The sequence below is a fragment of the Physella acuta genome, unplaced genomic scaffold, assembly GCF_028476545.2.
Source record: "Physella acuta isolate Inbredline_101_S28 unplaced genomic scaffold, ASM2847654v3 ptg000073l, whole genome shotgun sequence".
NCBI lineage: Eukaryota > Metazoa > Mollusca > Gastropoda > Physidae > Physella > Physella acuta.
The window spans coordinates 47,432-112,131 of record NW_026731593.1 but is presented as its reverse complement, the minus strand read 5'-3'; the positions used below and the strand labels follow the sequence as shown (position 1 = coordinate 112,131).

The following is a 64,700-nucleotide window of genomic DNA, read 5'->3' as shown; positions in this document are numbered from 1 at the left end:
TCGCTCTGAACGTTTTATCTGATAAGAACTTTAAAAACATTTTTAAAACAACAAAAACCGTAGAATCCAGAAACGTAAAGGATGCTTGTAAAAGTTTTATGTTAAACAAGTTAATTAAAAAATCTAGTGACAATTTTAGCGCAATTTCCTTATGTTATCTAAAAATAGCTCTGACGTATAATGCATTCAAGCTAGGAGAACGATCGGTTTGTAGGTGTTTATGTAATTTTAAAATTTGTGACCGAACCAAATGATATTTTTAAAACTTTCTTCGGCAATATTGTTCTAAATTATGGCAGGAATCGATTGGTAAATGTTTAAGTCGCTAAGTGGTCTTTTTGCCGAGATATGGGCCAAAAACTGCATTTTTTCGATTTTTTTTTGGTTTTTCCGTGAAATCCAGGAAGGAATTCCGGGAATTTTTTTGGCCCACTATCATCCTCGGAACTTGCTTAAGCAATTTGCTTTTGGAACTAGTCCTCGATATTGCTTTGTTGAGGAGGAGATACGACTTAAAGCCGCGAACACACATCCATCCATTCCCAGAAAAGACGAGTTAATAAACGCAATTCTCCAGAATGGAAATTGCGCTAAAAGCTTTGATGGTGTGAGTAGGATGGTTCCTATTATGGAACTTCCTTTTGAAGAGATTCTGAGTTTGATTGAGAGGCGAGATCTTAATGTGAATTCGGAAGATATAGTTCTAGAGATGGTGATAAAATGGGTTGAGTATGTGCCAGAAAACGATGTGGAATTTGCTATCGACAAAATGAGCTTAAGCGATTTCCAATTTGAGAAATGTAATGATCAAAGTACTGAAGAAAAATTGGTTGAGGATTCCGATAATATTTATCATGACGTTTCTGACTGTGTTGAATTACCTGTGTTGAAGTCGGTAATAGGATTCAATTGTTGGCAACTTTATTGAAGTCTGTAAGGATGTCACTTGTGAATACTCCAATATTGGATTATTGTCTAAAGCATAAGCTAATGCTTTACAATACTGAAGCAAGAGATATTCTAATCAACGCAGTATTGTCTAAAATGACACATTATAACCACGTTCAATGGCGAACAAGTGCCATACATCGTGCTTGTAATGAATTGGAAAACTGTGGACTAGTGTATGTCATAAACGGTAACTTTAATATTATAACTGCTTTTGACGAAAATCTTTACAAGTGTTTAAAGATTGATGAATTACGGCTTGATGTTACATTAGTAGTTTTTGACTCATATTTGTATGTCACAGGTGTTAAAGAGGCAGCGCAAAAAATAGCAGTTTGTGTGTTTTTAGTAGAAACGAATGGAACAAAATAGCTGAAATACCAGGCCGACAGTTAATTTTAGTGTCATATGAACAGTGTATCTTCATTTTTAGCAAAACTGCAACAGATATACTTCAAATATTTCCTATACAGCGGAATCCTAAAGTTGAATAATTTACTAAACTTCCAGAAACAACAAAACTACAACATGCTATAAATTATCATAGGATTATTCTGATTTTCAGTTCTGTTACCACCAATGGTGTAGAAAAGACTGTAGTTCATCAGCTGAACATTCTAACCAAGGAGTTAACAGAATTAGAACAATTGAATGGACCAGCGGAACAGATAATTAGTTTCAGTGATGACAACAATACCTATGTACTACAAACAACTGGAGATTTGTGTAGAATTGATTGTTTAGCTGGACATGTTACATTCAAATGGTTGGGAAGATTATGGGATAGAAAGCGAAAACTGCATGGTGCTTTGACATACAAACAAAAGCTAATTATTTTTGTCAAATTGTTGGGAAGATTATGGGATAGAAAGCGAAAACTGCATGGTGCTTTGACATACAAACAAAAGCTAATTATTTTTGGTCCAATGAATGAACCAGCGGAACAGAAACGTGTATCTCAGTTTGAAGGTTATTTTCACGACATACAGTACTGGGGCAATAATTCTCCCTGTTCGAATTTTATTCCAGTTGTTCTCCCAAAAATATTATGTTGCCAATTGAAAAGAAATAATAGGTAATGTGTTGCTTTTCTATAAATTTTTGTAATGTAAAACATTCATTAAATAGAATGTATAAACACAACACAGACCTAAAATCGATAAGCCTATTCCGCAATTTTTTCCACCAATCTTCCTTTTAAATTACATATATTATATTATTCATATTGAAAAACTTTTTTTCTTTTATGTTTTACGTTTATCGATGCGTAGGCCAATACAAGAAAGTGTTTAAAATCAGATACAATATTAGCAATTCACCAATGCGATTTATTATTTTGTATCTTTAAAAAAAATCTAAAAAAAAAACACACTCTGATAATGGGAGAATACAATAGGTCTCAAAGTGTAATAAGAACAATAGAAAATGTATACTGGAAAAGTTATTTTAACGTTAGAGATTTTTATAGACATATGGAAGGCGGCGGATCATCTACGGATAGAATTTATGGAACAAGATTGTGAACACTTTGTATTAAAAGTATTGTCAGAGGATAACTTGATTACAATATGGAAGTATGCGGACAAGCTAATGAAATAGGAAATTATGAAAAAAAATGGGTTTAATTTGTAAAGATTCTTATTCAGATAATTCATAAAGTTATGATAGTGATACAAGTAAAACTTCTAATATGGACTTATCTGATGACAACGCAGAATGTATTAAAATAGCAACATGTGATAATACAGGCGAAAATAACACACTTCATGCTGAAATTAAAGGAATCTACTCAAATTCCTTAATTGAAGCATTAAAAGAACTATCTAATACGTCTAAAACATACAAAATAAACTTTCAGTTTACATATCTATTAGAGTCTGTTAGAATGTCATTAGTGAGTACTTCACTTTTGGAATATTTCCCAAATCATCAATTTATAATAAACATTAAATTTGTTTTAATACTTATAATGGATGCTATCTTTCTTCTTCTTCGTTCTTAATTATTAGTGCCTTTAGTGAATTTGAACACTGTGGCGCTTTGTATAATGGTTATAAATTTTTCATATTAGCCACATTTGATGGAAAAATTTACACGTGTGTGAAAGACAATAAGTATCCCAGGAACAATACTTTGGTTGTTTTTGATTCTCATTCGTATGCTGCGGGTGTGAAAGTTCAATATGAAGCAACCGGGTCTACGACAAATTCCCGAAAGGCACTTGCCCGAATGCCGTTTTCCGAAGGCCGATTTCCCGAATGGACACTTGTCTGAATGCGACAAATGCCCGAATGGACATAGTTTATATTTTGCAAAATTTCAAATTTAAATTGATTGCGAATGATTATTTGGTAATATATAATATTAACATTTTTCGGGCAAACGGCCTTCGGGCAAGTGGCATTCGGTCACTTATCGCATTCGGGCAAGTGTACATTCGGGCATTTGTCGCATTCGAGTAAGTGTCCATTCGGGCATTTGTCGCATTCGGGCAAGTTTCCATTCGGGCATTTGTCTCAATCGGGCAAGTGTCCATTCGGGAAATCGGCCTTCGGGCAAACGGCAATCGGGTATGTGTCTTTCGGGAAAACGTCCGGCTCCCAAAGCAACCAGCATTGTATATGTTTTAGCAGTAACTCTTGAAACACAATAGTTAAATTACCATGGCGCCAGTTGATTTTAGTGCCATATGATCATTGTTTCTTTATTCTGACCATAAATAGCATAGAAATATATCAAATATTCCTCAAAAAGCGAAGCTTTAAAGTTGAAAAATATACAAAGCTACAAAATACTATAAAAGTACAACAGGCAATCTGTTTTGAACGGACTGAAAGTTGAAACAGTTCCACTTCCGTTTATCGGAAATTACTCAAAAGTTAATATGCATCTACAAATTTGATATAATACTTATGTATGAAATTTCATCAACATAGCTGTAACGATACTCAAGTTGTCTTGGAACTTTTTCTGCTTTGATTTTTTCAAAAGCCCATAACTTTAGTACTATTTCAGATAGATACATACAATTTCACATGTAAGTAAAAGATCTAATTCTCTGCCTTCTGTCAAATTTTGAGTAATTTCCCTTTACCAAAAGTAATAACTTTTGCAATTTCTGATTTCTCAAAAGACGCATATCCTAATATATAAAAGGCCATGTGCGCTCTTCTCTCTCTCTGTCCGCAAAATATTTTCGCCGGACCTCACGTCAGAATCGGCAGCGATATATCGAGAACATTTTACGGACTTTTGTTGAAAATAATATATTAGATGTTTTAAATGTATAACCACAATTTTATTTAAAGAAGAAAAATAAAAAATAAAGGCGTATTCGAATATGGAGAAACAGTATTATTTATGCAACCGGAAAAGTGTATAAACTTGGGACAATAACGCATTTAACAATGACGTCGCTTATTGTTTACACTAAAACACTAAAACAAGAGCACGAAACTGATGACGTCATCTTCCGAGTTTAGAATTTGAAAAAATGAACTATTTCATTCAAATATGATTTAGAGCTATGTACGCTATGAAATGTAGACTACACAATACGATATTATCGGCCTAAACTTAAAAAAAATATTTTATCTATTTGGATTCTAGATCTAGAGATTCTAGATCTAGACTAGATCTAAATCTACGCAAAAACTACACTTTTAGACGCTACGTCGCTAAGATCTATTCTAGATCTAGATTTAGACTCTATCTACTGTAGAATCTATTAAAAAAAAATTCTATAATAAACCTTTTCAGAACTTAAATATTTCATAGAAATCTGTTTGTTTAGCAATGAAACTGGCTAATTTTGGGTAAAAAAAATAATTTGAAAAAATAGGCATATTCGTGTAAGTTATTTTTTTAAACACTTCTTTTATTCTCCATATTTTAAAAGGTACCTAATTAGCTGAGATGGAAGTGTACTTGATACCAGACAGGTGGTGCTGGATCGAGACACACCAAGTCAAACCTATTTTTTTTCTTCCTATTTTACACTATAAAGACAGGAACAACTTTGGAAATCTTTGTTTATCTATGCAATTTGCTAATCTCTATAATATATGAAGCAAAGTTGTTGGGTGCCCGACATCGGGCACTTCCCGGCGCCGCAGGCGCTTCAAATTTGGCAGGATTTTGCCTTGGGGCGACAGAACACGGGGGCCGGTGCCGGTTGGCCTAAAGGTCTACGATGAGGGGGTCAAAACAGACCTCGACTGACCGGCGCCTTATATGAGCTGTAAATCGAAAAAAATTTGTCCACGTAGGAACCTCTTCATAACTCCTGAGGTCGTAGACCGACCCTCGGGCAAATTAATTAAGCATTCAAATCCTCAATGTTTTTGAAAGCCTAAGCGAAGCTGGGCAGCATGCCTAGTAAATTTATAAAAGTACAAATACTATTCGCCTCAATTGTTCACATTTTGTTTCGAGTTTACTTGGTGTTCAATTCTTTTTTTCTACGAGATTCTATTCTTTTTTACTTTCTCGTATATACGTAGTATAGAGAAAGTATTGTAATCGTGCAAAAAAAAAAAAATCGAGATTTTTACAAATCTCGACGTTTTACACCTCACTGATACGGAAAAACATAATTTTGCAATCTTGTCCGTATGTCTGTGTGTGTGTGTGTCTGTCTGTGTGTGTGTCTGTCCGTGTGTAAACACGATAACTTGAGTACCGTTACAGCTAGGTTGATGAAATTTCATATATAAGTATTTTATCAAAATCGTAGATCCGTATCAACTTTTGAGCGATTTCCGATAACCGGAAGTGGTACTTTTCCTACTTTGAATTTTTCAAAAGCCTATAACTTGAGTACTATTTCAGATAGATAAATGAAATTTCACATGTAAGTAAAAAATCTAATTCTCTACCTTCTGTGAAATTTTGAGTAATTTCCGTTGACTGGAAGTAGTAATTTAAGCTACTTCCGATTTCTCAAAAAACTAATGTAAATTTTTAAAGTACTAATAATATTTTTTTTATGAGATTCTATTCTATTTTTAAAAGTTTAAGTATTTAAAATGGATTAAAAATCATAACTATATCCCCAGTTACCATCCCCTGTTGTTTTATATAAGAATATTCGAGAAAGTTTAGGGAGATCACTACCGGTTTATTTATAAACTTTTATTTAACTCACTTCTTCTGTCGACAATCTGTCGTCAGTCTAGATCGAAACGCCGGAGCGTTTCACAGATACGGTTCGTAGTTGGTACATGGGTTAAGACATGAAGACAATGCACCCTGACATTCAATTTGACTTAATTGGATGCCTAATAAATTTTTTATGAATTAATTAAAATTTTGACCGAATTCGTAGGCAGTTCTATCCACACGCGTTATCACTGAAAAAACGCGTCATCGCGTTCAATAGATGCGCAATGGTTTTTAGTCATGTAATTCTATTGTAAATAGTTATTTTAGTTATAGTTATTTAAATAATTTATTTTCTACTTTTTAGTGCATTAGTACATAAAAGCTTGTTATTAAAACCTTTTTTATGAAAAATGTTTACCAGCTTTTATTTAAATCACCCCCTCTGTCTGTCGTCAGTCGTCAGTCGTCATTCTGTCTAGATCGAAACGTTTGAGCGAAAATTTGGACACTTCTAACTGACAGATTCGGTTGGCACGTGGGACAAGATATGAAGACAATGCAATCTGAAATTAAATTTGACTTAATTAGATGCCTAATTAATTTTTTATGAATTAATTAAAATTTTGACCAAATTAGTAGGCATTTCTACCAACCACACCACACGCGTCATCACGTTCAATAGCGCGTAATTACGTTGAATAGGCGCCCAATGGTTTTTAGTGATGAAACTCTAAATAAAAACATGTAAAGTACTAAAAAATGTTTTCATAATAATAATCATTAAAAAAGTTTTTAAAAACCCACGTTTTCTGATTGAACTAAAAAGTAGAAAATAAATGCTATACATCACAATAATGCAAGCGATCACTCTACTATAAGCGATGAAAAACGTGGGGCGCCGAAGTAAAAGTTATATTACTATTGATTCGATAATACTATTGACTTTTATTAGGGAGCTTGTAGAGAGTCAACAGTATTAGAAACTGTAAGAAAATCACGGCGCCCCACGTTTTTGATCGCTTATAGTAGAGTGATCGCTTGCATTATTGTGATGTATAGCATTTATTTTCTACTTTTTAGTTCAATCAGAAAACGTGGGTTTTTTAAAACTTTTTTAATGATTATTATTTTCTACTTTTTAGTCTTTGTCTGTTTGTTTGCATTAAAATCTTGCTATCGATTTTATCTTTTCACTTTTTTTTTGGGTAAACGAAGACAACTCGTAAAAAGACAACTCGTAAAAAACACGTTGTGTGAATACGTTACTGACTAGAACACATAGATTTGAACCCCTGTCGAGTGGGATAGCAATCGTGTGCCCAACCACTCGACCATATCGTCTCCCCCATACCGGCCACCAGTTGTTACGGTTGTCTGTACACAAACACCGAATGAACACTACTCAGTAAGCAAAAAGAGGGAGAATAACGAACCTTGTTTTCATCAAATTACAGTTACTGGGTTATGTCCCTTTTTCCCCACGTTTTTACTACAATTCTATAGCGGTCTAAAATGCTCAATAAAAATTAATATTTCCATGGATCAATTTAGTAATTATAACAATTGAATAATCTATTGTCATCCAAAACAAAGATTCCCTGAAAATTTCAGCGCGCTAGCTAACTGGGAAGTGCCAGAAATTTCGATCGCAAGATTTGATTGGAGAACCAAACAGACGCGAAAGCGAGTTAAAGAAAACGTGGGAAAAAACGTTTTAATAACAAGCTTTTATGTACTAATGCACTAAAAAGCTGAAAATAAATTATAGACTACTATTTAAATTACTATAAAGAAAAGCGTGGGTCTCTTCGTAATCATTAGTAAAGGTATCCAATAGATACTAAAATGGATTAAAATCATGTCTATATCCCGAGTTGCCATCCCCTTTTGGTTTATTTAAGAATATTCGAGAAAGTTTAGGGATAGATTACTCCTGGTTTATTATTCATGCATTTACAGAAATCAAATTTTAACGGCTTTTATTTCAGTATACATTAAAACTTTTGTCACGACAAGTTTTTGAAAGAGCTTTACGCGGTCTGAAAAATAGGTTCCTTTTTAGTATTCAAAAGTTTCAACATTTGCATATTATTTACCATAAACTTTTTTCCAATAAAAGCCATCACAATTACCTTGTGACAAAAGTTTTATTTCTGCAAGAAAAACAATTACTGAAAATATTTTTGGCATTGTTAAAAAAATTACTAATTTGTTAATTCAACACTACCCTCTACCAACACTAGCCGTCCGTGACAACAGTTTACACACGACGATGAAAAGATCAAACAGAACTTCTTACCTCCCTTAGTTTCGAATCGTTAAAGATCTAAATGATCTGGCCCTATTTGCCGTCACTAATTCTACCCGGCTCTACGATTGTAAACATACTGGGTGAACCACAGCTCACAAGACAGGTGGGGTTTTGGGTGATAGCGAAATGGTCTGTTTCGCATGCCTGGAGTGCGAGGGAGGGGGCGGGAGGATGGTTAGATAGTCGGCTTGCGTCGTCTTGTCAATGTATATAACTATATATATATAGATATATCAAATTATAACAAGAACGACGTGATCCAGCAGGAAAGCGTATGATTGATTACACCAGAAGCCCCAAGATGGTGACTGTTACTCGTCAAGAAAAGCTTGAGCCAATGGGCTCTATGGCACATTATAATAATATAATAAAGAACAACGAAGAGATATCGAATCAAATAAAATGATATATATATATATATATATATATATATATATATATATATATATATATATATATATACATATAAAAAGCAATGTATGTGTGTGTGTCTGTGTGTGTGTCTTTTATGCAATACCACACCACTTATCACATCGCCGTCGAACTTTGGGAAGTTGTTGAGAATATTCCTGGGGAGGTTTCTGCGAAAAAAAAAATTTCAAATTTGCAGGGGTGGCGCCCCGGCAGGGCGCGATTTGTTTTTTCCCTATATACGGTATATAAAAATAAAAGTCGATTTTGGTTTGACACCATTCATCCGATCGCCATCAAACTTTGGTGAGTTCATTAGGACACTTTGGGGAAGGGTTCTGTAAAAAAAAATCATTTTTAATTTCACAAGGGCGGCGCCACGGGAGGGTGCTATTTTTCTCTATATACGGTATATAAAAAAATAAAAGTGAATTGCAGTGACACCGTTTATCCGATAGGCATTAAACTTTGGGGAGTTCATTATAAAACTCTAGGGAAGGGTTCTGTAAAACATATTTTTAATTTCGCAAGGGCGGCGCCACGGGCGGTTGCGATTTTTCTCTATATATGGTTTATAAAATTTCGGTTTCACACCGTTCATCCGTGTACCATGAAACTTTGGGGAGATGATTAGATCACTCAATGGTAGGGTTCTGCAAAAAATATTGTTTAATATTGCAAGGGCGGCGCCCCCCAAGGGGGGGCGATTTTTTTCTCTATACACGGTATATAAAAAATAAAACTCGGATGCGGTTCATCCGAGTGCCTTGAAACTTTAGGGAGTAGATGAAAATCCTCCCGAGAATATTTCTGCGAAAAAGAAAACTAAAGTTTCTTACGGGCGGCGCCATATAGGGTACAACTTTCGTCAATACACGGTTTGGCGACTAAGTTGGCACTTGGCATCCGTTAATCGAGCGTCCTGCATAGCGAGTAAATGGGTACTACTATATTCAGCGGTAAAACTACAACATGCTTCTAAAAATAACTTTGTAACGCGAGGAAATCCTTCTGTACAGTTTCGTCGCCTTGCGAAAGATGAAAAAAATAACTTTTTGAATATGAGGAGCCTACTGTAGAGTTTCGTCACTTTGCGAATGATGCAATAAGCATTTATTATTAGACAATCCAGTCAGAAATTGAGATCGAGCATCGAATAATAGACCATTAGTAACGCTAGCATATTGCATCAGTCACACTGATATTTAAAACACGTCAAATAAATTTTTACGTGTTAAAGAAAAAAATCCTGTTCATTTGTGTCACTTTAGCGAATGACGAAATCTGCATCATTATTAACAGGATGCTATTTGGCCGATGGCGCCTGTTAGTTTTAAGGAGCCAGGGGTCGTACGTCGCGCCTATGCGGTAGTGTAATCGGGGGGTGGGGGCCCTGAGAGCGCCCCTCTACGACTCTGACACATCGGCGGTCACCGAAGTGTGTTCTACCTGATCATTTCGGTAAATGATTAATGTACACTCAAGGTTTTCATGCGGTAGTGTAGGTAAACCCGTGTCCTGATATTTATGATCCAAGAACAGGCATTGTTTACATTTAAATAACTCATTTTTAGAAAAGAAGGTAACGCGTCTAAGAACATATAATTATAATTGATAACGCGTTGGTGAAATCCTAATATATTTCGTCAAACTTTCTTCTATCCCCGCGGCAACGCGCGGGGGTCGGGTACGCTAGTATATATATATATATATATATATATATATATATATATATATATATATATATATATATATATATATATATATATATATCGATGGTCTCGGTCGCAAACCGTCTAACTCCGAAAATGTAAATTTTACAGGAGAGACAAAAAACTGATTATTTCCTTCTCGATCGCTCTAATACAAATTTTTTTAAAAGATATCTCCGAAGAAACTCTCTACCGACTATACTGTAGCGTTTTAAAATGGGTTTCGTTGATATTTCCAAAATTATAGCATGTTTAAAAAGATAGACGGTTTGCTCGGTCTAAAATTCTCGGTGCAAACCGTCTATCTGTGCGCGCGCAGACTTAGCCGTTTTGAACCGAGAATTTCGGTCTCAGCCACGTTCGTTCGTTTTGTCCAATGAACGTGATTTAATTATGTTTATGTTTTAAAGTTATAATTAACACTTCATAATATTTAGATTATAGTTTTGGGCTCATATTTTAATTATTTGAGTTTATTCTACATCATGGGGTCAGTTTAATTTTTAATAGAAATGTTTTAGTATGGCTTTATCGCTTTCGAGTGTATTCATTATGTCTGTATTTAGCACTAGACTTGTTAACTGTTGAAGGTTATGCTTTATTTATTATCTTTCTATTCTCACAGATTATTTTACTAAATCTGGTGGGTGCTGGGTTTTTAGAATGATAATAGTAAAAACAGAAACCGTATTTTCAGATATATTATGAATGAGACATAACACACTAATCACATTAATACTGACCTAATGTTTACTTATTTTACAAAAATGTAACACCAAAAAATGTGTTTATTTTTTAAATTTATTCTTTGAATAAACGTCACATAAAGAAACATTAAAATGGCAACATATTTTTAAAATCAGGGAAATCATCATAAAAAGGTGTGTTTATGACTTGCTTTTAGGTGCTCATATATGACAGCTTTTATCTTTTTTTTCTGCTCTTGTACAACTTGACAGGGGCTACAGATGAGATCATAATCTTACGACCCTAGCTTAGCAATTGCCAGCTATCTGCTGATTCACTTTGAAGTAGACAGTAGCATCAGGCTTGTACTGCAGTGCACGAATATCTGTCGCTTTGAATTCTTGATAGGTCTGACTGGTCTTTTGAGATCGGCTGGTCTCTTGTATGGTAAGGCTGGTCTTTTTGAGAGAGGTTGGTGTCTAATGTCTGTTATGTGAGGCTGGTCTATTGTATGTTACGACTGATCTGTTGAGAAAGGCTGGTGTATTGTATGGTAGGACTGGTGTGTTGAGAGAGGCTTGTCTATTGTAGGATAAGACTAATCTTTTGAGAGAGGCTGGTCTCTTGTATGGTAAGAATGGTCTGTTGAGAGAGGCTGGTATCTTGGAGGGTAAGATTGGTCAGTTGAGAGAGATTGGTCTTTTGAATATTACGACTGGTCTGCTGAGAGAGACTGGTCTCTTGTGAGTTACTGGTGCCTTAATGTTAAGACTGGTCTGTTTTAAAAGGCTGGTCTGTTGAGAGATGCTGGTGCCATTAGGATTTGTCAGTTGACAGATGCTGGTGTTGTATGGTAAGACAGGGTCTGTTGGGAGAGACTGATATGTTGAGAGGCTGATCTGTTGAAAGAGGCTGATATGTCAAGAGAGGCTGTCTGTTGAGAGAGGCTGTCTGTTGAGAGAGGCTGATCTGTTGAGAGAGGCTGGTCTGTTGATAGAGGCTGGTATGTTGAGAGAGGCTGGTCTTTTGAGAGAGGCTGGTCTGTTGAGAGAGTCTGGTCTGTTATGTGGTAAGAATGGTGTGTTCAGAGAGGCTGGTATGTTGAGAGAGGCTGGTCTTTTGAGAGAGGCTGGTCTGTTGAGAGAGGCTGGTCTGTTATGTGGTAAGAATGGTGTGTTGAGAGAGGCTGGTATGTTGAGAGAGGCTGGTATGATGAGAGAGGCTGGTCTGTTAAGAGAGGCTGGTCTTTTGAGAGAGGCTGGTCTGTTGAGAGAGGCTGGTCTGTTGAGAGAGGCTGGTCTGTTGAGAAAGGCTGATATGTTGAGAATCTGGTCTGTTATGTGGTAAGTCTGGTTTGTTGAGAGAGGCTGGTCTGTTGAGAGAGGCTGGTCTGTTGAGAGAGGCTGATATGTTGAGAGGCTGGTCTGTTGAGAGAGGCTGGTCTGTTATGTGGTAAGTCTGGTTTGTTGAGAGAGGCTGGTCTGTTGAGAGAGGCTGGTCTGTTGAGAGAGGCTGATATGTTGAGAGGCTGGTCTGTTGAGAGAGGCTGGTCTGTTATGTGGTAAGTCTGGTTTGTTGAGAGAGGCTGGTCTGTTGAGAGAGGCTGGTCTGTTGAGAGAGGCTGGTCTGTTGAGAGAGGCTGATATGTTGAGAGAGGCTGGTCTGTTGAGAGAGGCTGGTCTGTTATGTGGTAAGTCTGGTTTGTTGAGAGAGGCTGTTCTGTTGAGAGAGGCTGGTCTGTTGAGAGAGGCTGGTCTGTTGAGAGAGGCTGGTCTGTTGAGAGAGGCTGGTATGTTGAGAGAAGCTGGTATGTTGAGACAGGCTGGTGTGTTGAGATAGGCTTGTCTGTTGAAAAATTAATCATAAAAGCATCTACTAAAGACAACTAACCATGTCGTTGAAAATGTACGCCAAACATTTTGTAACCTACCATATAAACATTTCTTAACACGTATCTAAACCCTCAATCTAAAGCTAGTAGTGAATCAACAATTATTAAATTTATTGCACATTCTTGTGGAAATATAATTCGAATTATATTGTTTTGATTGATATTTAGATTCTAGAATAAAGATCTAGTTTCAAAGCATTGTGTTAGCCTAAAAAAATGTAAACAAATCAGTTTGGTTATTGAAAATCTGGAAGTAGGCTATATTAAACAAATACTATTTGTTTATTATTCTTTAAAATGATAAAATGTAATAGAATAGTTGAACATAATTAATCAAATATCCTTACCTATAAGTAGTGTGACTGCTGTGCTGTAAAATTGTGTGATTACGGCGTGCGACTGCGTTCCCGATCAAAAGTATACTGACAAATATAGCGATATTCGTTTTGCGCCGAGATTTTTAGCGCTAGAAATAATAGGCGGTTTGTTCAAATGATTATATCTCAATAATCATTCTACAGATTTCTCTAATATTTTCAGGCATTATGGGGAATCATATTGGCTTTTGATTTATGTAAAAAAAAGAAAATCGAATTTTTTTGAGTTAGACGGTTTGCGACCGAGACCATCGATATATATATATATATATATATATATATATATATATATATATATATATATATATATATGTTAGTCAATAATACTAATACCAACATATAATAAGATTTAATGCGAACAGTAATACTTAAAGTAAAATCTTTTATTTTATGTTAAAAAGAAAGAAAAAACAAGCTACTTTAAAATAAGTCACACATATAAACCTACATTTATACTTTCTCGTATGCAGAATAAAGAGGAAATATTGTAATCGTGCTTGATAAATGAACACGTTTTTTTGACAGTTTTCGCTGTTTTACACCTTTTACTGTGTCGTTTTGGAAAGGAAACGGATGCATTGAAATCGAGCAAAGAAACAAAAGAGCGATTTTGACACATTGTTACGTCTTACCTTCTTCTGGAACGAACTAGATTTTGCAATTTTGTTCATGTCTTTTGTGTGTACGTAAACACGATAACATTATAACCGTTTCAGGTGATTTTTTCAGGTGACGAAATTTCAAATATACGTTTTATATCAAATTTGTGGTTTTCTATAAGTATTTTTCCCGGAAACCGGAATAGGTACGTATAAACTTCTTCTAGAATGAACTTAAATGGTATTGCATTATTCACGCGGGTTTCTTATAACTAATGAAAAGCAGACGTATAAAAGTTTTAAGACAAGTCCCAGTTTTTAAATAAACTTCGTTTAAAAATTTAAATGTGGATGCATAAAAGAAAATTTGAATTTATGTTTCGCGTTCTATTCAAAATGCAAGTGATCAAAAAGGTAAGGCAACTTACAAACCACTCGCGATGTTATGCTTTAAATAAGCAGTTTCAACTTTGCTAAAACATCTGTTAATTAAGATTCTCCAGTTGAAAAAAATTAGAGTGCATGTCAGGGTGAAGGAGGGGGGGGGGTTACCCGTCTCTGTACGATAATAATGATGCCCCCCCCCCCCCCATAATAATTAAAAAAGAATAGAAATATTAATAATTATTATAACTATTGTCTGAAATTTATATTCAGTCGCATCGTTAGAAAAAATTGAGTTTTGCACACCTAAGCTAAAACTTTGAAAAAATGTGTTTCGCTTCCAGTTGACAGCACCTGTGTTGAAAGAGGAAATTCAATTTCATGTTTTTATTTCTTACAATTTTAAAACGCTGTATGCCTCATTGAATATCTTTTTATAGAAATATTCCTATACAAGCAATATACCGGGCCTATAGCTTACTGATTATTAGATCTATATATTTATAGTTCAGATCTTATATCTCTTTGCTTAGTTAACTAGAAAAGGTTAATTATTATCTTTAATATTTATCAGTGCATGGTAAGTTACAGTTTAAACGTTGTATTTTTTTTTCATTTTTAACGAAAGAAAAACAATTATACACATAATTAATTTAATTGAATACATGTATTACTAGTAAATATAGTAGTTTACTGAAAAGACATCACTAATAATATATTTGATATTGTTTAGTCTACTTTCATTAAAGCAGCTTAAATATAATTTAATATTTATTTTACTTGTATCACTTACATAAATATTATATATATTTACCCCCTCCTCCCTTATAGCCCCTCGCTGAAATCTAAAATTGTTCCTATATTGAAGTAGCAATAATAAAAATAAAAGCTATTGAGATTCCGATTTCAATTTCTACACGTAAACTTTTTTAAATAAGCAAATTCATTCTACTTCAGTCGTTGACCACTTCCTCACTATTTATTTCCCTGTAGGCCTAGTTTAAAAAACTCTTAAATTTGTTTAAAAACCACACGTGGAGCTGCGTTATGTGTCACGATTGTATAAATAAATTATAAAAAATAATAATTATTGTAAAAAAAATGAATAAAAGCATTTCATTCTAAAATATGTAACATTAAATAATTTTAAGATTTAAAAAAAAATTCATAATGTTATTTTTTAAATTGTAACTTTAAAAAAAAACTTTTTACTAATTCGTTAATAATGGAGTCTACTCCAAATAAGACTTAAAATATGGTATAACTCTATAGTTAGACTGCGATCTCTAACAGACAATGTATTTGACCCTGTATGGTCTATAGTCGACTCGCATTCAAAAAACCAATCAGCAGTGATAACTTTTTTTTCAGTGTTCCTCTGGCGATCAGCACTTTTATTGTTGGATTTTATTAATGTCTAATTAGATTGAAAATGAGATATTATTATTTTGTCATTTGAAAGTAATTTATCTGATAATTTTAATGTACTTTGAAGCTTTAGAAAATTGTTACATCGAGATTCACGGTTTGCGAAAAATCCAGAAAAAAAGAAACACACGTACAAGAATTGTAGACAAAATAAAAGCTTATAAAAATCTAACCTATTTACATTTTAGCTTTTTAACTTCAAAATATCCACGAAAAAGCAAAATTTACGTGCGCTCAGATAAGGAAAGTACATTCATGTTTACCTGAATTATTTTAAAAACAAAATGTATTCATTTTAGTACTTACAACCAACACTTTTAAACATTTTAAAACGTTATTTTCAGATGCTTTGCAGATTCTAATTTTAAATTCGATGATGGATTTTGAATATGACAGTTCTCAAACTGTTCTAAAAAACACAGAAAAACTTCTGTTGGATAATATTTTTTTGGATTTTACTGTCAAGGTTGATGACGTTTCCTTGCCATGTCACCGTATTTTTCTGGCAGCGTCGTCACATTTCTTCAGAGCACTTTTAATGACAGACATGAAGGAGGCTAAAGAGAGTTGTGTAACGATCAATGGGATTTCTCTTAAAACATTTCAGCACATTTTAAAGTCAATGTATACTGGAAAAGTTCCTCTGACGAAAGATAATTTTATAGACATATGGCAGGCAGCGGATCAACTACAGATAGACTTCATTGTTGCACACTGTGAGGATTTCGCTGCAAAAGCCATTTCCGTTGAAAACTTTGAAAGCGTTGTGAATACAGCTAAAGCTTTTAAATCCGAAAAAGTGTTGAATGCTTCAAAATCTTTTATGTTAAATAACTTCGGCATACTTATGAACGACAAGTCTATAATGGAGCTCGAAGTTAAAGATTTTAATGAATTGATTGATTCACGGGACCTAAAAGTAGAAAACGTAGACTGGGTTATACAAACAGTGCTAAAGTGGGTTGAGTATGTGCCAGAAGAAAAATGCAGTGCTGAATATGAAGACGTTTACACTGACATAAAAGATAATACAACAAATTGTTCTAATAATGAATCTGACAAAAGTCTTGCCGCAGTCCATAAACAAACGTTGAATAAAATAAATCACAGAACTCAAGCCTTGACAACATTATTGAAGTCTGTGAGGACGTGTCTTGTGAGTACACCACTTCTGAAACATCTGCTAAAACATCGATTGATAATCAACAACACTGAAGCTAGAGATATTTTGATTGATGCTGTGTTGTATAAGACAACACATTATAACCACGGACAATGGCGAACAAGTGCCATACATCGAGCTTCGAGTGAATGGGAACACTACGGTGTTTTATATGTAATAAACAAAAATTTTAATTGCATAAATGCATGCGAAGAAAAGATTTACACATGTGTAAGCTCTAGCGATATACCTCTGGACGTAACTTTAGTTGTGTTCGACTCTTATCTATACGCTAGTGGTGTTAAAGACGTCTCTCAAACAAACAGCTGTCTGTATGTTTTTTGTAGAAATGTTTGGAACAAAATCACTGAGATACCAGGACGGCAGTTAATTTTAGTGCCATATGAACAGTGTATCTTTATTCTTAGTAAATGTTCTAGTGAAATATATCAATTATACCCTAAAAACAGTAAGCTAAAAGTTGAAGAATTCACAAAGCTTCCAGACACAATCAAAGTACAACAAGCTGTACATTATCAGAGAATGATTCTGATTTTCAGTTCTGTTACCGTCAACGGTGAAGAGAAAACTGCAGTTCATCAGCTGGACACTCTAACAAAGAAATTAACAGAATTAGAACAATTAAATGGACCAGCTGAACAGATAATAAGTTTCAGTGATGACAACAATACTTTTTTGCTACAAACTGTAGGAGATTTGTGGAGCATAAACTTTTCAGCTGAAAAAGTCACATTCTTATTTTTGGGAAGATTATGGACTGTTAAAAGAAATTTGTACGGTGCAATGACATACAGGAAAAAATTGACTATCTTAGGTTCTGACCCAACAAAAGAGCCTGCTGAACAAAAACGGCTGTATACGCTTAAAGATTACTGTAACATCATAAATCACTGGGGGATTGATGAACCATGTTCAAATTTTATACTAGTTACACTACCGAAAGATGAAATGGTGTCTCTCAAAAATTAATTACAAAGTCGTGCTATTGCAATTTGTAAAGGTGTTGGCAGAACGTTTGGGGCTTTTTTGGTGGTGGTTATACAGCCTTTTTGTTTCATTACTTTCCAAAGATTTACTTAGTAATTTGTGCACTGGATGCAAATGGAGTAAATTAATAGCTCTCTGAATAAGTGGAATTAAAATAACCAATAATGCTTTATTTAGATGCAGGGCCACTTAACTAACTTTTATATTTATATATAATACAAACACTTTTAAAGAATCACACGTTGTGATTATTCTTTTATTTAGTATCTTAAATAAAAGTATAAGGCTAATTAAAAAAAAAGAACAACCTGACCGATCAATATAATCTAAATAATCTAAGTAGGTTTTGGTGTGTTTCGTTGTTTTTTAAATTTCTTTTTTTTGGTTGTTAGTTTAAAATACATATATACGGGCCTACTGCAATGCTGGTAGTATTTCAAAATTGTTTTAACTCTTATTGTTAATAATTGAAAACATCCTTTAAATGTTAGCACTAGTAATTACTTTTATTATTAGAATGTATAGAGTAGGTCCGGTAGGTGAATGACACGAATCAGAGAGTGAATAAATTGTAGTGCAGATTGGTGATACCGAATAAAAATGTAAAATTGCTGAAGTGGGTGGGTCACACCCCAAAATAGCGCATCGGGTGGCATCTGACATAGTGTCAACTGTTACAAAATAACGATTTTATTTTTGATATTTTAAATCAATTATACTTTGATACTTTTAATTTACCGTTCAATAAAGTTTACACTATGTATTTGTTTAAATACCACAAGCCTTGTGTTATACTGTTTAATATTTATATTTCACTTTCAAACATAAGTTATTTTTAAATGCTGTAAATATTTGTGTGAAAAAAGCAATGGATATTTCTCTTTGGAATAAAATAAGAGATACGGCTTCTTAGTTTTTGGTAACTATTACAATGAACAAATAGGGATACATGTCATGAACACTAAAGAATTAAAAGTTATAGCGCAATTAAAAACAAATTCAGCAGGTATAAGAATTGTTTTATTTTTCGTCATTTAGCGTGTGAATCAAAACAAAATTGGTCCACCTTCCAAGATAGTGATAATGATTTTATTTTTAATTATAGTACCTACATAAAGTTAATTGTAACGAGCCGACCCGCAGCGTATCATATACGCCGCTATTTAGTTGTTGATTTTTCTACTTTTCAGTAATTCATAATTTGTGAATTCGACAGTACCAATGCTGCCACTGAAAATATTTGCTTTAAAACACTAAACCCCCCCTTCCCCCCCCCCCCCGTGAAAACAGCCTCCTCATAGTTACCTCCTCTAAGTTTAAAATCGTTTCAAACTAAATTATCTGCCCCTAATATTTATAGCCGTCACTAAACCCGGCTATGCGATTGTAAAATGTAAACATAAACATTTTGCGTGAACCACAGCTCACCAGACCATGTGAGGGGGGTGGGGGGGGGGTGGTAGCGACAGAGAAGAAGAGAGGGGACTGCAAAGGCGCGCTTGCAGCTTATTTTCTAACGGCTACCAGAAGAGAATTATATATATAGATGTTGTTGACATACGTTGTTTCGGTACACGGTCTTCGACCACAGGCATTTTCACTTTAGGTGGTTGACCATATGCGCTTTGTTCACAGCGTAATTTTGACCATAGATGGTTGATCATGTTCGCTTTGTTCACAGCGTAATTTTGAACATAGGTGGTTGATAATGTGTAATTTGTCCACAGCGTGGCTTTGACCATAAGTGGTTGACCATATGTAATTTGTCCACAGCGTGGCTTTGACCATAAGTGGTTGACCATATGTAATTTGTCCACAGCGTGGCTTTGACCATATACATATATATATATATATATATATATATATATATATATATATATATATATATATATATATATATATATATATACATATATACATATATGTATAGGGGTCCATGGGACGGGTTTTAACCCCCCTAACCCCCCTAACCCCCCTTGCTTACGCTACTGATGATTTGACCGCAGGTGATATCATCACAGGTGATGTTTTTACCACGGAGGTTTTGTCTAGAGTGGAGACTTGTTCACAAGCGTTTTGCCCTAATTTTAAAAATGATTAACTTAAACTAGGTTAACAAGTTGCGTAATTATATTCTAAGGTTGATTATCTATATCTATTAAAACAAAGTAGGGGATAACTGTCACGCTTTTTATTACACCTGAAATAAATCTGGTATTTTCGGGAAAAGAATTTTGTTTTGGTTAGGAGCAGGGTTAGGCATTTGGAGAAGATAATGATGAAAAAAGGATATGAATTGGTATAATATGTTTTTTTTTTTTGTAGTTTGGTAATTGAGAAGAGGTAATTGATCAGGGTGCTAATGACCGGGTAGGGGCATGGGTAGGTAACGTCATACTCTCAGGTAAAACCTGTCACGATTCAGATAAAATAAAGGTTGGATTTTTAGTTATATGCTGATTTTAGGCTAGGTGTTAATATTTTTGACAATTATGTGCATAATGGTGCGCAATATTATTAGTACTTCATAAATTTAGATGCTTTTTTGAGAAATCGGAAATAGCGTAAATTAGTACTTCCCGTCAACGGAAATTACTCAAAATTTGACAGAACGAAAAGAATTAGATCTTTTACTTACATGTGAAATTTCATTTATCTATCTGAAATAGTACTTAAGTTATTGGCTTTTGAAATATTCAAAGTAGAAAAAGTACCACTTCCGGTTATCGGAAATTGCTAAAAAGTTGATACGGATCTACGATTTTGATAAAATACTTATATATGAGATTTCATCAATCTAGCTGTAACGGTACTCAAGTTATCGTGTTTACACACAGACACACACACACACACACAGACACACAGACATACGGACAAGATTGCAAAATTATGTTTTTCCTTATCAGTGAGATGTAAAACGTCGAGATTTGTAAAAATCTCGATTTTTTTTGCACGATTACAAGACTTTCTCTATACTTCGTATAAACGAGGAAGTAAAAAAAGAGAAGTAATAATACTAATAATTATAACTATTGTCTAAAATTTATATTCAGTGGCATCTTAACAAAAAACCGACTTTTGCACACCTAAGCTAAACTCTAGAAAAAAAATTGTGTTGCTTCCATTTGACAGCACCCGTGTTGAATGAGGAAATTAAATTTCATGTTTTTATTTCTTAAAATTTTTAAACGGAATATGCCTCATTAAATATCTTTTTATACAAATATTCTTATACAAGCAATATGCAGTGCATATAGCTTACTGACTGCTATATATTTATAGCTCAGATCTTATATCTTATCTTATCTATTTGCTTAATTAACAAAGGTTAATTATTATATTTAATATTTATCAGTGCATGGTAAGTTACAGTTCAAACTTTTTTTTTTCATTTTTACGATAGAAAAACAATTATACACATAAATAAATTAGTTTAATAAATGTATAACAAGTTAATATAGTAAAAAACACTTATATATATATAGGAAAAACACTTATACATATATATAGGAAAAACACATTAAAAGTAATTTATTTAAAATTATTTAGTCTACTATTATGGAATATGCTAAAAATATAAACTAATAATTATTTTACTTTTATAGATATACCAAACGTTTCACTTAAATACATATTACATACATCTCCCCCCTCTTCTCTTATAGCGACTCCCTGAATTCTAAAACTGTTCCTGTATTGAAGTAGCAATAATAAAAAAAGCTTTTGAGATTCCCTTTTCAGTTTCTACACGTAAACTGTTTAAAATTAGTAAATTCTACTCAAGTCGTTGATCACTTCCTCGCAATCCCTTACATTTAGGCCTAGTTAGATGCATTTTATGTCAAGGCCTTTATAAATAAAATTAATAAAAACATAAATATTGTAAAACAAAAACCAGAGTATATATGTTTCTGTTTTAAATAGGCAATAGAAAATACGAAAAAAACCCCACATACGAATTAAAATATGATAAAACCCTACAGTAAGATTGCGATCTCTAACATACATTTTTCTGACCTTTCATAGTCTGTAGTCGACTCGCAGAAAAAAAAACAATTAGCAGTGATCATTTTTTCTCCTTGTTCCTCTAGCTAAGCGAGCGATTAGCTCTTGTAATTTGTCCTGATGTCTTCCCTTTTATTGTTGGAATTTAGTATTGTCTAATTAGATTAAAAATGATATATTCTTACTTTGTAATTTAACAGTATGGTATCTGAAAATTTTAATCGACATCGCTGCTTTAGAAAATGGTTATAATCGAAATTCACGGACTGCAATAAATCCACAAAAATACAAATAAACACACGTACAAGCATTGAAAAAAAATGAAATCGTATTCACCTATTTTCATTTTCCAGACGTTCGTTTAAAAAAAAATAATTTTAACTTAAAAATAGCCATTGGCAATTTTATAAACACTTTTCCAACACTAATGAAAAAGCAATATATATTTGCGCTTAGATAATGAAAGTACATTCATGTTTACCTGTATTAATTTAAGACAAGTTATTTACTTTAGTACTTACAGGTAGTACATTTAAAAATTGTAAATCAATACTTGCAGATGCTTTTCAGTTTCTAAGTTTTAATTCAATGATGGATTTTGAATATGACAGTTCTCAAACTATTCTGAAAAACACAGAAAAACTTCTGTTGGATAATATTTTTTTGGATTTTACTGTCAAGGTTGATGACGTTTCCTTGCCATGTCACCGTATTTTTCTGGCAGCGTCGTCACATTTCTTCAGAGCACTTTTAATGACAGACATGAAGGAGGCTAAAGAGGGTTGTGTAACGATCAATGGGATTTCTCTTAAAACATTTCAACACATTTTGAAGTCAATGTATACTGGAAAGGTACCTTTGACGAAAGACAATTTTATAGACATATGGCAGGCAGCGGATCAACTACAGATAGATTTTATTGTTACACACTGTGAGGATTTCGCTGCAAAGGCCATTTCTGTTGAAAACATTGAAAACGTTGTGAGTACAGCTAAAGCTTTTAAATCCGAAAAAGTGTTGAATGCTTCAAAATCTTTTATGTTAAATAACTTTGGCTTACTTATGAACGAAAAGCCTATAATTGAGCTCGAAGTTAAAGATTTCAATGAATTGATTGATTCTCGGGATCTAAAAGTAGAAAACGAAGACTGGGTCATACAAACAGTGCTAAAGTGGGTTGAGTATGTGCCAGCAGAAAAATGCAGTGGTGAAAAAGAAGTCGCTAATACTTTCATAGAACATAACACTTCAAAAGAAAGTAGTTCTAATAATGAATCTGGTAAAAGTCTTATTGCAGTCCATAAACAAACGTTGAATAAAATAAGTCACAGAACTCAAGCCTTGACAACATTATTGAAGTCTGTGCGGACGTGTCTTGTGAGTACACCACTTCTGAAACATCTGCTAAATCAGCAATTGATAATCAACAACAAAGAAGCTGAGCGTATTTTAATGGATGCGGTATTGTATAAGACAACACATTATAACCACGGACAATGGCGAACAAGTGCCATACATCGATCCTCTAGTAAATGGGAGCATTACGGTGTTGTGCGTATAATAAATGGTGATTTTAAATGTGTCTCTGCATGTGAACATAAGGTTTACAAATGTGTACGCTGTAGCGATATACCTCTGGACGTAACTTTAGTTGTATTTGACTCTTATCTGTACGCCAGTGGTGTTAAAGACGTGTCTCAAACAAACAGCTGTCTGTTTGTTTTCTGTAGAACCGCTTGGAATAAGATCGCTGAAATACCAGGACGGCAGTTAATTTTAGTGCCATATGAACAGTGTATCTTTATTCTTAGTAAATGTTCTAGTGAAATTTATCAATTATACCCTAAAAACAGTAAACCAACAGTTGAAGAATTTACAAAGCTACCAGAGACATTAAAAATACAACAGGCTATAAATTATCAAAGAATTATTCTGATTTTCAGTTCTGTTACCGTCAATGGTGAAGAGAAAACTGCAGTTCATCAGCTGGATATTCTAACAAAAAAATTAACAGAATTAGAACAATTGAATGGACCAGCTGAACACATAATAAGTTTCAGTGATGACAACACTACTTATGTATTACAAACTGTTGGAGGTTTGTGGAGCATAAACTATTCAGCTGAAAAAGTCACATTCATATTTTTGGGAAGATTGTGGACTTTTAGGAGAAATGTATACGGTGCAATGACCTACAAGAAAAAATTGTTTGTCGTAGTTTCGAACGAACCTGCTGATCAAAATATGCTGAATAAGTTTGAAGAGTACTTTAACAAAATAATATACTGTACGGTTGGAATCCCATGTTCAAATTTTATACCAGTTACTCTACCAAAAGATGAAATTTTTCCTTTCTGACAAAAATTAGAAAGTAGTTCTATAATATTGTTATTGCGTTTTGGAAAGGGATTGAGATTAGGGTGAGGGTGGGGGTTGTGTTTTGTGTCGATTGGTAAAGTTATGTAGCGTTTTTGTTTCTTTTGTTTCCCAACATTTACTCAGTAATATGTGTTGGCGCTACTGGATACATATGTACGAAATTAATAGCTCTCCGATCGGGTGGAATTCAAATAACGAATAATGCTAAATTTTTGGTGTAGAGGACCCTAAACTTACTTATATATATATATATATATATATATATATATATATATATATATATATATATATATATATATATATACGTAATTATATATAATTTCTATATATAATTTATTTATTTATAATACATTATTTAAAAAAGGTATATTTAAAAAAAACAAAAAAACCTTACTAATATATGGAATAATACAAAGCAAATAAAGTGCACGAAAATTGATGCAATATTCGTACGGCAGAATTTTTGTAGGTCGCATGCTCAGAATGTTATGTTACCGATACACGTTTTACGTTTTGGGATTATTAGATGGTTGTTATACAGCTACTGAACAGGGAGAGGTGGTCAGAAAATATGTAGTTGCTCGACTTAAGTGTAGAACTCTGCAACTGGATGCTGTAGCAATACTTATTAGGTACTTAATTCAAACGCCAAAAAATCTAAGTATATGTATGTGTTTTTTTCTTTGTTTTTAAAATTTCTATTTTAAGGTGATTAGTTTAAAAAGTATTTGTACTGCAATGCTGGTAATATTTTAAAGTTGATTTAACTATTATTGCTAGGAAATTGATAATAGCGTTTACATGTTAGTACTATTGATACGATTGTTAAATAAGTAATTCTTTTGAATACACAGAGTGTCGTTGGGGTATTTAATTTTATTATTAAAATGTAAAGTGTAGTATAGTTAGGTGAATGGCACACAGTAGGGAGTGAATAAATGGCGTGAAGATTGGTTGTACCAAATCAAAAATGTATAATTGCTGAAGTGGATAGGTGACATCGCCAGTGCTTACATCGGGTGACATCAAACTTCGTGACCACTCTTAGAAAATAATTATTTTATTTTGATATTTTCCATTACTTATACTATGTTTTATACTTTTAATTTACCGTTCAATAAAGTTTACACCACACGCTTTGTGTTAAACTTATTAATATTTATATTTAACTTCCAGACATTCGTTATTTTAAAATGATGTAAATATATCTCTGAAAAGAACAATGTATATTTATCTTTGGAATAACATAACATATACGGCTTCTCAGTTTTCACAATTAACACATACACATCATTGTCTTTAATACCGTAGTTTTAAAAGTCATCGCAAAATAAAATAAAAAAAAATATCAGTTGTTTTATTTTTCGTCTTTGATTATGTGATTTAATACAAACTTGATTCACCTTGCAAAATAGTGATAATGGTTTTAGATCAAATAAATATCCTTAGTTACTATATCGGATAAACCCGATCTTGTGATTGCATTTTGATAGTTTTAATCAATTATACTTTGTTTTATACTTTGTTTTATACTTTGTTTTATACTTTGTTTTATACTTTTAATTTACCGTTCAATACATTTTACGCCATGTATTTGATCAAATACCACAAGTTTTGTTTTACATTGATTCTAATTTATGTTATCTTCTAGACATCTATATACTACTAAAAGTCAAGTTTGTTTACATGTTCGTGTATTTTTTATTTATTTTTTGTTGTTTTTTTGATTGTCTGTTTGGGTTTTGAGAACTTTGAAAGTTTAATACGCTCCGCTTCCGGTTACCGGAAATTGCTGAAAAGTTACTACATAACAACACATTTTTTGCACGATTACAATATATCCTATATACTTCGTATACAATTAAGTAAAAAAAAACGGAGTTTTGCACACCTAAATAAAACTTTAGAAACAAAGTGTATCTCTTTCATTTAACAGCATCCGTGTTGAAGGAGGAATATAAATTTCATGTTTTTATTTCTTACATTTTTAAAACGCTGTAGGCCTCATTGAATATCTTGTTATACAAAAAGTCTTATACAAGCAATATACAGTGCTTATAGCTTACTAATTACTATATATTTATATTTCATATCTTATATCTCTTTGCTAAGTTACCAATAAAAGGTTGTTTTCTTTTATATTTATCAGTGCAGGGTAAGTTACGGTTTAAATGTTTTTTTTGTTCATTGTACTATAATAATTCCAACGACGAGTTGAACAAACGATAGTAAGATTCGACTACATTCACGACCTAATCCTAAGACAACAAGAACAATTCGACCTAAACTTTTTCCCCGGCAACAACGATCCTACAGTTAAACTTCACATTCTTGCTTACCGCGTCACATCTTCTTTTATTCAACATTCGTCCATAACAATATTTGTTCGCACCTTCATGCCTAATCAAACACACATTATAACATTAGTCGCTATGAGAGGGCTTCACATTTCATACTATTATTGTGGGCGTTCCACTACCAATAGTCACTGGTCACAAACAACTCGAATATAATAGACGGGAGACTTATTTCTTTATGGGATTTCGGGTTTACTCAACATTGCTAACAATTTCAAGTTAGGATCCAAGTAGACTGCTCATACAAACTCCCTTCCTCAACAACAGCATGTGTTATGTTCGCTTTTATATTTGCATTATTTTCTGAGTAATTGCGTTTGTGTGTGTGTTGGAGTTTGTGTATTCGTTTGTGTTCGCGTTTGTGTTTGTGTTTCCATTTGGTTTGATTGTGATTGATTGTAGAGAGAGTTAGTTTATAGTTAAGGTTATTTGTGATATTCTCAGCCGTCAGTATGTGATTATTGATACTCAATTGGAAAAGCAATACATTTCCTTAACCCTGGCAATGCCGGATATATCCAACTTTATTAGCACACAAGTCACTGCCCTTTACAAATAACTAGTTTATATTTTTTTATATGCCAATGAAGATTAAATTTCATTACATATGTATGCGGTCTAATAAAAAGTTATTCTTCTAATTTAGCTTAATTCTTTTGTTAAAAAAATTAATGTTTTAAAATCGATGTTGTCTTTCAGATTCTGCTGGTCTTTTCATTTAATGAGCAGATTTACCACATTTATATATTTTAAAAATTGCACATCTTGTTTCAAGTGTTACATGAATTGATCTTATTTTAAAAAGAGTCATTCCAATTTTAACAATGGGCATAGTATATAAAAGGTCCAATTGCATTACTAAAAATCTAGAAAGATTACTACTAGAAGATGAATTGTTGGATTTTACTGTAGAAGTTGAAGATGTTAAGGTTCGGTGTCACCGAGTTGTTCTGGCTACGTCTTCAGATTTCTTTAGAGCACTCTTACGATGTGAAATGAGGGAAGCAAATGATGGATGTGTTACACTAAATGGAATATCAGAACAAACATTTCAACATATTTTAATGTCAATTTATTCCGGAACAGTTGTTTTAACGTTGGAAAATGTTATAGACTTGTGGAAAGCGGTGGATCAGCTACAGATAGAATTTATGATAGCAGATTGTGAAAAAATTGCATTAAAAGTAATGTCAGAAGACAACCTTGTGAACATATGGAAGTTGGCGGACAAGTTACAGTTTGAAGGTTATTTTCACGACATACAGTACTGGGGCAATAATTCTCCCTGTTCTAATTTTATTCCAGTTGTTCTCCCAAAAAATATTATGTTGCCAATTGAAAAGAAATAATAGGTAATGTGTTGCTTTTCTATAAATTTTTGTAATGTAAAACATTCGTTTTAAATAGAATGTATAAACACAACACAGACCTAAAATCGATAAGCTAATTCCACAAAATTTTCCACCAATCTTCCTTATAAATTACATATATTAGATAGGCACCACGGATAAAAATTTTTTTTTATTTAACACATTTCTGGTTGTTTAATAAGTTTATATAATTATAGTTGTTAAACTAAAGACAAAAATAATATATAGCCGTCAATAGCAGTACTGGTTGCCATGGAAACCGCGAAAAGGTGTGAAAACTAACACCTTTTCAAATCGCTAAGGCTTTGTTCCCATAAGAGATTTTAAAAAGCTGATGAAAGATTTAGATTTCTCAAACCAAACTATACATTTCTACGTTTACTCATTGCGATAGCTTGTACTCAATTTTTAATACAAATTTTTACGTAAATTTATGTGCAAAAATTAGGGGGTGGTGTTACATAAATATCAATATTTCCTAAAGTATTGTAGTAAACGTAATATACAAACGTAGTTTTGTAGATGGTATCATGCTGAATGCACGACGTGGAATGTTTTATTCTTGTATGACAAAGGGTTCCAAAGCCTTAGCGATTTGAATGTTGAATTTTGAGTAAAAATGCAAAGTTGAGAAAACGTGAAAAGAAGAGCGGGAAAAGGCACGGTGCGTTTTCTCTTATAGAAAACAGAAAAAAACGTCTTGTTATATGTGGAAGAACCATTTGTCTAATAAAATACGCTTTGATTTATGCTGTAGGTTTTAGACAGATGTTTTCTATGTAAGCAGAAAATATGTATACAACAGGTAATGAATGTATGACTATTAAGTATTACACATCCTATCAATCGAGCGGTATTCTCAGAACAGCTATCTTCAAACCAGACCAAGTTTTGTTTGTTAGCCGGTCCTCTCACTTCAAAACAATGTCTTTCTCTACTCAAATTGTAGCTTACACAAGTTTATTGCCTTATGATAATAGCCTACAACACAACACTGGGTACAACGCTTGAGGCTAGACACGCCCCCTCCACCCCACCCCACCGCTGGATAGTGCGTGAAGAACCGATGAGCCATAGATTCCCAATGTTCATTCAACCGCGAATAACACATCTGTGTAGATAGGGTCAAGTACAGGGCCTAAGTGAATGCTTCTCAGCTATCCTATCTACTACAATCTAAGTGAATGCTTCTCAGCTATCCTATCTACTACAATCTACACTAGTACTTACATTCGTTGCTACCACACCCTATACGGAGAGATGGGCATACACATTAACACATGTGTCGTATACAGTCCTGTGTAAAGCCTGATGAACGCGTTCAAGCCTATCACAGCATGCCGTAACTAGATTATAAACCGGCCGTTGGTTGAATGGCGAGAAGGGAATGAAGGGGGTAAAGGGGATGGACAGTACATTCTTCAAACTGATAGTCATGTCCATGACGCTTTGTTTCAGCTTATATAAAGCGTACGAAACAGTGTTTAATATTGTTCCAGTGATAATCAACAGTGCATTTCTAGGCCACGTTTCAATTACTAAATCAATGTTGTTGTATAACTTTAAAACAACAAATAGAAGCGTATACGCAAATGAGGTAAACAAACGAGACAGGCGATTGTTTTGTTTATCTAGAAACAAGATGGCTGCCTAGCACACGTGGTTAGTTGCAGCCTATCGTGAATTATTTTGATTTACTGTACTATAATATGATTTGTCAAGCGTATAAATGAATCTCTTTCCCTTCATAATTTTTACGCGCATGCCCTTATATGGAGTTTGATGTAGAATTTTACTTTGTAGAAAACAACTTCTATCCCACTTATTTTTAGAACAAAAGAAAAGGTCACTACACCAGCGGGTACACGAGTGCTTGGCCCTTAGATTGCTGTAAAGTTTATGGTGCCTCGCGGGCCATAAATACATGTAATACCCGCTCGAAGATAGCCGCTGTCCGCGTAGTAGTGTGAAAACTTGTCGGGGGGTACCATGTTTCACATCGCAATAAACGGATAACCGTAAGATGTAAAAGTCCGAAATCTTCGGGTTAGAGAGATAAAAGGTATTAGTATCGAATTAAGAAATAAAAATTTTGGGGAGCAAAATTAAAATTTTATCGAAAACATGGGTATCTTGTTCCCTTAATTTAATGCATATTGAAAAAGATATTTTCTTTTATGTTTTACGTTTATCGATGCGTATACAACAAAGTGTTAAAAATCAGATACAGTATTAGCAATTCACGAATGCGATTTATTATTTTGTATCTTTTTTTTTAATCTAAAAAAACACACTCTGATAATGGGAGAATACAATTGGTCTCAAAGTGTAATAAGAACAATAGAAAATGTATACTGGAAAAGTTATTTTAACGTTAGAGATTTTTATGGACATAGGGAAGGCGGCGGATCAACTACGGATATAATGTATGGTACAAGATTGTGAACACTTTGTATTAAAAGTATTAAAAGTATTGTCAGAGGATAACTTGATTACAATATGGAAGTATGTGGACAAGCTAACGAAATAGGAAATTATGAAAAGAATGTGTTTAATTTGTAAAGATTCTTATTGAGATAATTCAGAAAGTTATGATAGTGATACAAGTAACACTTCTAATATGGACTTAATTGATGACAACGCAGACTGTATTAACGTAGCGACATGTGATAATACAGGCGAGAATAACACACTTCAAGCAGAAATTAAAGGAATCCTAAAATTCCGCAATTGAAGCATTGAAAGAACTATCTAATACGTCTGATCAAACAAAAGAATCATTCAGCTAACAAATAGGTTAGAGTCTGTTAGAACGTCATTAGTGAGTACTTCACTTTTGGAAAATTTCCGAAATCATCAATTGGTAATTATTATTAAATTTGTTCGAATACTTATAATGGATGCTATATTGTATGAGACAACACACTATAAACAAAGGCAGTTGCGAACATCTGCCATACATCATGCCTGTAGTGAATTTGAACACTGTGGCGCTTTTGTATAATGGTTATACATTTTTTCAAATTAGCCACATTTGATGGAAAACTTTACACGTGTATGAAAGACAATAAATATCCCAGAAACAATACTTTGGTTGTTGTTAATTCTCATTCGTGTGAAAGTTCAATATGAAGCAACCGGGTCTACGACAGATTCCCAAAAGACCCTTTGCCCGAATGCCGTTTTCCGAATGCCGATTTCCCGAATGGACACTTGTCCGAATGCGACAAATGCACGAATGGACATAGTTTATATTGTGCAAAATTTTAAATTGATTGCGAATGATTATTTGGTAATATATAATATTAACATTTTTCGGGCAAACGGCCTTCGGGCAAGTTGCATTCGGCCTTCGGGCATTTGACGTATTCGGGCAAGTGTCCATTCGGGCAAGTGTCCATTCCGGCCTTTTTCGCATTCGGGCAAGTGTCCATTCGGGCAAGTGTCCATTCGGGCATTTGTCTCAACCGGGCAAGTGTCCATTCGGGAAATCGGCCTTCGGGCAATCGGCATTCGGGTATGTGTCTTTTGGGAAAACGTCCGGCTCCCGAAGCAACCAGCATTGTATATGTTTGAGCAGTAAATTGTGAAACACAATAGTTAAATTACCATGGCGCCAGTTGATTTTAGTGCCATATGATCATTGCATCTTTATTCTGACCATAAATAGCATAGAAATATATCAAATATTCCTCAAATAGCGAAGCTTTAAAGTTGAAAAAATATACAAAGCTACCAAATACAATAAAAGTACAACAGGCAATCTGTTTTGAACGGACTGAAAGTTGAAACAGTTCCACTTCCGTTTATCGGAAATTACACAAAAGTTAATATGCATCTACAAATTTGATATAATACTTATGTATGAAATTTCATCAACATAGCTTTAACGATACTCAAGTTATCTTGGAACTTTTTCTGCTTTGATGTTTTTCAAAAGCCCATAACTTTAGTACTATTTCAGATAGATACATACAATTCCACATGTAAGTTAAAGATCTAATTCTCTGCCTCCTGTCAAATTTTGAGTAATTTCCCTTTACCAAAAGTAAAAACTTTTGCAATTTCTGATTTCTCAAAAGACGCATATAAATTTATAAAAGTACAAATACTATTTGCATCTATTGTTCACATTTTGTTTTGAGTTTACTTGGTGTTCAATTCTTTTTTCTACGAGATTCTATTCTTTTTTTACAAACTTTTATTTAACTCACTTCCTCTGTCGATAGTCTGTCGACAATCTGTCGTCAGTCTAGATCAAAACGCCGGAGCGATTGACAGGTACGGTTCGTAGTAGGTACATGGGTTAAGACATGAAGAATATGCATCCTAACATTCAATTTGACTTTATTGGATGCCTAATTAATTTTTTTATAAATTAATTAAAATTTTGACCGAATTAGTAGGCAGTTCTATCCACACGCGTTATCACGGCAAAATCGCGTTATCGCGTTCAATAGATGCGAAATGGTTTTTAGTCATGTAACTCGATTGTGATTGTTATTATAGTTATAGTTATTTAAATAATTTATTTTCTACTTTTTAGTGCATTAGTACATAAAAGCTTGTTACTAAAACATTTTTTTATGAAAAATGTTTACCAGCTTTTATTTAACTCACCCTCTCTGTCTGTCGTCAGTCGTTAGTCATCAGTCTGTTTAGATCGAAACGCTGGAGCGAAAATTCGGACACTTCTAACTGACAGATTCGGTTCACAATTGGCACGTGGGACAAGACATGAAGACAATGCAATCTGAAATTAAATTTGACTTAATTAGATGCCTAATTAATTTTTTTATGAATTAAAATTTTGACCAAATTAGTAGGCATTTCTACCAACCACACCACACGCATCATCACGTTCAATAGCGCGTAATCACGTTCAATAGGCGCCCAATGGTTTTTAGTGATGAAACTAAATAAAAACATGTGGAGTGCTAACACATTTTATCATAAAAAACGTTTTAATAACAAGCTTTTATGTACTAATGCACTAAAAAGTAGACAAAAGACTACTATTTAAATTACTATAAAGAAAAGCGTGGGTCTCTTCCTAAACATTAGTAAAGGTATCCAATAGATACTAAAATGGATTAAAATCATGTCTATATCCCGAGTTGCCATCCCCTTTTGGTTTATATAAGAATATTCGTTTATTATTTATGCATTTACAGAAATCAAACTTTAACGGCTTATATTTCAGTATACATTAAAACTTTTGTCACGACAAGTTTTTGAAAGAACTTTACGCGGTCTGAAAAATAGCTTCCTTTTTAGTAGTCAAAAGTTTCAACATTTGCATATTATTTACCATAAACTTTTTTCCAATAAAAGCCATCACAATTACCTCGTGACAAAAGTTTTATTTCTGCAAGAAAAACAATTACTGAAAATATGGTTGGCATTGTTAAAAAAATTACTAATTTGTTAATTCAACACTACCCTCTACCAACACTAGCCGTACGTGACAACAGTTTACACACGACGATGAAAAGATCAAACAGAACTTCTTACCTCCCTTAGTTTCAAATCGTTAAAGATCTGAATGATCTGGCTCTATTTGCCGTCACTAATTCTACCCGGTTCTACGATTGTAAACATACTGGGTGAACCACAGCTCACCAGACAGGTGGGGTTTTGGGTGATAGCGAAATGGTCTGTTTCGCATGCCTGGAGTGCAAGGGATGGGGCGGGAGGATGGTTAGATAGTCAGCTTGCAGCGTCTTGTCAACGAAAATAATTATATATATAGATATATCAAATTATAACAAGAACGACGTGATCCAGCAGGAAAGCGTTTGATTGATTACACCAGAAGCCCCAAGATGGTGACTGTAACTCGTCAAGAAAAGCTTGAGCCAAGGGGCTCTATGGCACATTATAATAAAGAACAAAGAAAAAGAAGAGATATCGAATCAAATAAACTGATATGTATATATATATATATATATATATATATATATATATATATATATATATATATATATATATATATATATATGTATGTATATATATATATATATATATATGTATGTATATATATATATATATATATATATATATATACATACATATATATTAATACAATTAATATTAATATTAATTAATACAATTAATATAATTAATAGTATGGTTATACATATTGTTCATTCTCAACGGTAATAGTGAAATCAACTTTACAATGATAATAACTGTATGGTAGTCAATAATTGTAATACCGACACATAATAAGATTTAATGCGAACAGTAATACTTAACATAAAATCTTTTATTTTATGTTAAAAAGAAAGAAACAAGTTAATTAAAAAGTCTAGTGACATTTAAGCGCAATTTCCTTATATTATCTAAAAATAGCTCTGTCGTAGCGTAAATCAAGAGCAGGGTTAGTAAAACCATTGGTTAGTTATTAAAACGTTTTTTATTAAATTGTTTTTTTCAGTATATTACATGTTTTATTTACAATAGAGTTACATGGCTAAAAACCATTGCGCGCCTAGCTACCGAACGTGATGGCGCAGCCATTGAACGTGATGGCGCAGCTATTGAACGTGATTACGCGTGTGGTGTGGTTGGATAAAAATGCCTACTAATTCGGTCCAAATTTTAATTAATTAAAAAAAAAAATTGTGACCGAACGAAAGGATATTTTTGAAAACTTTCTTCGACAATATTGTTCTAAATTATGGCAGGAATCGATTGGTACCTTTTTCAAGTCGCTAAGTTGTCTGGTTGCCAAGTTATGGGCCAAAAACTGCATTTTTTCGAGTTTTTTTTGGCTTTTCAGGGAAATCCATGAAAGAAACTCGGAATTTTTTGGCCTATGTTCATCCTCGAAACTTGCTTAACATAATTGCTTTGGAACCAGTCCTCGATATTGCTTCGTTGAGGAGGAGATACGACTTAAAGCTGCGGACACACATTCATTCATACATTCATACATCCAGAAATGACGGGTTAATAAACGCAATTCTCCAGAATGGAAATTGCGCTAAAAACAAGCGACTTTAAAATAAGTCACTCATATAAACCTACATTTAGACTTTCTCGTAAGCAGAGTAAAGAGGAAATATTGTAATCGTGCTTGATAAATAAACACTTTTTTTGACAGTTTTCGCCGTTTTACACCTTTTACTGTATCGTTTTGGAAAGTAAAAGGATGCATTGAAATCGAGCAAAGAAACAAAAGAGAGATTTTAACAAATGTTTACGTCTTACCTCCTTCTGGGACGAACTAGATTTTGCAAATTTGTTCATGTCTTTTGTGTGTAACATGAGAACCGTTTCAGGTGATTTTTTCAGGTGACGAAATTTCAAAAATACGTTTTATATCAAATTTGTTCCATTTTAAAAAATCCCATAACTAGAATAAAGATTAAGTTTCATTAACTGGTATTGCATTATTAACGCGGTTTCTTATAACTAATGGAAAACAGACGTATACAAATTTTAAGTAAAGTCCCATTTTTTAAAATAAATTCAGCAAAATATGTTTAAAAAATTAAATGTGGATGCATCAAGTAAAATTTGAATTTGTTACGCATTCTATTTAAAATGCAAGTGATCAAACAAGTTAATTAAAAAAGTCTAGTGACATTCATGCGCAATTTCCTTATGTTATCTAAAAATAGCTCTGACGTATAATGCTGGGTTGCGTTCAAGCTAGAAGAACGATCGGTTTGTAGGTGTTTATGTAATTTTAAAATTTGTGCCCGAACGAGAGGATATTTTTGAAAACTTTCTTCGGCAATATTGTTCTTAATTATGGCAGGAATCGATTGGTACATGTTTCAAGTCGCTAAGTGGTCTGGTTGCCGAGATATGGGCCAAAAACTGCATTTTTTCGAGTTTTTTTTGGCTTTTCCGAGAAATACATGAAAGAAACCCGGAATTTTTATGGCCTATGCTCATCCTCGTAACTTGCTTAACATAATTGCTTTTGTAACTAGTCATCGATATTGCTTCGTTGAGGAGGAGATACGACTTAAAGCCCGGACACACATCCATACATTCATCCATCCATTCCCAGAAAAGACGAGTTAATAAACGCAATTCTCCAGAATGGAAATTGCGCTAAAAAGTATGGCAATTTAAAAAAAAACACTCGGGTTGTTATGCTTTAAATAAAACAGTTTCATCTATGCTAAAACATTTTCTATTAATTAAGATTCACCACTTGAAATTTTTTTAGAGTGCATGTTAGTCTTGAAAAGTTATTCTTGGCGTTAAATGAGAGGGTGAAGGAAGGGGGACGGGTTTTATCCGTCTTTGTATGATAATAATAATGTCACCTATAATAATTAATGTTGACAAAGATTATTAATTTATCAATAAATAATATTTTATTTAAAAAAAAGAGTAGCAATGGTAACAATAATTATAACTATTGTCTTAAATTTATATTCAGTCGCATGTTTAAAAAAATCGAGTTTTGCACACCTAAGCTAAAACTTTAGAAAAAAAAGTGTTTCGCTTCCGTTTGACAGCACCTGTGTTGAAAGAGGAAATTCGATTTCATGTTTTTATTTCTTACAATTTTAAAACGCTGTACGCCTAATTGAATATCTTTTTATACAAATATTCTTATACAAGCAATATACAGGGCCTATAGCTTACTGTTTTCTATATATTTATAGTTCAGATCTTATATCTCTTTTGCTTAGTTAACAATAAAAGTTTAATTATTATCTTTAATATTTATCAGTGAATGGTAAGTTACAGTTAAAACGTTATGTTTTTTTTTTTCATTTTTAAAGAAAGAAAATAAGTTTAAAAATGATAACTATTAAATACAGTAGTTTACGAAAAACACATTAAAAGTAAAATATTTAAAATTATTTAGTCTACTTTTATGGAAGCAGCTAAAATATAAACTAATAATTATTTTACTTGTATAGTTATATCAAATGTTTCACTTAAATGAAGATTAAATACATCCCCTCTCGTTTATAGCCTCTCCCTGAATTCTAAAACTTTTCCTTTTTTGAAGTTAACAAAAAAAAAAGCTATCGAGATTCCCATTTTAATTTCTACACGTAGACTGTTTTAAATAAGTAATTTCTACTTCAGTCGTTGATCACTTCCTCGCCATCTATTTCCCTGTAGGCCTAATTAAAAAAATCTTAAGTAGGTTTAAAAACCACATGTGGAGATGCGTTATAAGACACGGCTCTTATAAATAAAATTTAAAAAATACATAACTATTGTTACAAAAACCAAGTGTATATATGATTCTGTTTTAAAAAGGCAATCAAAAATAAAAGGAAAGTGAAAAAATAAACAATATAAATAAAACTGTATAAGCTTTAATTGGTACTAAAGTTTAAAAAAATAACAATAAAATGAATATGCTGTCATCAATAAAAGCTTTTCTTTATAAAATATGTTACATATTTAATAAGCAAGAAATAATATTTAATATAAAAAACTAAAGTTTCCTAATTTTTTCTGAAATTGTAAGTTCTTATAATTTTTTTAAATAATTCGTTAATAATAGAGTCGACACCACATACGTCTTAAAATATGATATAAACCTATAGTTAGATAGCGATCTCTAACAATTTTCTGACCCTTCATAGTCTGTAGTCGACTCGCAGTCAAAAATCCAATTAGCAGTGATACTTTTTTCTCCTTGTTCCTCTAGCTAAGTGAGCGATTAGCTCTTGTAATTTATTCTGATGTCTTCCCTTTTATTGTTTGAATTTAGTATTGTCTAATTAGATTAAAAATGATACATTCTTACTTTGTCATTTAACAGTATGGTATCTGAAAATTTTAATTGACATCGTTGCTTTAGAAAATGGTTATAATCGAGATTCACGGACTGCAAAAAAACCCATAAAAAATAAAAATAAACACACACATAAACAATGAAGCCTTATAACAATTTGACCTATTTACATATTCCAGACGTTCATTTAAAACAAAAGAATTTTAACTTTAAAATAGCCATTGGGCCTGCACTTTATAAACTCTTTTCCAATACTAATGAAAAAGTAATATATATATTTGCGCCTAGATAAGGAAAGTACATTTATGTTTACCCGTATTATTTAAAAAGAACCAAAATGTATTTACTTTAGTACTTACACGTAATACATTTGAAAATTGTAAATCTATAATTTCAGATGATTTGCAGTTTCTAAGTTTATATTCAATGATGGATTTTGAATATGACAGTTCGCAAACTGTTCTGAAAAACACAGAAAAACTTCTGTTGGATAATATTTTTTTGGATTTTACTGTCAAGGTTGATGACGTTTCTCTGCAATGTCACCGTATTTTTCTGGCAGCGTCGTCACATTTCTTCAGAGCACTTTTAATGAGTGACATGAAGGAGGCTAAAGAGGGTTGTGTAACAATCAATGGGATTTCTCTTAAAACATTTCAACACATTTTGAAGTCAATGTATACTGGAAAAGTTCCTCTCACGAAAGATAATTTTATAGATATCTGGTATGCAGCGGATCAACTACAGATAGACTTTATTGTTACACACTGTGAGGATTTCGCTACAAAGGCCATTTCTGTTGAAAACATTGAAAACGTTGTGAGTACAGCTAAAGCTTTTAAATCCGAAAAAGTGTTGAATGCTTCAAAATCTTTTATGTTAAATAACTTCGGCATACTTATGAACGACAAGCCTATAATGGAGCTCGAAGTTAAAGATTTCAATGAATTGATTGATTCTCGGGACCTAAAAGTAGAAAACGAAGACTGGGTCATACAAACAGTGTTAAAGTGGGTTGAGTACAGGTCTGAAGAGAAATGCAGTGTTGAATATGAAGAAGTTTTCACTGACAATAAAGATAACACTACAAATAGTTCAAATGATGAATCTGGTAAAAGTCTTCATGCAGCCAATAAACAAATGTTGAATAAAATAAGTCACAGAACTCAAGCCTTGACAACATTATTGAAGTCTGTGAGGACGTGTCTTGTGAGTACACAACTTCTAAAAGATCTGCTAAAACATCGATTGATAATCAACAACACTGAAGCTAGAGATATTTTGATTGATGCTGTATTGTATAAGACAACACATTATAACCACGGACAATGGCGAACAAGTGCCATACATCGAGGCTCTAGTGAGTGGGAGCATTACGGTGTTGAGTATCATATAGAAAGAGGAGAATTTTATTACATACATGTTTTTGATGATAAGCTTTACAAAAGTATAGGCTGTACCGATATATCACTAGACGTCAATTTAGTTGTTTTTGACTCTTATCTGTACGCCAGTGGTGTTAAAGACGAATCTCAAACAAACAGCTGTCTGTATGTTTTTTGTGTAAATGCTTGGAACAAAATTACTGAGATACCAGGACGGCAGTTAATTTTAGTGCCATGTGAACAGTGTATCTTTATTCTTAGTAAATGTTCTACTGAAATATATAAAATATTCCCTAAATCTCGGAAACCAAAAGTTGAAGAATTAACAAAGCTACCAGTTACAATAAAAGTACAACAGGCTATACATTTTCATAGAACGATTCTGATTTTCAGTTCTGTTACCGTCAATGGCGAAGATAAAACTGCAGTTCATCAGCTGGACATTTTAACAAAGAAATTAACAGAATTAGAACAGTTGAATGGACCGGCTGAACAGATAATAAGTTTCAGTGATGACAACAATACTTACGTATTACAAACTGTTGGAGATTTGTGGATTATAAACTGTTTAGTTGAAAAAGTCACATTCAAATTGTTGGGAAGGTTATGGACAATTAAGAGAAAGTTGTACGGTGCATTGACATACAAGAAAAAGTTGACCACATTTGGTTGTAACCCCACCCACGAGCCGGCTGAACAAAAACGGTTGAGTTCGTTTAAAGAGTACTTTAACTGTATAGAATACTGGGGGACTGATGAAACATGTTCAAATTTTATACCAATTACACTACAGAAAGATGAATTGGTGCCTGACTAAAAATAAGTACAAAGTAATGTTATTGAATGGTTATTTCGTTTTGTAAAAGCGTTGGGAATTGTATTAAGGGCTGTATTTTGTGGCGGTGGGTAACGTTATGCAGCTTTTTTTGTTCTATTTGTTTCCCTAGATTTACCTTTTCAGTTTTATTTTATTTGTACTGAATACATATCGACTAAACTTATTGCACACTATATAGCTTTTAAGGTGCAGGTGACTTTAACCTTACTTTATATATATATATATATATATATATATATATATATATATATATATATATATATATATATATATATAATGGAACGTTTTTTAGGGTCACATGACTGTGTATATTTGTTAGTACTTCCAACAAAAGTATAATTTGAAAAAATAATCAACAAGATATTCCAGGTTCCAAACTAGAATCATGTAAAGGAAATAAAACGCTCGATTATTTATGCAACTCAAAAAGCGTACAGGTCGGATGCTCAGAATTGTATGTTCCAGTAAAACCGAAATTTGTTGGTAATATTAGTTGGTTATCGTACAGCTACTGAAACGATATTTTCACAATAGGAAGAGGTGGTCACAAAAAAAGTTGAAGTAGTTTCAGGTGATTATGTAACATTGCTTGGAGGTGCCGTCTGTCCAGTGTGGGATTGAAGACTGATGTAAAAATACTTATTAAGTTCTAAATTCAAACACTAACGAATCTGCGTATGTTTAGGTTTGTTTTATACTTTTTTAAAATGTCTATTTTAGTAGGTTGTTTTTTTTAGTGTTTTTATGTGTTTCGTGTTTTGCTTGTTTGCAAATTTTATATTTTTAGTTGTTTAATTGTGTGTATGTGTTTAAACTAATTGCAGTACTGGTGATGCAATTGTTGAATAATTAAATATTGTATGTGGATTAATTAGTTTTATTATGAGAATGCATAGAGTAAGATCAGTAGGCGGGTCGGGAGTTGAGGTCAGCACCGGATGACATCTTTGCGATGTAGGGTTGAGGAAATTGCAAAGCTTTGATAAAGAATGGTACATATAGAATTGTTAAAGGGGGTAAGGTGACAACCTCAGTTATTACATCGGGTTATACTCGACATTTTGTCGCCTCTGTGAAAATAATTTTATTTTGAAAATATCAATCAGTTATACTTTGTTTTTTAACCTTTAATTTACCGTTCAATAAAGTTTACACCATTTAATTGATTATTCAACCACAGCTTTCTGTTACACTCTCTTATTTATGTTTATCTTGAAGACGTTTCTTATTGAAAAATGTGAAGATTATTAATGTGATAAATAATTGTATAAAAATCAAAATCATTAATTCTTCTTGTTAAAAACAACATAAATGAAATCTCATTTTCCAACAGCTATCATTATTAGGAAACAAAGATACTTGTTTTAAAAACTCGAACCTTTTTTCAAGCAATTAAAAAGAGAATTCAATTTGTATAAACATTGCATAAAAACATTTTAATAACAAGCTGTTATAGATTTTCTTTAAATCAATATAATAATAAACAACTATTTAAATAACCAATAGAAAGGAGTTTTGAATACATTTACTAGATGATAAGTGACAAAGCATGTATTTTTAGTTATTTAACCACTTAATGCCTGAATTATGTTCCAACCGTGTAAAAAAATATTTGTGCCGATTTTCTCTCATCATACTGACACTGAATTTAAAGTATATAGTTGTTTTGAAATTTGGAAATACTTTTGATGCTAATTACAGCATGTCAGTAGTATAGTAGGTCCCCTTTGGGTATTATTGAGGAGGAGGAGGGGGAGGCGGAGGAGGGACACTTGTTTGATTATTTTGACCGTTATTGATTGATTTTTTGCCCACCTGTTGCATATTTTGACCGTTATTGATGGATTTTTTGACCACCTGTTGATTATTTAACCCGTTATTGATTGATTCTCGACCACCTGTTGATTTATGTCCCTGTTTTTTGACCATTTATTGATTTTTAGCCCGTTGTTGATTGTTCATTAAACAACTGTTGATTATTTTGACTAGTAGGTTATTGTTTTGATCGGTATGTTGACCACTTGACCACTTGTTGACCAAAACGATTATCATAGAGGAGGAGGAGGTTATTGTTTTGATCAATTGATCGATATATTGACCAGTTGACCAACTGACCACTTGAGCTATTGTTTTATTAATGGTTAAATAATAATGTTATACATTTTGTTGACCAGTGGACCAACTGACCAGTAGTTGACCAGATGATCAGTTTATCGGTTGTTGACCAGTTGCCCATTTGTTGGTTGTTTTTATTGACCTGGACGACAGTCCGGCTTTAACAGTATATCGTAAAATAGTATTTCACCACCCTCCAGTGAGGGTGTGGGTGGGGGTGACGCGGGTGAAACCCGGGGTCGGGTGGGGGAGGTGGTAGCAGGTGGTACCCCGTCCCTTTGTGTGTTGCAATCTCATTCTCCCTTTGTCTGACGTCTGTGTGACCATGTCCTTTTGTGTGCCGCTACTCGCGTCATACTCAAAGGCAGGTGCCCTACCCCATTGTCTAATCCAACTCACGCGCCTTTACTATCGATTTTTTTTTTTTAAAAGTCATGTTTAAACATGTTGACCGTATAAAATCTTTGTTGAATAGGACTGGTGGATGTCGAATTCTACTCGTCTTAATATAAAGAGATACATCACGTACCAACAGCCGGGCGGTTATTGCCCCCTTCCTGGTTTCTACTTGGTTGTTGTGTTTATGGCTGGCGTTTATTTACACACACACACACAACTTACACACAACTTATATCACAACAAAAGACTTCTTATATTTTATGAATTTATTTCAACTTTCTCCAAGTCATCAAACGCTTTTAAAATATCATATCTCAGGGCGAGTAAACGTTCAAAGGATATACGAGAGAGATTTATTCCAGAATTATTAGGAAATTTAAGATCTGTACCATCCACAAGATCTCTAAGATTTAAAGTGTTTTTGTTCATGAATTGACTAACGATAGCTACTTTATAACCACTGTCATTCGTCGTTCGTATTTCCGTCACTTTATTACTACTTCTGGCCACAAGTATCCAATCTTCACGAGACATCTTGAAAGCGCGGAAATAAACGTTTATAATTAGGCCCAATAAGTGCAAGTGTTAAACGTGATATAAGTCGATCGTTAATATATTGTCGAGCCGGTGACGGTGAAAAAGGGTGGAGAATAAGTTTTAGGCTAGCTCCACCAAAACAAAATAAACCGCGAACGGATGGTAGTGTAGTTCAACGACCTCCTGAAATCGCGGGTGATGCAGCACGCGCCCACCTTCTTTTGTATTCTGTGAGGTCAATAACCTTTGTATAAACATCCGCGTTGTCTGCTTATAGAATAGTCGATAAAAATTACGGCACTAAACTCGGGACCAATCGTAAGTGTTAAAACACGCGCCCGTCAATCCTGGTATGCAGTACACAATGGCCCGCTCCACCCTTCCCCTTGTTTACACCCGCGGTGTCTGCGTATAGAATTTTGAATAAATTTAGCATGTAGTAATGTTTACAAATTCCACGCACAACCGAAACACGGCACGCGTCGACCGCCCATTGTATTCTGTGAGGACAATACCCATTGTATGGGTAGCTGAGGGGCGGATAATAGGCTTTGAAAACCCGACCGCGTCTTGGTCCAAAGGGACGACTCGTTTCACTGCGCAAGCGTGAAACAGGCGATATAAAGAAATTAGATTTTTTGATTTTATGTATCAAGCAGGTGATGAGGTATGTTTTGTTTTTAAACCAAGGATCGGAGGGAGAGTTCAATGACCTCCACATCTGCGTGACACACGCCTGCATAATTAGACCACGCGTTCATAGTGAGGCTTTATGTTTTTGTTTTTTTAAACCAAGGATTGCAGTAGAGTTCAACGACCTCCACATCTGCGTTACCCACGCCTGCATAATTGACCCACGCGTTCATAAAGTATAAATTCAGACGAAATTTTACTTCAAACACTACTTCTCAAGACTTCAACTCATCTTCACGTCCAGCCAACCAACCATCCTGCTACGGACTACATACCTTGTGATACCGCGTCCACTGAACTAACTATACTGCTACGGACCGCATACTTTGGCATTCCGAGTTCACTTCATCTTAGACATTCACATCATCCAGCACTAAGGTAAGGTTAATATTTTTATTTTTTATTATATATATATGTATATATATTCTTTTAAGGGAGTTAACTCAGCGAATATAAAGATACGTTTATTCCCTTTAATAAAATTTTATTTATTTATTTTCTTGTAGTCAAATGCATTCGCTTTAATTTGTAATATACACCCAACCCAGCCATTATATTACTAATGAAGATACGTTTATTCCCTTTAATAAAATTTTTTATTTATTTACTTTCTTGTAGTCCAATGTATTCGCTTTAATTTGTAATATACACCCAACCCAACCATTATATTACTAATGAAGATACGTTTATTCCCTTTAATTAAATCTTATTTACTTTCTTGTAGTCCAATGTATTCGCTTTAATTTGTAATATACACCCAACCCAGCCATTATATTACTAATGAAGATAGGTTTATACCCTTTAATTAAATCTTATTTATTTTCTTGGAGTTAAATGTACTAGCTTTAATTTGTAATGTACACCTCCCCCACCCCTAGATTACTAATGAAGCTACGCTTATACCCTTTTAATTAAATCTTATTTATCTTTTTAAATTAATAGTCGAATGTATTTGCTTTACTGTTAATCTGTAAGTTACGAGTTCGAATCCGGACTCAAGACAGTAAATCGCCCCTGAGTACTTTTGTTGTCTTGCCTTACGTTAGGGAAAGTAAATAGTGCTGACCACACTAGCTCTTCATAAATTGAAGCTACAGAAACAAGTGAACTCTACTGCACTTGTCCTATATACCAGCAGCTTTGAAAAGGGAACTTTATTTTTTTACCCTTTAATTATATCTTTAATTTTTAAAATAAGTAGTCGTTGGTATTCGTTTTATTTTTTTTTTTTTTTTTTTTTTTTTTTTTTTTTTTTTTTTTTTTATTTATTTTTTTTTTTTTTATTATACAGTCAACCCTAACCACTGAACAAGCCATTGAATTAACCACCCACCCAACCCCACCCACATACAGCAACCCTCCGACTGACAGCTCTCAAGCCGGCTTAGACATTAACATTAAAAAGTAAGTTCAATACTGTTTATTTTATTTATTTTATTTTATTTATATATTTTAATGGAATTAACCCGTTAATATAAAAATACGATTATACCCTTTAATTAAAGTTTATTTATTTTTTAAATAAGTTGCCAAATATATTTACTTTAATTTTATTTACGATTATTTTTTATTTTTTCTTTCTTACTTGTACAGACAGACTGAGATGCAAACCACCCATCCAGCCACTCACTCAACCATGAACAGATATGAATGCGCCACCTGTCCACGTGTGTTCAACAGGAGTGACAATTTGAAACGCCATCAAGCTACTGCGCACGCCAGAGGAAAACATCAGTGCACAGAATGTGGCAAAATATTCACACGACCTGACAATTTGAAACGACACACCACCACAGCACACACCACTCTACTTACACCAACCGACACCCCATCAGCATCTGACAGACAAAGTGAACAACCGACATTAACATTTGACAGACAAACTGAACAACCTGCATCATCAAACGACAGACAAACAGACAACCTACCTATACAATTAAAGAGACAAAGGACCTATGACGAAACAACAAACAACAAACGAGTAAAGACACCTCACAACGACAGTAACGTTAATGTTGACACCAACGCTATACTTGTAGATGACCTAAGGGGAGATGTGGTAGACCTAGATTTAGAGGAAATGAACGACTTAGACTTACCGTTCGACGAAATTGACACCATTTACAACTTAAACAGCGAATTACAAAACATATACATTGACAATTGGCACTCCATACAGACACACGCAACTACAGGCAAACATATATCCACATTCAATTTTTTTCACAGCCCACTAGACACTACTCCAATAGACTGGGATACAAAACTTGTAGATACCATATTTAACACACAAACTAAGCGGTTCAAAATAAATTATAGTCACCATACCATTTTAAAACATAAAGAAACAGGGGAATATAGGTTTTTTCACTCAAGTAACAACAATGCATGCGTCTTAGAACTTCCCAAATTAATTAACAATAGAGTAGATTTTAAAGATTTTTTAGAACAATTAAACACAGCAGACATTCTAAACTACGCACAACACAATAGACCTAATACGAAATACGCCGTTGAGATCATTCCAGCCACCACATTCTATCTATATCACCTTAACGAATTCCCCATAGGTTGCCTTCTCACAGACGTTCCCGATTTCATCAAACATAATCACGCCTTTAACACTTTACAACACGATTCAAACTCAAAACCCTACACAGACAATTTCTGTTTTTTTAGATGTTTAGCCACACATTTAGGAGCACCGATAAAAAATCTTAGAAAACCAACACAAAACCTCGCGAGACAGTGGCAAGAATATCAAGGTCTCGGGACCTTGGATAATTTTAGTGGGGTTAGTTTAGTCGAAATTCCCCTCTTAGAGTCCTGTTTTAATATAAATATTGATATTTTTGAATTTAACGAAAATCAGATCCTTTGTCCCAAACTTAGAAGTAGTGATAGGTTTAGGGAAACATTATATCTTTTATTTTTTAATAATCATTTTATATACATTAATAATATAGATGGGGCGGGGCACTCTTTCGCGTGTTCTATGTGTAATAAATTATGGCCCACCGTTAAGCAATTAAACAGACACGCGAAAGGATGTAATGGGGGTAAACCAGTAGATAGGTATAAGGGAGGGGTTTATCAGACACAGAAGACAATTTGGGAGTTTTTAGAAGGGTATGGGGTAGATGTAGATAGTAATTTTGTTTACCCCTTTAGAGCAACTTATGATTTTGAGTGTTTTTTCGACCACTCAAACTTACCCACGTTAGGTAGTTCAACAACTAGTGTAGCCAAGCACGTACCCTTGTCGTGTGCGATTGCATCAAACGTAGATGGGTTCGTCGAACCCATATGTTTTATTTCGACTGGTGACCCCCAAGACTTAGTGACTAGAGTTATTGACAGACTACATACAATCGCTGAGGCAGCTTATGATATTTTGAGAAAACAGTTCGAGCCTATTTTTAACCAAATAAGGGAGCTATATCCACCTAAATCTAGGGGTAGTAATGATAAAGCTAATGAGAAAGGGTTTGATAGGATACTTAGCGATAGGTTAGAAGACTATTTGCGACAAATGCCGGTTATAGGGTTTAATTCAGGGAAATACGATATTAATCTCGTTAAACCATATTTTATAAAGTACTTTTTAGCTAATTCAAATACAGAAGGGTTAGAAGCGGGACCTAGTTTTAATGATGAAGAAGAAGAAGTAGAAGATAAACAAACACCGTTTAAATATGTCGTGAAAAGAAATAATAATTTTATGTGTATATCAACTAATAAATTAAAGTTCTTAGATATAATTAACTATCTAGCACCGGGGTTTAGCTATAGTAAATATCTCGCCGCATATAAGGTTAAAGAGACCAAGGGGTTTTTCCCGTACGAGTACGTAAAAAGTTTAGCCGTGTTAGATGAAAAGTCTTTACCTCCGCATTCGGCCTTTTTTTCCACCTTAAAAAATTGTAATATTTCGGACGAGGAGTACGCGACGTGTAGGCAAATTTGGGTAGAGAAGGGGATGCAAACTTTTAAAGATTTTCTTATTTATTATAATAATATTGATGTTAAGCCCTTTATCGAGGCGCTCGAGCGCCAAACTAACTTTTACCAAAATTTAGGGGTTGATATTTTCAAAGACGCGATTTCTGTCCCCGGGGTTACATTAAAATATCTTTTTAAAACACTTTCAGAAGACGTTTCTTTTTCTTTGTGTTCTGAACGCGAATCAGAATTACATTCATCAATCCGAAAAAATATCGTAGGGGGCCCCTCCATAATTTTTCATAGACATCACGAAAAGGGGGTAACTTTCATTAGGGGGGCTAGAAATAAAGTGGTACAAGCGATTAAGGGGTACGACGCGAACGCGCTTTATTTATGGTCTTTAATGCAGAAAATGCCGACAGGATTTCCGATTATTAGAAATAGTGAGGATGGGTTTAAGCCGCGTAGAGCTAATCGTTATGGGGAACAGGCCTGGGAGTGGTTATCGTGGGTTTCAACAACAAAGGGAGTAACTTTAAAAACAGCGTTTAACGGGGGCGAAGTTAGTTTAGGACCCCGACATATAAGAGTAGACGGGTGGGATTCGAAGGCTCGAACCGTTTATCAGTTCCATGGCTGTCTCTTTCACGGACACCCTGACTGTCCCTTAACTAAAGACAAGACAGTAAACCCTATTAATAATAGACCATTGACTGACTTATTTAAAAAGACAACCGAAATTACGAAGTACCTGACCGATACTGTTGACGTTAAAGTCGTAGAAATGTGGGAATGTGAGTGGGCTACCACTAAACAGATTGACCCAAATATTAAAAAATTTTTACAAGATAGTGACAAACCTCAAAAGACACCGACACCGACCTATGGTAAAAGCTGGCCCCTGACTGAGAAACAGATCATCGATTCTGTTTTAGACGATTCGTGTTTTGGTTTGGTAGAATGCGACATTACAGTGCCGGATAGATTAAGAGAATACTTTAGTGAGATGACACCGATTTTTAAAAAATACTAACGTTACGCGAGACGACATCGGACCGTTTATGAGACAATACGCGGTCGACAATAAATTATTGACAAGCGGTAGACGTACTTTAATCGGTAGCTTTAAAGGGGAGAAAATTTTATTAGCGACCCCTCTTTTAAAGTGGTATTTAAATCATGAGTTGGTAGTGACAAAAATTTATCAAGTGGTAGAATATAATCCGGTTTCATGTTTTAAGACCTTTGGGGATACTGTTTCAGACGCGCGAAGACAGGGGGATATAGACGTCAATAACGCAATTACTAGTGAGACAATGAAATTGTTAGGAAACGCGGCTTACGGTAAAACGATAACGAATAAAGCACGACATACAGATATAGCTTACTGTAGTGATAGGGATGTCGGACGTTGTATTAATAATCCGCGCTTTAAAAAAAATGACCCAACTTTCCGACGGAGTTTACGAAATAGAAATGTTAAAAAAGAAAATAGATTGGGATCTTCCCCTACAGATAGGTTTTTTCGTTTATCAATACGCTAAACTTAGGATGTTAGAATTTTATTATGACTTTATAGACAAATATATAGATAGAACCGACTTTCAACTCTGCGAGATGGACACTGACAGTTTATACTTAGCCTTAAGTACCGATGACTTATTAAAAGCCGTAAGACCGGGACTAGAACACGAATTTTTTGACATTTACGACAAATGGTTCCCCTCAGAAGTATGCGACTCACATAGACCACAATTTATAAGCGACAAGGGTACGGTAGATAGTCATTGTCAGGGGTGTAGTGATAGGAAACGTTATGAGAAAAGAACACCGGGGTTGTTTAAGTTAGAATATGAAGGGGATGGGATGGTATCTTTATGTAGCAAGTCTTACCACTGTTTTGGAGACAACGATCCTAAAACATCCACCAAAGGGCTATCCAAAAATCACAACACACTAGACAAAGACACATTTATGCAGGTCCTCACGACAAAAATACCGGGTGGTGGGATAAATACAGGTTTCAGGGCACTCAACAACGGGGTTTATACATACACCCAACACAAAAATGCACTTTCTTACTTTTATATTAAAAGACAGGTACAGCCAGACAATGTGACAACATCTCCCCTAGACATATAAGACTTTGGACAGTTATAAATTTTAACGACATATTATACTAATGTAGATATGTAAATAAGACATAATTTATGACTGTATGCTGATGGGTTGATTTTTTAAATAAATAAATATATTATTATATACATTGAAACGGTCTTTTTGTGATTTTATTGTGTTTATTAATTGTGCATGTAAGTTATGTAACTCTGTGTCGTATATAAGATGGATTACTAAAAGTAAATTCAAACATTGAAACTATGGATCCGAGATGGAAACACCCCTTTACGGCTCTGGTAGCTGGTCCTACCGGGTGTGGTAAAACGGTATTTGTTAAAACGTTTTTATCTCAGGTGTCAGAGATGATGGATCCTACACCTGATGAAATTTATTACTGTTACGGAGAGTGGCAACCTTTGTTTGAGTCTATCAAGAACGTTCAGTTTGTGGAAGGTCTTCCTGACATAGAAAACGGCTCAATGGGGGATGGAAAACGTCGTCGTCTAGTTGTGATAGATGATTTGATGGTGGAAACAGATGAGCGAATTACAAAATTGTTTACGAAAGGTAGTCATCATCGTAATATTAGTGTCATGTATATTGTACAAAACCTATTCGGAAAAAATAAAGAACAAAGAACCATCAGTCTCAATTCGCACTACATCGTACTGTTCAAGAACCCTAGGGACGGTTCACAGATTACAAATTTAGCAAAACAAATGTACCCAGGTCGCGTTTCATATGTCCAGGAAAGTTTTAAGGACGCGACATCGGCCCCTCATGGTTATTTGTTGATCGACCTTCGACAGGAAACACCGGATAATCTGAGATTACGTAGTTGTATCTTTTCTCACGAGCAACAAGTTGTTTACGTTCCAAAATAAAAAAAGCAAACATGTCTGAGTCAGTAAAACGACAAGGTGAAATGTTAAGGTTATTGGCTCGGGCAAAACCACCCGTCGTGAAAGCAGTTGTCAAAAATGCTTCGCCCCACCTCGTAAAAACATTATGCGAGTGCTGTCACAATGTCTTAAAAGGCAACGTTCCCCTCACACCGGTTCAGAAGAGACGTCTGCGTCGTCACAAAGCGAGCTTGAGACAACTTACCAAAAAGAAATTGACCGTCAAAAGACGAAAGGAAATTTTACAGACCGGAGGTTTCATAGGTGCTTTACTCGGACCAGTCCTTGGTGTGCTTAAAGGTGTCTTGGGATTTTAAGGATGGCCAGAAAAATGATTTTAATGGATCCTCGTATATTAGAGTCTATGCAACAAAAACCCTATGTACCACCCGACACACTCAACGATAGTCTACGCCTCTTGGATACGCAAATGGAACATATCTTAAATAGGGAAGATTTGTCACCACACGACAAAGTGAAACAATATCAAAAGACACTACAGCTCTACACGACGCGACTTAACGATTATAGAAACAAGCCCCTAGGTTTAGTCGATGTGAAACCATCCACCGTGAATACACCAACGACCGAGGTTTCAAAACAACAAGAAAACATAGCTGAACCTAAAAAAGAACCGATCGACATACCCGACTCTGAACCTAAAACGAAAACCACCTCGCCTGACTCTCAAGTTCGCCCCTTGAAGAAATATAAAAAGACATACGTAGAAAAAACTCCACCATCGAAACGTACCAGAAGTAAGAAAACTAAAACAAGTACTACCAAATGGGACGAGTGGGAAAAAACCAAACACTAACAAGACATTACTATGACCCCAGTAGACCAGGTGCCTACGGTGGTGTGTTTAAACACCCTGAAATTGGAACTAAAAAAATTAAAGAATGGTTAAGTCATCAGGATACCTACACGTTACATAAACCCCTTCGGCGACGGTTTCAAAGGCGCGCCACCATCACAGGTGGAATAAATCAACAATTTCAAGCGGATCTCATAGATATGCGCTCGTTACGAAAGGACAATGACGGCGTTTCTTACCTAGTGACTTGCATCGATGTGTTTAGCAAATTCGCCTGGGCAATTCCGATAAGGAAAAAATCGGGTAAAGCGCTATTGGAGGCTGTGCGTAAAATATTTTCGACTAGAAAACCTATAAATTTTCAAACAGACAAAGGTAGTGAATTTGTCAACAAGACATTTTTAAAATTTCTTAAAGCAGAGGGCGTACATTTCTTTACCACTGAGAATGAAGATATTAAGGCGGCTATAGTTGAAAGATTCAATCGCACATTAAAAGAAAAAATGTGGCGGTACTTTACTAAAACAAATCGTCTACGTTACATCGATGTGGTAGCCGATTTGATCAACAATTATAACCATTCATACCATCGGAGTATTCGCATGGCCCCCGTGAATGTTAATTTGAGTAATCAAGAAAGGGTGTGGAATACTTTATACGCACCAGTGGACATTACTTATCGAAAAGTATTTAACGAAGGTGATCGTGTACGGATAGGGCAAAGCAGACACACTTTTAAAAAGGGGTATACGCCTTCGTGGACGGAAGAACTGTTTACGGTGAGCCGAGTTATCGCAACAACACCCGTAACGTACGTTTTAAAAGATGATTCGGGTGAAGAATTGAAAGGATCGTTTTACAAAGAAGAGCTTCAGAAAGTGGGGGACAAAAAAGTGTACCCAAGATCGCTATATGCTGAATGGGGTTGACATTAAAATTAAACTTACACCCGCAAAAGACAGTTTCACTCTCTTGACAGCAGACCAAAACAAGGGGTATAAAGCGATGATAACGCACGCAACCTTGGTGGTTAGAAAGGCCAGGCTTAACCCGGCGATTTCTATCGCGCATGAAAAGGCTTTAACGAGAATGAATGCAAAATACCCTTTTAAACGCGTTGTTATAAAGACCTTTGCTATACCGAAAGGAATGTTAAGTCACAATCAAGACAATTTGTATATGAGTCAAACACCCACCCGATTAGTCCTCGGTCTAGTCGCCTCTACAGCCTTTAATGGTAGTTACACGAAAAACCCCTTCAATTTTCAACATTTTCACTTGACATATTTAAATGTAAGCGTTGATGGACGATCGTTATCGGGAAAACCACTGGTCATGGACTTTGATAGGAATCAAGCCATTAGAGCATTTTTCAATAGTAACCTCTCTCTGGGTATGGTTGGAAAAGATGCTGGGAATGGGATAGACTATAAACACTTTAAGAACGGCTATACCTTGTTTGCTTTTGATTTAAGCCCCAGTCTTTTGGATGGTGAACAATTTGAATTGGCTAAATCTGGACCTGTTTCTATTGAACTTAAATTTTCACAAGTTACAACTGAACCGATTCAAGTTATTGCGTACGCTGAACTAGATTCGGTGTTAGAAATTTCAAAAACGAGACAAGTGTTGACAGATTACACCGCCTAAAGCGTCCTATAAACGAAAATGAACACAAGAGAACTACAAAGTATACTGGCCGCAGACTTATTTGTACAACGCACAAATCTCTTTGCTGTTTTAGCATGTGATCAGTTACCCGCACGTATCGATAGAACGAAGCAAGCGGCGTTCATTATAAATTTAGATTCGTCCAAGGATGAAGGCAGCCACTGGGTTGGTCTTTTTTTCAATGGTCTATCGCAATTTACTTATTTCGATAGTTTTGGATTACCACCGCGTGAACCCGCCATTTTGACTTTTATAAAAAATAATTCAAACAGACCATTCGTTTACAATTCAAGAGTTTTGCAAGACATTGTAACCAACAGCTGTGGATTATACGCAGTTTATTTTGTTTTGAAGAAAGTTCGGGGAGCTAGCCTAAAACTTATTCTCCACCCTTTTTCACCGTCACCGGCTCGACAATATATTAACGATCGACTTATATCACGTTTAACACTTGCACTTATTGGGACTACTTATAAACGTTTATTTCGGCGCTTTCAAGATGTCTAGTGAAGATTGGTTACTTGTCGCCCGGAATAGTAATAAAGTGACGGAAATACGAACGACGAATGACAGTGGTTATAAAGTAGCTATCGTTAGTCAATTCATGAACAAAAACACTTTAAATCTTAGAGATCTTATGGATGGTACAGATCTTAAATTTCCTAATAATTCTGGAATAAATCTCTCTCGTATAGCCTTTGAACGTTTACTCGCCCTGAGATATGATATTTTAAAAGCGTTTGATGACTTGGAGAAAGTTGAAATAAATTCATAAAATATAAGAAGTCTTTTGTTGTGCTATAAGTTGTGTGTAAGTTGTGTGTGTGTGTTTGTGTGTAAATAAACGGCCAGCCATAAACACAACAACCAAGTAGAAACCAGGAAGGGGGGCAATAACCGCCTCGGGTGTTGGCACGTGATGTATCTCTTTATATTAAGACGAGTAGAATTCGACATCCACCAGGCCTATTCAACAAAGATTTTATACGGTCAACATGTTTAAACATGACTTTTAAAAAAAAATCGATAGTAAAGGCGCGTGAGTTGGATTAGACAATGGGGTACAGCACCTGCCTTTGTGTATGACGCGAGTAGCGGCGCACAAAAGGACATGGTCACACAGACTTCAGACAAAGGGAGAATGAGATTGCAACACACAAAGGGAAGGGGTACCACCTGCTACCACCTCCCCCACCCGACCCCGGGTTTCACCCGCGTCACCCCCACCCACACCCTCACTGGAGGGTGGTGAAATACTATTTTACGATATACTGTTAAAGCCGGACTGTCGTCCAGGTCAATAAAAACAACCAACAAATGGGCAACTGGTCAACAACCGATAAACTGATCATCTGGTCAACTACTGGTCAGTTGGTCAACAAAATGTATAAGACCATTAATAAAACAATAGCTCAAGTGGTCAGTTGGTCAACTGGTCAATATATCGATCAATTGATCAAAACAATAACCTCCTCCTCCTCTATGATAATCGTTTTGGTCAACAAGTGGTCAAGTGGTCAACATACCGATCAAAACAATAACCTACTAGTCAAAATAATCAACAGTTGTTTAATGAACAATCAACAACGGGCTAAAAAATCAATAGTTGGTCAAAAAACAGGAACACAAATCAACAGGTGGTCGAGAATCAATCAATAACGGTCAAAATATGCAACAGGTGGTCGAGAATCAATCAATAACGGTCAAAATATGCAACAGGTGGGCAAAAAATCAATCAATAACGGTCAAAATAATCAATCACTCCTCCTCCTCCTCCTCCTCCCCCTCGCCTCCTCCTCCTCAATAATACCCAAAGGGGACCTACTATACTACTCATGTCCCGAATCCGCGACATCGTTCATTTATGGACCAAACAGTAATTAATTTTTTTAGACCGTTTAATTTTTACTTACACGTTTTTCTCTAAATATCCACACACAAACAATAGAATATCACAAAATACACATATGGACATGCAAGGAGATGTAGACTCACTTGTAAAATTTATGAAAACTATAGTTTTAGTTATTCGAGCATAAAGTTACACAACTCTGCTGAACCTGCTCAGAGTATACCACAAATGAATGGGTACTCTGAAACATTGCTGTCGTGGTTCTACTACACTACAGAAACACACTACATATAAAATGACTTCCTTAATCTGTATGGCCTTAGTTGTCCCTGGTTACGCCCTTTTCGTGAATTCCATTTCAGGGTCAACTGATCAAGAAGCATATATCTCATTTTACCTATGTTTGCTATTCATACAAAGCACGTGAACAAATACTGTTCTAAATGACAGTGTTCAGCCGTTGTATATTCTTCAATGCTTGATGTGGGTACTTAGTGCCACTGGTGTGAGTACTCACTGCTATTGTTGATCGTACTTAAAGGTTTCTGATTTTTGTACAAAGTGCTGTGTTGTTGTACTCGAATGATACTGCTATGGATAACAAATGACAGTGCTGTAGATACACATTGCCACTGCTTTGGGCATTTAGTGCTGAAACAGTGGGTACTGGGTGTTGAAGCTGTGGATATTCATTGTTAAAGCTGTTGGTACTTAGTGTTACTGCAGTCGGTTCTTGGTGTCCCTGGTGTGGGTAATCAGCGCTAACGCTGTTAGTAATCGATAACATTGCTTTGGGTACTTAGCAGTGGGTACTCAGTAGCACTGCTGTGGGTACTTAGTGTGAAATCGTGGGTGTTCAGTGTCACTGACGTTGGTACTCAGTGATGAAGATGTGGGTACTCAATAACACTGCCGTCGGTATTAAATACCAGTATAATGCCAGTGATGTGGGTACTCAATAGTACTGCAATAGTTACTTCCCTCCGTACTCAACCTCACTGTATTTATCACGATATTTAAGCCAATGCTAATTGTAATTATTGTCAAGGTCACTGTGAAAGCCTATATTTGAGGGTATCGAGGATAGTGGTCCACCTCCTCACTTCCTGTTATCTAATGATTTTTTATGTTCTCCTAATATTTTACAATGATATTTCAAAGCTAAATTCGTTATATTATATCCAGCAGCATGTTCATATTATTCCAATATCGCGCTCTCTCCCCATACGCCAAGGTCAATGAAACAGGTGAACTCTACTTCACCTGCCGCATGAACCCTAAGGTCCTTATATATATATGCGAAGACTATTTTGTAAATCCTTTACTTATTTATAATCATATTTGAAGAAATAACAGCATGGCGAGGAATCTTACTTCGTTATATATGCTTAGCACCCAAGTACCATTTTATGTCTTATTGCAGGATGTCGCGAAAACGCGACAGTCCGTAATCAGAAGATCACTTCCTAAATTATGTCCATGTGTGATTTATACTGTTTATATACATAAAAGAGTGAATAATAAAGGAATTAGTATTTTTTTGTAGCCAAAATGGACCACCTATTTAGTAATAACAACCAATGTAAGTCATAAATTTCGACTTGACAACGTGACCATTGGTACCGATACGACCGTCTGTATGTACCCAATACACAAAAACCGGCAGCAGTAGGATAAATGTACTTATGCGCTATTCGAAAAATCGGTATGTCGCGTTAAGGGGGTTAAAAGTGTTTCACTATTGAGTTTATTATTTTATTTTGTACTTTTGGTGCAATATTACACAAAAGCTCCTGTTAACTTAAACGCCAGGGCGCCGGTGGATGAGCCTGGTGCAGTTTTACCGTTGAATCAAGTAGTACCCCAGACATCCTTGACTGGACACTAAATAAACAGATAACAAGTGCTAGTACAGCCGCTTGAGTACTATGGGTGCCAAACCTCATTTAACTTTTATTTTCATATAATATAAATACAATATATAGCATCCTCTCTTGGCGCTGCCTGTAAAAACGCTTTTCCTTATAGTGGTTCATTATGGAACGATGCTAGATTTTGCAATTTTTGTTCGTGTCTGTTTGTGTGTATATAAACACGATAACATTAGAACCGTTTTAGTTGACTTTTTCAGTTGATAAATTTCATTTATACGTTTGACATCAAATTTGTAGTTTTCTATTAAAAAAGTGGCATATTCCGGTAACCGGAAATAGTACTTAATCTTCTTCCAGTTGAAAAAAGCCAATAACTAGACTTAGGCTATGTTTTACTAACGCCTATTGCATTATACACACGGGTTTCTATGAACTTCTGGTCAACATATGTTTACAAGTTTAAGAGAAGACCAGTTTTTTTTATTAAAAAAAGGGGGGGGGAAGGGTTTAATTCGTCTCTATACAATAGTTCTCCCATGTCCCCTATAATTATTGCAGTTGAAAAAGTTTATTAATTTATCAATAGATTAGTTCTTATTTTTAAAAAGAGTAGTAATAGTACAAGTGATTATAACTATTGTCTGAAATTTATATTCCGTCTCATCTTTAGAAAAAAAACATGCTTTGCACACCTAAGCTGAAACTTTAGAAAAAATTGTGTGTCGCATCCAGTAAACAGCACCCGTGTTGAATGAGGAAATTAAATTTCATGTTTTAATTTTAAAACGCTGTAGGCCTAATAGAATATCTTGTTATTCAAATATTCTTATACAAGCAATATACCGGCCTTATAGCTTACTGATTACTAGATCTATATATTTATTGTTCAGATCTTATATCTCTTTGCTTAGTTAACAAGAAAAGGTTAATTGTTATCTTTAATATTTATGAGTGTATAGTGTATGGTAAGTTACAATTTAAACCTTATGTTTTTTTTTTCAATTTTAACGAAAGAAAACAAATACACACATAAATAACTTAATTGAATAAATTTATTACCAGTTAAAAATAGTGGATTATGGAAAAGACAACACAAGTAATATATTTGATATTGTTTTGTCTACTTTTATTGAATCAGCTAAAAATATAATTTAATATGTATTTTCTTGTATCGGTATACTAATTGTATTACTTACATAAAGATTACATATATCTATCCCCTCACTTATAGCCCCTCCCTAAAATCTCAAACATTTCCTTTATTGAAGTAGCAATAAAAAAAAAGCAATTGAGATTACCATTTTAATTTCTACATGAAAACTGTTTTAAATAAGTAAGTTCTACTTTAGTCGTTAACCACTTCCTCGCCATCTATTTCCATGTTGGCCTAGTTAAAAAATCTTCAGTAGTTTAAAAAACCACACATGGAGCTGCGCTTTGTGTCACGGCTTTATAAATAAAATATAAAAATAATAATTATTGTAAAAAAAAAAAAAATGAATGAAACGAATTTGCTTTTATCGATGAAAACATTTCCTTCTAAAATATGTTACATATTTAAAAAGAAATAAATAATTTTAAGATAAAAAAAAAGTTTCATAATTTCCTTTTTTAAATTGTAACTTTAAAAAAAAAACTTTTTACTAATTCGTTAATAATGGAGTCGACCCCAAATACGACTTAAAATATGATATAACCTTATAGTTAGACTGCGTTCTCCAACAGAAAGTGTATTTGACCCTTTATAGTCTGTAGTCGCCTCGCAGTCAAAAAAAAAATCAGCAGTAATAACTTTTTTTAGTGTTCCTCTAGTGATCAGCACTTGTATTTTGTCTTTTTATCCCCCCCCCTTTATTGTTGGAATTTACTAATGTCTAATTAGATTGAAAATGAGATATTATTACTTTGTCATTTGAAAGTAATTTATCTGAAAATTTTAATCGACATCGATGCTTTAGAAAATTGTTACATCGAGATACACGGTTTGCAAAAATCCAGAATAAAAGAAACACACGTGCAAGAATTGTAGACAAAAAAAAAGCTTATAAAAAATCTAACCTATTTACATTTTAGCTTTTTAACTTTAAAATATCCACGAAAAAGCAAAATTTACGTGCGCTCAGATAAGGAAAGTACATTCACGTTTGACTGAATTATTTTAAAAACAAAATGTATTCATTGTAGTACTTACAACCAATACTTTTAAACATTTTAAACCTTATTTTCAGATGCTTTGCAGATTCTAAGTTTAAATTCGATAATGGATTTTGAATATGACAGTTCTCAAACTGTTCTGAAAAACACAGAAAAACTTCTGTTGGATAATATTTTTTTGGATTTTACTGTCAAGGTTGATGACGTTTCCTTGCCATGTCACCGTATTTTTCTGGCAGCGTCGTCACATTTCTTCAGAGCACTTTTAATGACAGACATGAAGGAGGCTAAAGAGGGTTGTGTAACGATCAATGGGATTTCTCTTAACACATTTCAACATATTTTAAAGTCAATGTATACTGGAAAGGTACCTTTGACGAAAGATAATTTTATAGACATCTGGTATGCAGCAGATCAACTACAGATAGACTTTATTGTTACACACTGTGAGGATTTCGCTGCAAAGGCCATTTCTGTTGAAAACATTGAAAGCGTTGTGAGTACAGCTAAAGCTTTTAAATCCGAAAAAGTGTTGAATGCTTCAAAATCTTTTATGTTAAATAACTTTGGCATACTTATGAACGACAAGCCTATAATGGAGCTCGAAGTTAAAGATTTCAATGAATTGATTGATTCACGGGATCTCAAAGTAGAAAACGAAGACTGGGTCATGCAAACAGTGCTAAAGTGGGTGGAGTATGTACCAGAAGAAAAATACAGTGGTGAAAAAGAAGACATTCTTACTGACATAGAACATAACACTTCAAAAGAAAATAGTTCTAATAATGAATCTGGTAAAAGTCTTATTGCAGTCCATAAACAAACGTTGAATAAAATAAGTCACAGAACTCATGCCTTGACAACATTATTGAAGTCTGTGAGGACGTGTCTTGTGAGTACACCACTTCTGAAACATCTGCTAAATCAGCAATTGATAATCAACAACAAAGAAGCTGAGCGTATTTTAATGGATGCGGTTTTGTATAAGACAACACATTATAACCACGGACAATGGCGAACAAGTGCCATACATCGAGCCTGTAGTATATTGGAGCATTACGGTATTGTGTATATAATAAATAGTAAATTTAATTGTGTCTGTGCATATGAAGATGAGCTTTACAAATGTGTAAGCTGTAACGATATACCTCTGGACGTAACTTTAGTTGTGTTTGACTCTTATCTGTACGCCAGTGGTGTTAAAGACGTATCTCAAACAAACAGCTCTCTGTATGTTTTTTGTAGAAACGTGTGGAACAAAATCACTGAAATACCAGGACGGCAGTTAATTTTAGTGCCATATGAACAGTGTATCTTTATTCTTAGTAAATGTTCTAGTGAAATTTGTCAATTATACCCTAAATGGGGTAAACCAAAAGTTAAAGAATTTTCAAAGCTACCAGACACAATAAAAGTACAACATGCTACAACTTATCAGAGGACGATTCTGATTTTCAGTTCTGTTACCGTCAATAATAAGGAGAAAACTGCAGTTCATCAACTGGACATTTTAACAAAAAAATTAACAGAGTTAGAACAATTGAATGGACCAGCTGAACAGATAATAAGTTTCAGTGATGACTACAATATTTACGTTTTACAAACTGTTGGAGATTTGTGGGTTATAAACTGTTTAGTTGAACCAGTCACATTCAAATTGTTGGGAAGGTTATGGACTATTAAGAGAAAGTTGTACGGTGCATTGACATACAAGAAACAGTTGACTATCTTTGGCTCTGACCCCAACACAGAGTCGACTGATCAAAAACGGCTGCGTTCGTTTAAAGAGTACTTTACCCACATACAATACTGGGGAATCGATAAACCATGTTCAAATTTTATAGCAGCTACTCTACCGAAAGATGGAATGGTGCTTATCTGAAAATAAGTACAATGTAATAATATGAATGGTTATTGCATTTTGGAAAGGGTTTGGGAGTGAGGTTAAGGTCTGTGCTTTTTTAGGGTAGACAAAGTTACTAGTTATTTTTTTACGTTACAAATGATTAACATTTTCACTTTGTTTATATTAGAACTGGATACATTTGGACTAAAAAAAAAATAGCACATTGATCGGGTGGAATTTAAGTAAATATTGCTTTTTTTGGGCGCAGCTGACCGTAAACCTACCCATATATGAACATTATTTTATTAGTGCTTCCAACATAGGTATAATTAAAAAAAAAATAAAGATTAAAATATTCCAGGCTGTAAACTTGAATAATGTAAAACAAACAAAATACTCGATCATTGATACTTTCAACTGGTCAACATTCATAGGACAAAAAGAATATTAATGGCATTCTCAGAATTTTACGTTAAAGAGAATCCTCTACGTGTTGGGATTATTAGTTGGTTATCGCACATCTGCTGGAGCAATATGCGCACAACAGCGAGAGGCGGCAATAGAAAATTTGAAGTCGCTCTAAATAATCATTTAACACATCAGGGAGGAGCGGTCCAGTGTGAGAATGATGGCTAATTGTGATGTAACAGTACTTATTAAGTAGACCAACGCCAAAAGAATCTATGTTTGTTTAGGTTTTTTTTTAATTTTTTTAATTTAAATATCTAATTTATCAGGATAGTTTTATATTGCTTTGATATATTTTTTCATTTTTTTTTCATTTTTATTTTTAAGAGGTTAGCTTTAAATATATTTTTTACTAAGAGCAGGTTATATTTTAAATTTATTTTATCTCCTATTTTTGGTAATTGAAAATAGCGTTTAAAATGTTTATACTGGTGATGCGAATGATTAATTTTTTTGAAAAAAAAAAAGTGTTTTTGGGTTAATTCGTTTTATTATTAGATTTTAGAGAGTTGGATCAGAAGGGGAAGCTAAAATAAAGTTGCAGAGTGTTGACTCCAAATCGTAAATATAAAATTGTTAAAGAGGGGTCGAGGCGATATCCTTAGTTACTATATCGGATAAACCCGAGCTTGTGATTGCATTTTGATAGTTTTAATCAATTATACTTTGTTTTATACATTGTTTTATACTTTTAATTTACCGTTCAATACATTTTACGCCATGTATTTGATCAAATACCACAAGTTTTGTTTTACATTGATTCTAATTTATATTTATTTTCTAGACATCTATATACTACTAAAAGTCAAGTTTGTTTACATGTTTGTGTATTTTTTATTTATTTTTTGTTGTTTTTTTGTTTGTCTGTTTGGGTTTTGAGAATTTTGAAAGTTGAATACGTTCCTCTTCCGGTTACCGGAAATCGCTGAAAAGTTACTACATAACAACACATTTGTTTGCACGATTACAATATATCCTATATACTTCGTATACAATTAAGTAAAAAAAAACGGAGTTTTGCACACCTAAATAAAACTTTACAAACAAAGTGTATCTCTTTCATTTAACAGCATCCGTGTTGAAGGGGGAATATAAATTTCATGTTTTTATTTCTTACATTTTTAAAACGCTGTAGGCCTCATAGAATATCTTGTTATACAAAAAGTCTTATACAAGCAATATACAGTACTTATAGCTTATAGCTTACTAATTACTATATATTTATATTTCATATCTTATATCTCTTTGCTAAGTTACTAATAAAAGGTTATTTTCTTTTATATTTATCAGTGCAGGGTAAGTTACGGTTTAAATGTTTTTTTTGTTCATTGTACTATAATAATTCCAACGACAAGTTGAACAAACGATAGTTAGATTCGATTACATTCACGACCTGATCCTAAGACAACAAGAACAATTCGACCTAAACTTTTTCTCCGGAAACAACGATCCTACAGTTAAACTTCACATTCTTGCTTACCGCGTCATATCTTCCTTTATTCAACAATTGTCCACAACAATATTTTTTCGCACCTACATGCCTAATCAAACACACATTATAACATTAGTCGCTACGAAAGGGCTTCACATTTCATACTATTATTTTGGGCGTTCCACTACCAATAGTCACTGGTCACAGACAACTCGAATATAATAGACGGGATACTTATTTCTTTATGGGATTTCGGGTTTACTCAACATTGCTAACAATTTCAAGTTAGGATCCAAGTAGACTGCTCATTCAGACTCCCTTCCTCAACAACAGCATGTTATGTTCGCGTTTATATTTGCATTATTTTCTGAGTAATTGTTTGCGTTTGTGCGTGTGTTGGAGTTTGTGTATTCGTTTGTGTTCTTGTTTGTGTTTGTGTTTCCATTTGGTTTGATTGTGATTGATTGTAGTGAGAGTTAGTTTATAGTTAAGGTTATGTGTGATATACTTAACCGTAAGTATGTGATTATTGACACTTAATTGGAAAAGCAATACTATTCCTAAACCCTGGCAATGCCGGGTATATGCAACTTTATTAGCACACAAGTCACTGCCCTTTACAAATAATTTTTACCTCAAATGCCAGTGCAGGGACTGGCCGGGACGGCTAGTTTATAAAAAAATATAAAAACCCAATATGCCAATGAAGATTAAATTTAATTACACTTGTATGCGGTCTAATGAAAAAGTTATTTTTGTACTTTAGCTTAATTCTTTTGTAAAAAAAAAATAATGTTTTAAAATCGATGTTGTCTTTCAGATTCTGCTGGTCTTTTCAATTAATGAGAAGAGCAGATTTTCTTTACCAGATTTATATATTTTAAAAATTGCACATCTTGTTTCAAGTGTTACATAAATTGATCTTATTTTTAAAAGAGTCACGCCAACTTTAACAATGGGCAAAGTATATAAAAGGCCCAATTGCATTACTAAAAATCTAGAAAGATTACTACTAGAAGATGAATTGTTGGATTTTACTGTAGAAGTTGAAGATGTTAAGGTTCGGTGTCACCGAGTTGTTCTGGCAGAGTCTTCAGATTTCTTTAGAGCACTGTTACGGTGTTAAATGAAGGAAGCAAATGATGGATGTGTTACACTAAATGGAATGTCAGAACCAACATTTCAACATATTTTAAAGTCACTTTATTCCGGAACAGTTGTTTTAATGTTAGACAATTTTATAGACGTGTGGAAAGAGTTGGATCAGCTACAGGTAGAATTTATGATAGCAGATTGTGAAAAATTTGCCTTAAAAGTAATGTCAGAACACAACCTTGAGAACATATGGAAGTTGGCGGACAAGTTACAGAAACAAGAGATCATAACGAAATGTGAGGAATTTGCTCTGAACGTTTTATCTCTTAAGAACTTTGAAAGCACTTTTAAAACAGCAAAACCCGTAGAATCCAGAAAAGTAATGGATGCTTGTAAAAGTTTTATGTTAAAAAACTGATTGTGTAAGTAGGATGATTTCTATTATGGAACTTCGTTTTGAAGAGTTTCTGAGTTTGATTGAGAGTCGGGATCTTAATGTGAGTTCGGAAGATACAGTTCTAGAGACGGTGATAAAATGGGTTGAGTATGTGCCAGAAAACGATGTGGAATTTGTTATCGACAAAATGAGCTTAAGCGATTTCCAATTTGAGAGAGGTAATGATCAAAGTACTGAAGAAAAATCGGTTGAAGATTCCGATGATAGTTATCATGACAGATATACTTAAAATGTTTCCTATAC

At 34.1% G+C, this 64,700-nt stretch overlaps 4 protein-coding genes across 4 annotated transcripts; all 4 read left to right on the top strand.

Moving 5' to 3' along the window:
• Positions 1-14,850: 14,850 nt before the first annotated feature.
• On the top strand, positions 14,851-18,794 carry LOC131952783 (calicin-like). The gene is made up of 2 exons (XM_059315612.1): positions 14,851-15,003; positions 16,196-18,794. Exon 2 carries the CDS (start codon positions 16,225-16,227, stop codon positions 18,001-18,003), a length of 1,779 nt encoding a protein of 592 aa, XP_059171595.1. The 5' UTR covers positions 14,851-15,003; positions 16,196-16,224; the 3' UTR covers positions 18,004-18,794.
• An 8,792-nt stretch (positions 18,795-27,586) lies between these two features.
• LOC131952828 (kelch repeat and BTB domain-containing protein 4-like) lies at positions 27,587-28,111 on the top strand. Its single transcript, XM_059315713.1, has one exon. The coding sequence runs from the start codon at positions 27,587-27,589 to the stop codon at positions 28,109-28,111; it is 525 nt and encodes a 174-aa protein (XP_059171696.1).
• An 8,635-nt stretch (positions 28,112-36,746) lies between these two features.
• On the top strand, positions 36,747-40,061 carry LOC131952823 (uncharacterized). Its single transcript, XM_059315699.1, has 2 exons — positions 36,747-36,839; positions 38,257-40,061. The coding sequence occupies exon 2, from the start codon at positions 38,286-38,288 to the stop codon at positions 40,059-40,061; it is 1,776 nt and encodes a 591-aa protein (XP_059171682.1). The 5' UTR covers positions 36,747-36,839; positions 38,257-38,285.
• Positions 40,062-57,794: 17,733 nt separating this feature from the next.
• Positions 57,795-61,515, top strand: LOC131952793 (uncharacterized). The gene is made up of 2 exons (XM_059315637.1): positions 57,795-57,970; positions 59,234-61,515. Exon 2 carries the CDS (start codon positions 59,266-59,268, stop codon positions 61,039-61,041), a length of 1,776 nt encoding a protein of 591 aa, XP_059171620.1. The 5' UTR covers positions 57,795-57,970; positions 59,234-59,265; the 3' UTR covers positions 61,042-61,515.
• The last annotated feature ends 3,185 nt before the right edge of the window (positions 61,516-64,700 follow it).

What these genes read in the sequence shown, in the direction of transcription:
- LOC131952823 (XM_059315699.1), top strand. Translation starts at nt 38,286, where the DNA reads ATGATGGATTTTGAATATGACAGTTCGCAAACTGTTCTGAAAAACACA.
- LOC131952783 (XM_059315612.1), top strand. Translation starts at nt 16,225, where the DNA reads ATGATGGATTTTGAATATGACAGTTCTCAAACTGTTCTAAAAAACACA.
- LOC131952828 (XM_059315713.1), top strand. Translation starts at nt 27,587, where the DNA reads ATGGGCATAGTATATAAAAGGTCCAATTGCATTACTAAAAATCTAGAA.
- LOC131952793 (XM_059315637.1), top strand. Translation starts at nt 59,266, where the DNA reads ATGGATTTTGAATATGACAGTTCTCAAACTGTTCTGAAAAACACAGAA.